The sequence below is a fragment of the Quercus suber genome, unplaced genomic scaffold, assembly GCF_002906115.3.
Source record: "Quercus suber isolate HL8 unplaced genomic scaffold, Cork oak 2.0 scaffold_144, whole genome shotgun sequence".
In the NCBI taxonomy this organism is placed as follows: Eukaryota; Viridiplantae; Streptophyta; class Magnoliopsida; order Fagales; family Fagaceae; genus Quercus; species Quercus suber.
The window spans coordinates 366,773-438,861 of NW_027069605.1; the positions used below are offsets into that span (position 1 = coordinate 366,773).

At 36.5% G+C, this 72,089-nt stretch overlaps 6 protein-coding genes across 7 annotated transcripts in view; 3 read left to right on the top strand and 3 right to left on the bottom strand.

Moving 5' to 3' along the window:
- Positions 1–7,096: 7,096 nt before the first annotated feature.
- On the bottom strand, positions 7,097–9,914 carry LOC112008871 (2-methylene-furan-3-one reductase). Its single transcript, XM_024041232.2, is given in 4 exon segments — positions 7,097–7,594; positions 8,285–8,771; positions 9,400–9,470; positions 9,473–9,914. Coding segments are annotated over 4 exon segments (1,011 nt in total). The 5' UTR covers positions 9,573–9,914; the 3' UTR covers positions 7,097–7,241.
- A 10,048-nt stretch (positions 9,915–19,962) lies between these two features.
- LOC112008890 (uncharacterized) lies at positions 19,963–29,337 on the top strand. Its single transcript, XM_065776883.1, is given in 14 exon segments — positions 19,963–20,043; positions 20,046–20,305; positions 22,158–22,249; positions 22,364–22,383; positions 22,729–22,933; positions 23,034–23,129; positions 23,213–23,328; positions 23,446–23,526; positions 25,195–25,318; positions 25,559–25,608; positions 26,276–26,366; positions 27,703–27,738; positions 27,855–27,952; positions 28,958–29,337. Coding segments are annotated over 14 exon segments (1,467 nt in total). The 3' UTR covers positions 29,075–29,337.
- A 3,683-nt stretch (positions 29,338–33,020) lies between these two features.
- On the top strand, positions 33,021–35,990 carry LOC112008885 (serine/threonine-protein kinase Aurora-3). 2 transcript variants are annotated; one of them, XM_024041248.2, is made up of 6 exons: positions 33,021–33,217; positions 33,335–33,577; positions 33,858–33,953; positions 35,066–35,241; positions 35,342–35,414; positions 35,532–35,990. In XM_024041248.2, the coding sequence occupies exons 1-6, from the start codon at positions 33,104–33,106 to the stop codon at positions 35,631–35,633; spliced, it is 804 nt and encodes a 267-aa protein (XP_023897016.1). In that variant the 5' UTR covers positions 33,021–33,103; the 3' UTR covers positions 35,634–35,990. The 2 variants fall into 2 exon arrangements, with proteins under 2 accessions (XP_023897016.1, XP_023897013.1); XM_024041245.2 differs by having other exon boundaries at positions 33,022–33,217; positions 35,027–35,241.
- A 654-nt stretch (positions 35,991–36,644) lies between these two features.
- On the bottom strand, positions 36,645–38,956 carry LOC112008873 (mitochondrial metalloendopeptidase OMA1). Its single transcript, XM_024041234.2, has 3 exons — positions 38,075–38,956; positions 37,787–37,962; positions 36,645–36,879 (listed from the first exon to the last, which is right to left on the bottom strand). Exons 1-3 carry the CDS (start codon positions 38,954–38,956, stop codon positions 36,645–36,647), a joined length of 1,293 nt encoding a protein of 430 aa, XP_023897002.2.
- Positions 38,957–40,004: 1,048 nt separating this feature from the next.
- Positions 40,005–40,361, top strand: LOC112008874 (uncharacterized). The gene has a single exon (XM_024041235.2). The coding sequence runs from the start codon at positions 40,005–40,007 to the stop codon at positions 40,359–40,361; it is 357 nt and encodes a 118-aa protein (XP_023897003.2).
- Positions 40,362–69,158: 28,797 nt separating this feature from the next.
- Positions 69,159–72,089, bottom strand: part of LOC112008889 (growth-regulating factor 9) — a 4,006-nt gene continuing 1,075 nt past the window's right edge. Inside the window, exons 3-4 of the mRNA XM_024041256.2 lie at positions 70,772–71,437; positions 69,159–70,013 (exon numbers count right to left, since the gene is read on the bottom strand). Coding sequence (XP_023897024.2) covers positions 69,604–70,013; positions 70,772–71,437 — 1,076 coding nt within the window. The 3' untranslated portion in view covers positions 69,159–69,603. The remainder of the gene's footprint in view (positions 70,014–70,771; positions 71,438–72,089) is intronic.

A 72,089-nucleotide genomic window follows, 5' to 3' on the forward strand; every position in this document is an offset into this window, starting at 1 on the left:
CAGAGATTATCGCAATTCATGAAGCAAGCCGTGAATGTATTTGGTTGAGATCGGTAATTCAACATATTCATGAGAACTGTGGATTATTATTAATCATAAAAAGTCCAACGATATTATACAAAGATAATGCCGCTTGTATCACTCAAATTAGAAGAGGATATATCAAGGGTGATAGAAACAAGCATATTGCACCAAATTTCTTTTATACACATAAGCTTCAGAAGAGTGGCGATATTGATGTTAAGCAGATACGTTCATGTGATAATTTGGCCAATATGTTCACTAAGCCATTACTAACTATGAATTTTAAGAAGATGGTGCACAACATTGGTATGCGTCAACTTAAGGATATTCGATATACTCATGAGGGGGAGTAAAGTTTCTAAAGGATGTGTGCTGATTGTACTCTTTTTCCTTCGCTAAGATTTTTTCCCATTGGGTTTTCCTTTACAAGGTTTTAATGAGGCAATCCTAAAGCACTAGAAGATATACAAGAATATTGTACTCTTTTTCCTTTGCCAAAATTTTTATACCATAGGGTCTTTATTTGGCAAGGTTTTAACGAGGCATATTCTTAAAAAGTGGTCATCCAAGGGGGAGTGTTAGAAATAAAGTCTAATTGGAATGTGTAAAGTTTGGGCAATGAAAAGGTTATTTGGGATGTGTAAAGGCTGAAACGTGTAAAGCCTATAGAGGAGATATATGTCCATAATTGTACACATCTAAGAGAGATCAAAAGAATTGTGAATGACCACCTAAAAATAAGAGTTTATCAATATATATTTCTTATTCCTTTTACTTTGTTTTATATACATTTCCATCATTTTACAACATATATAAATAGATTGACTTTACACATTCATCTTGGGCAGTTTTAACTTTATATATAACTTTGCATATATAAATCTATCTACTTTATTTAGATGTTTCTAACTAAGCAATAAAATCAATGAAGAATTTAAAACCAAAAACAATGTCTATACATATCTATCTATACTATTGTAGGGATATTATGCCCGGAAGTTCATTATACGTTTATACATTGGGCCTATGGCCCAAGCCGAGGATAAGGCCTAGTGCAAGGAGAAAGAATCTCCATCATTAGAAATCGTGTTAGCAAATAAAATAGTTAGTTTTGGCCATAAAAACTCAGTGAGACAAGCTGGGGATAAATGCCTCATTGGCCAACTATAGCCGAGGTTAGGATAAATGGCTTACTAAGGCAAGAGAACCTCCCAGGAAGTTCTGTTGGTATGAATAGACATTGTAGAGACATTAGACCGAGAGAAGGCTTTAGATATCTTAGGAAGAAAGCTGTCACCACCGCATTTAATGTTCTGTAGCTACCTTTCTGGCTGCATTAATGTGGAGAAGACCCCTGAACAGTGCAAAGTTGGTTGGCCCAAGGCCTACACGACCAGAGAGGGTGTCTGATGGGACAAGCACTCAAGTGGTAACGCAGGTGATCAATAAGTGTAAGATCAAGATGCTTTAGAAGGAACTATATAAGGAAAAAGGTCCTTCATGGAAAGGGGATCAAAAATCATTAAAAAAAAACACGATAGTATTCAGAAACCAAACTTGTAACCCAATTTGAGAATAATAAACAAGAACAATGCACCTCGAATCTTGCCGAGGACCAATTCTCTTCAAGATAATCACACTTCTTTTCGTTCTCCTATCATTTGAATCTATTCCAATGTTTGTTTGATCAACTATAACCCAGTTTTCCAACCCATTCTCTATAAATTCATTGTTTTGGGCTTTTTGGGCTTAAGTCCTTCCACGTAGCGGGCTACTAGCTCAAATCCGGTCCTCACAACTATTATATAATAATGGAAGCTTTAAAATAAATTTTACAAAGCTCTTTTTGTGCCATGTCATTAGCAACCTTTTTCATTTTTTTATTTTTTTTATTTTTAGTTTTTTACTTTGTTTAACCTTTCATCTTCTTCAACCATTGTCTTCTTCTTAGTTCAAATTTTCATCAATCAAAAGTTTAAATTTCAAGTTTTTGTAGTCTAAAATTATACATAAAAAATAAATTTATGGGTCGAATTATAAATAACATTCTATTGACATGAAAATTAACATGTGTGTTAACGACAACAAGAACATGCAGTCAGTGATTAGATTTTTAAAATATGTAATCATGTTAATTTTTTTTAATGTGAGTTGTAGTCATTATATAACTACAACCAAGTTTTAGCCAAACTTTGTCCAGGAGTAATAAACCATTCTAATATATTTTTATGATTTTTGTACTGTAGTTGAACATTGATGCATTAGAAAAATTGAAATTTCGACAGTCAAGCTTAATGCATTTAGATTCTTCCTTCCTTCCAAGCATTTCACATTTTGGTTACAAATGTTGACCCATCCAAAGCAACATATATTAGCTTCCAAGTTCCAGCTATCTGCTCGCTGCGTGCTTTGACTTTTTTTTTTTTTTATATAGTTTTTATCATAATTTGCAAGGAATTACAAATCAATTACTAGATGTATTCACCGACAATAAGAAAATATTGAAATCTCACATTCTAGCTGCTAATACTCCAGCACGGATTGAAGTCCCTGTAGGACAATTAGTTAATACAGCAGCAAATGAATCAAAGCCACACCTGAAGCATGGAAGACATATTAGTGTTAAAGATAAAATTTTCCAGAAGAGAAAATTACAAGAAAAACAAGTTACAACCTATAAAGAGGTTATACCCAGAAAACAGGTCACAGAAATAATTGATCTATCCAAAACTTATGAAAAAAAATCTCCTAAAAATAAACCTCTTGAAGAGTTATCCCCTAAAGAGGATCAGGTACCTGAAAATAACGAGATCTCGATACATTATGTACATACAGGAGAAATATGGGATAGAAATAAAATTGTTGTCGACAACATATTTTCATATAAATTTGCCCTTGATATTACCAAAAGTAATGATAAAGAATATGAACCACAAACCATTGATGAATGTCAATGTAGAAATGATTGGCCAATGTGGAAAGAGGCGATTCAAGCAGAATTAAATTCACTAAGTAAAGGTGAAGTTTTTGGACCTGTATTCCGAACACCTAAAAGTGTAATGCCTGTTGGATACAAATGGGTATTTGTACGTAAACGAAATGAGAAAAATGAAATTATAAGGTACAAAGCGCCACTTGTAGCACTAGGTTTCTCGCAGAGAGCTGGTATTGATTATGAAGAAACATATGCTCTCGTAATGGACGCAATTTCATTTAGATTTTTGATTAGTTTGGTAGCAAAATAAAATTCGGATATGCAATTAATGGATGTTGTTACAGCATATCTATATGGATCATTAGATAATGATATCTACATGAAAATCCCTGAAGGATATAAAATGCCTAAAAAATATAATCCTACATCCTGAAATATGTATTCTATCAAGCTACAAAGATCCTTATATGGGTTAAAGCAATCCGGATGCATGTGATATAATCGCCTTAGTGAATATCTTTTGAAAAAGGGATTTGAGAATAATCCAATTTGTCCATGTGTTTTTATCAAAAAATCAGAATCCAGATTTGCTATTGTTGCAATATATGTTGACGATTTAAATCTTATAGGGACTCTAGAAGAGTTAACAAAAATAGCAAATTGTTTAAAGAATGAATTTGAGATGAAAGATCTTGGTAAGACAAAATTTTGTCTTGGCCTGCAAATTGAACATCTTCCAAATGGAATTCTTGTTCATCAATCAACTTACACAAAAAAAGTCTTGAACCAATTTTACATAGATAAAACTCATCCTTTGAGCACTCCAATAGTGGGTCTGTCACTTGATGTCAAGAAAGATTCGTTTCGACCACAAGAAGATGATGAAGAAACTCTTGGTCCTGAAGTACCATATCTTAGTGCAATTGGTGCTTTGATGTATCTTGCAAATTACACATGACCTAATATAGCATTTGCAGTTAACTTACTAGCAAGGTATAATTCTGCACCAACTCAAAAACATTGGAATGGAATTAAACATATTTTATGTTATCATCATGGGGCTACTGATTTGAGATTATTTTATCCAAATGGATCAAAAACACAGTTAGTTAAATATGCTGATGCAGGTTATCTTTCTGATCCACACAAAGGCCGATCATAAACAAGATATTTATTTACTTATGGAAATATTGCTATTTCATGGAGATCTATTAAGCAAACAATTTCTGCTACTTCCTTAAATCATGCAGAGATTATCGCAATTCATGAAGCAAGCCGTGAATGTATTTGGTTGAGATCGGTAATTCAACATATTCATGAGAACTGTGGATTATTATTAATCATAAAAAGTCCAACGATATTATACAAAGATAATGCCGCTTGTATCACTCAAATTAGAAGAGGATATATCAAGGGTGATAGAAACAAGCATATTGCACCAAATTTCTTTTATACACATAAGCTTCAGAAGAGTGGCGATATTGATGTTAAGCAGATACGTTCATGTGATAATTTGGCCAATATGTTCACTAAGCCATTACTAACTATGAATTTTAAGAAGATGGTGCACAACATTGGTATGCGTCAACTTAAGGATATTCGATATACTCATGAGGGGGAGTAAAGTTTCTAAAGGATGTGTGCTGATTGTACTCTTTTTCCTTCGCTAAGATTTTTTCACATTGGGTTTTCCTTTACAAGGTTTTAACGAGGCAATCCTAAAGCACTAGAAGATATACAAGAATATTGTACTCTTTTTCCTTTGCCAAAATTTTTATACCATAGGGTCTTTATTTGGCAAGGTTTTAACGAGGCATATTCTTAAAAAGTGGTCATCCAAGGGGGAGTGTTAGAAATAAAGTCTAATTGGAATGTGTAAAGTTTGGGCAATGAAAAGGTTATTTGGGATGTGTAAAGGCTGAAACGTGTAAAGCCTATAGAGGAGATATATGTCCATAATTGTACACATCTAAGAGAGATCAAAAGAATTGTGAATGACCACCTAAAAATAAGAGTTTATCAATATATATTTCTTATTCCTTTTACTTTGTTTTATATACATTTCCATCATTTTACAACATATATAAATCGATTGACTTTACACATTCATCTTGGGCAGTTTTAACTTTATATATAACTTTGCATATATAAATCTATCTACTTTATTTAGATGTTTATAACTAAGCAATAAAATCAATGAAGAATTTAAAACCAAAAACAATGTCTATACATATCTATCTATACTATTGTAGGGATATTATGCCCGGAAGTTCATTATACGTTTATACATTGGGCCTATGGCCCAAGCCGAGGATAAGGCCTAGTGCAAGGAGAAAGAATCTCCATCATTAGAAATCGTGTTAGCAAATAAAATAGTTAGTTTTGGCCATAAAAACTCAGTGAGACAAGCTGGGGATAAATGCCTCATTGGCCAACTATAGCCGAGGTTAGGATAAATGGCTTACTAAGGCAAGAGAACCTCCCAGGAAGTTCTGTTGGTATGAATAGACATTGTAGAGACATTAGACCGAGAGAAGGCTTTAGATATCTTAGGAAGAAAGCTGTCACCACCGCATTTAATGTTCTGTAGCTACCTTTCTGGCTGCATTAATGTGGAGAAGACCCCTGAACAGTGCAAAGTTGGTTGGCCCAAGGCCTACACGACCAGAGAGGGTGTCTGATGGGACAAGCACTCAAGTGGTAACGCAGGTGATCAATAAGTGTAAGATCAAGATGCTTTAGAAGGAACTATATAAGGAAAAAGGTCCTTCATGGAAAGGGGATCAAAAATCATTAAAAAAAAACACGATAGTATTCAGAAACCAAACTTGTAACCCAATTTGAGAATAATAAACAAGAACAATGCACCTCGAATCTTGCCGAGGACCAATTCTCTTCAAGATAATCACACTTCTTTTCGTTCTCCTATCATTTGAATCTATTCCAATGTTTGTTTGATCAACTATAACCCAGTTTTCCAACCCATTCTCTATAAATTCATTGTTTTGGGCTTTTTGGGCTTAAGTCCTTCCACGTAGCGGGCTACTAGCTCAAATCCGGTCCTCACAACTATTATATAATAATGGAAGCTTTAAAATAAATTTTACAAAGCTCTTTTTGTGCCATGTCATTAGCAACCTTTTTCATTTTTTTATTTTTTTTATTTTTAGTTTTTTACTTTGTTTAACCTTTCATCTTCTTCAACCATTGTCTTCTTCTTAGTTCAAATTTTCATCAATCAAAAGTTTAAATTTCAAGTTTTTGTAGTCTAAAATTATACATAAAAAATAAATTTATGGGTCGAATTATAAATAACATTCTATTGACATGAAAATTAACATGTGTGTTAACGACAACAAGAACATGCAGTCAGTGATTAGATTTTTAAAATATGTAATCATGTTAATTTTTTTTAATGTGAGTTGTAGTCATTATATAACTACAACCAAGTTTTAGCCAAACTTTGTCCAGGAGTAATAAACCATTCTAATATATTTTTATGATTTTTGTACTGTAGTTGAACATCGATGCATTAGAAAAATTGAAATTTCGACAGTCAAGCTTAATGCATTTAGATTCTTCCTTCCTTCCAAGCATTTCACATTTTGGTTACAAATGTTGACCCATCCAAAGCAACATATATTAGCTTCCAAGTTCCAGCTATCTGCTCGCTGCGTGCTTTGACTTTTTTTTTTTTATATAGTTTTTATCATAACCGTTTTGTCTCTCTCTCTCTCAACATATTTTTTCAACCAATTTGTCCATTATATCATTTTCAACCGCTAGCAATTGTTTATTGATTATGCTACATATGATCATGACTCATAACCCATAGGATAACTCTTCATTAACAGTTTTTGGCCTCACTCAGCTCACTATATAAAATTGACAAATTCATTCTACATGTTGTCTATTCTAAAATTTTCATGTCCAAGTTGTTCTCTAAAAAATTTTCTGGTATAAAAATTACCTTTGAAACAACACCAAAAGTAACATATATAACAAAACCAGCTTAAAAGTTCTCTCATCTAGACATAGATTTCAACAATATTTGTCAAACATGAAAGGGGGCATAAAATACTGTAGCAGTAGCTCATTACATTTGAGAAGTTCATGACAAAAGATCAGCCAGAGAAGTGAGAAATGTAAGCTTTTTATTTATCTCATCAGAACATCTGAAGTATACTGCAGAGGTAGAATAGTTTTTTTAGAACATGGTATGACATGCTAAACCTGCCCTTGTAAATTCATATATATTACTCGGAACTATCAGGTGCACAACTCAGGAAACATAAATTTTCTTAAGATCCATTTCAGATGTTACATTGTTCTTGCTTTCAGATGGAATAGAGGAGGGAAGATGCTGTGAAGGGAAGGGAGAGATGACAACTTTTCCTCTTGCTCTTCCAGTTTCCAGATACCGAAAAGCTTCAATTACATCGCCAAAATTATAAGGGCCAGTTGGATCAATCACAGCCTTAAGCTTTCCACTCTCCAAATATGGCCTAAGCTTCTCTAAGTTTTCACCAGAAACTGTCAAGCTTGAATAAACAGCTCTTGGATTAGTCGAAGGCCATGTTATGTCAACAATTGGCGCATCATCCTTAGCTACTAAAAAAGAATTCTTGCTGTCACCTGAAAATCAAAATTTTAATGAAAAATGAGGACCAATTGAATAGTGATAATCTAACAGATAAGCATGCTTAATAGGGTAAATCAGATTCTTGGTTCAATCCCAAAATCTAGTAAAAATAACCATGTTACTAACCTTCGTCAAGCTAACAGTGGCATGATGAAACACTTTCCTTACAAAGCCTACCAGATAATAAGGAATACTAAATCTCACTTCAAAGCACTGAATTAAAACTTTGCTTTAGAAGAGAAGTATTAACAGCTACCAATGAGCTTTAAGCTAAATGACACCCCCATGCTCCATAAGGATTGGGGGGTGGTTGGGGAAATCATGGATTCAAATTTCAAGTCGCAGTGATCAATCAAACAAAAAAATACACTGAAATTGAGTACGTGCACTGCAACCAGTTTTTTAATCACAAGGAAGACAGAAAATGTAAAAAAGGATGAGGCTGTCAGCTCTAATTTTCTTATATTGTTTTCTCCAAAAAAGCAAAGCACTTGTAATGGTTTAAAGTAGTAACAGTACAGCAATCATGCTTTCACATATACAGATTATTAGCCTCATAACAAGGGTCAATAAATTTTAAGATCTATTCAACAAATCAAGGTGCTAATATGAAAAGAGAGCTACCATAAAGCACTTCCCTAGGGTGGAAATTCTAAGTAAAATAATTCATGTGAGAAATTTACCAATTGTATCATAGACAAAATCATATTTCTCGTTGATGTCTTCATTTCTAGTCTTTGTGTAGTCTACAACTTTATCAGCACCCAACTTTTTAACAAATTCCACCTTTGGGGTACTAGATGTAGCCACAATATAAGAAGCTCCATACAAGTGCTTGGCTAGTTGAACAACCAAAGTTCCAACACCACCTGCTCCACCTACTACAAAAATCGATTGCCCCTCTTTAAAACCTGCAGTTTTGAAACCTTCTATCGCAGTCTGAACTGCTAAAGGCAAGCTGGCAGCTTCCTCAAATGAAAGCTTTTTTGGTTTTCTTGCAATCAAACTCTCTTCCACAACTATTAACTCTGCCAGAGTTCCAAGCTGCTTTAAATTTTCTTCTGCATTAAAATCTTGGATGTTTCCATAAATCTCATCACCTATATCAAATTTAGTAACACTGCTGCCTTTTTTTAGCACTACACCAGCCATGTCACAGCCAGGGACCACCTGCACGAATACTAAGATAAATGATATATCTTAAGATCTTGCTGGTTCAAATTTAATTACTAACCTGCTAGAGAGTAGGGGCCAGGAGTTATTTTTTTGCATGTTTATATGTTTTTCAGCAGCATTAGTACAAAGATCTTTAAATTTCTCAAAGGTATCAGCATATAATACGTAAAAGATTATTTGCAAGCCACAAATATGCAACAATTTTTCAGCTTAAATTAATAACTTATCCTTATTCAACATGAATTTATTGTCTATTGTTCTTTACCTAGTCTTTCCTGCCTGCTTCAAATTATTTTCACTACCTCACCCCCCCCCCCCAATATTTTTTCTCTGTTAATCTTAAATGACAAAGTTTTTCTTTCACATCCTGTATCTTAAAATAGTAACCAACTCATATTTACAGTAGAGTCCAAAGGAGTCCTATGATATAGCAAGACAATATAAAGCAATTCAAACCAAGAACTTAACAAATCAGAACTGTTGCTTAGAAAAGAAAAGAAAGAAAAAAGCACATTCCCACCCCCACCCCCTACCCCCCCCCCCCCCCCCCTGAGCGCAGTGTGCTGGGTGGCCACTTAGTATAAATTTACTCCTTTTTTTGGCACTTTTGGTTCCTACTCACAGGAAAGTCAGAAGGAGAGATTGGTATCTGCCGCCTCTTGGAATCGATAGGATTCAAAGCAGCAGCTCGAATTGGACAAGTAGTTGGTTATGCAGGGGAGTTGGAATAGGGAAGTCTCCCAGCTTGAGGACTTCCTTGGGACCATTCTCCTCGTAAAGCCAAGCTTTCTGCATATTTCAATACAGATATCTCTTGTCCTCTCCAATTTAGACAGCTAGGAGATACTTTCAATTACTAGATTTAAGGCAGAGCTAAACTGATCAGCTTGAGCCTTATGAGGATAGGGAGAGTAAAATTAAGTTATGGAAGGAAATAACTGAAAATAGTGATTGTACTATCCATGAAAAAGAGATGCTGTGATTAAATGAGTGGATACAAGTGAAGATGATGAAATATCTTATATGCTATATGATTGACGTAGTGATTTTTTCTTCTATAATTGGGTAATGGCTCCAATGATGAGACCAAAAGAAATCTATTGACTGTAATGAATATTAGAGGTACAGATTATGTTGTTCTCGTTTTTGTGTATGAGACGAATGCAAAAAGATTGTGTGGCATGGCGAGCAATGTATTGTGCACATCGATCCAATAGTAGGCATGGGCTCAATTGCTACTTGATAAAAATTGATGTTGATACCTTATCTATCTGAAGTGATTAGGGTTCAAAGCATGTGATAGATAGATAAGATCGTATTAGTTTCACCTTGAAGGATGCTCAATCAAGAAGTGGCCCACAAATTTATTGCTCCAGACTTCAAGTTGTAGGTATCCCGGGATATGGTGAAACCTATCTAATTTTTCAAAGCTATGGCCTTCTCTAATGATGTTCTATTCATTTCACCAAAACAATACTCAAGTTTATACTCCAATCTGAAATAGCACCCCTCCGTATTTCTATTAACTTTTGGCATGCACTTACAGCTTCTTATGTCAACAAAAGAATAGGCAAAACTAGGATCCACCATTTTGGGGTTTCAAAACATTCAATTTATCACATATAATTGCTGAGATAACCTGGCACTCATACCTTAGGTTTACAAACACTGAAATTTTGAGCAATCCCCAGAAAAAAGATAACCTAAAATTAATGGTTCAAACTTGAGATTGGTGGTTTGTGCTATAGAAATTAAGAGAATCATTATTTGGAAATTGACCTCCAATCCGTTCTCTTAGCTACAAAAATCTTCAATAATTAAGGTAGTAATAATAATTGAAGGTTTATATATATACTGGATTGAAGAATATTTGTACAAAGAAGAACTCGCAGCAATAATTATATGATAGAGACAAAATGACTACTAATAATGTTACCAATGTGAAGGTTGTGACCACTTTCTGTATCATCCATTCCAATGAGGGGGATCCAGATATATATTTGTGTCCATATAGTACAAGTCACTGTATCATGATGAACATGAAATCCACATGTATGTAACCGGGCTTCTCTTTTTTTTTTTTTTTTGATGGGAAATACTAAAAACTTTATTAAACCAAAGAAGAAAAGGTTACATCTTGAATCAGAGCTTGATTAAGGAAACACGGCTCCTCCTCTAACCAAACTGAAAAATCATCTATACCAAAGATCCATATAGTACAAGTCACTGTATCATGATGAACATGAAATCCACATGTATGTAAACGGGCTTCTTTTTTTTTTTCTTTTTATGGGAAATACTAAAAACTTTATTAAACCAAAGAAGAAAAGGTTACATCTTGAAGCAGAGCTTGATTAAGGAAACACAGTTCCTCCTCTAACCAAACTGAAAAATCATCTATACCAAAGGCATGTTTAGCTAATAAATGGGCTAGCCTATTGCCTTGCTTATGGATATGTGAAAACACAACCTGTCTAAACTCTTGAGAAACAAACAAAGAGCTAGAAATAATAGCAGCCACAGATGATGGTGGCGGAAAAAGATCCTTCAAAGCATTGATCACCAAAAGGGAGTCACCTTCAAGAATAAACTCTTGTACACTAAGATCTTTAGCAAATTGCAAACCCACCTCCACTGCTTTCGCCTCAATCTCCACTGCTTTTTGGGGGGTTAAAATCTTCTTGCTAAGGGCTCCAATAACATTACCTTCCTCATCCCGAATCAAAGCACCCACACCTGCAGCCCTCTGATCAGCAAAAACAGCCTCATCGATGTTAAGCTTGAACATTCCTCTCGGTGGTGGCTTCCAAACCTTAGGCTGAACGTCCCTTCGCTGCTTCGGCACCGCTATGCATTCCTGGTATTCAGCCAAATATTCCAACACATCAAACCCTATTCTTGTAGCAGATTTCATCACTCCCCCATTCCTTCATCCATTCCTATTCGACCATATAGCCTACGCAACCATAACTACTTTTTCAACCAATGCCGAGTCCCACTCTGCTTCAACCACTCCGAACCATAGCAAATCCATGAACAAAGAGAAATGTATGGATGACTGAATACTGAACAATTTTAAACTATCCCAAACCTCACGTGCTCAGCTACACTCCCAAAACAGATGACAAGAGCTTTCCAAACCCGAATTACACAGCTTACACACTCCATCATTCAATACTTTCCGACACACCAAATTTTCTTTGGTGGGTAGTGTGTCTCGACAAGCTCGCCATGCAAAATGGCATACCTTATAAGAGATGTTAAGCTGCCATAACCCTTTCCAGAAACTCCTCAACCTACTATCATCAAAAGCAACCCCAGCCGAGCCTTCAGAGGTGAGCTCAATAGCCACTCTGTAGGTGCTTCTAACACTGAATTTTCCGTTATTTTTAAGAGCCCAGACCTGCCTGTCCTCGGGAAGTTTTGAACTCAATGCAATACTACATATGTCATCAACTTCATATGGGAGAAAGATGCTCTGAATCAAATCAGTCTTCCATATGCCAAGAGTTGGATCAATAAGCTCACACACCCGAGCCTCCAAAGGAAGACCAACCGGAGGAGATACGATCTTGTATGTTGAGGGGTTAAGGGTCCATTTATCCGTCCAAATCCGGATACTTTGACCATTGCCTACCTGCCATCTCATTCCTTTTTTGACAACGTTCTGTCCCGCCATGATACTTCGCCACGCATACGATAGATTAGCTCCTAAACCAGCTTGTAGAAAGTCACTCCTAAGGAAATACTTCGCCTTAAATACAGGATAGAACAATGAGTCTCCTCCCATTTGTAATCTCCATCTCTACTTAGCTAAGAAGGCAAGATTAAATTGTTTTAGCTGTTTAAACCCCAACCCCCCTTAAGCTTTAGGAGTGCAGAGTTTATCCCAACTAATCCAAGCCATCTTCCTTTCATTTCTTTGTTGCCCCTACCAAAAATTCCTCATAAGACTAGTCATCTCATCACAGAGTTTATCCGGGATCTTGAAATAACTCATGGCATACGTAGGAATTGCACGTGCCACTGCTTTGATCAGAATCTCCTTACCTACTTTTAAGAGTAGTTTTTCCTTCCAATCCACCAACTTCTTTTCCAGCTTTTCTTTAATCCCCTTGAAAGAGTTCTTCCTATTCTTCCCCACGAGAGATGGTAGGCCCAGATAATTTTCATGTTGTTTAATAACTTGTGCCCCAAACATGTTCTTGATTTCTTCCTAAATCTCAATGGCTATATTACTACTGAAATAAAGCGAAGCCTTCACCCGATTTAATTGTTGTCCTGATGCATCTTCATAGACTTTCAAAATTCTCTGAAGGGACTCCCACTCTTCAATAAAAGCTTTGCAAAAAATAAAACTATCATCAGCAAAGAATAGGTGTGAAAGACAAGGACCATTCCTACAAACAAAGATACCTTTCATAGATCCATCATTAACAGCTTTCTTAATTAAAGCAGATAAACCCACCATTCCACTCTATCATAAGCTTTGCTCATGTCTAGCTTCAAAGCCATCTCCCCTTTACTCCCTGATTTCTTTTGATTAATGTGATGCATAGTTTCAAAAGCAACTAAAATGTTATCAGTGATAAGTCTACCATTAACAAAGCACTTTGAGTATCACTGATTATAGCAAGAAGGATTTTCTTTAGTCTATTAACAAGGGTCTTGGCAGCTATTTTATACACCACATTACATAAACTGATCAGTCTAAATTCTATAACTTTCTGTGGTTTATTAATCTTAGGCACTAAGACAATCTGAGTATTATTAAAATGAGGAGGAATAATACCAAGATTAAGAAAATCAAGGACAAATTTGGTGACTACATTACCCACAGTAGGCCAAAAATGCTGGTAGAATAGTGGGGGCATTCCATCAGGTTCAGGTGCCTTGAGAGGATACATTTGCTTCAATGCTTTGTGTACTTCATTCAGTTGGAACTCCTTTATCAGCTGCTCATTCATCTGCTGAGATACTTTTGGTTGGACTGCTTCCAAGAGTTCATTGAAATCTGTGGGGTTTGATGAGGAAAAGAGCTTTGAATAATACTTTACAAACACCCTCTCAATTTCGTCCTCCTCTTCCTACCAAACTTCATCAAAATCAATAATCCCTTCAATCAAGTTTTTCTGAATCCTTGAAGAAGCTTTAGAATGGAAAAAACCTGCGTTTCGATCCCCTTCTTTAAACCAATCAACCCGAGATCTTTGCTTCCACATGGCTGCCTCCTTCTCCAACCAACAATTAAGCTCCACCCTAGTCTCCCTTAAATGTTTAATGACCTTCAAATTAGTTGGTTGAACCTCCAAAAGCTTCTGAAGCCAAGCAATCTATTTTCCCACATGCCTAAACTCAGTCCGGTTCCACTTTTCTATTTTTTTTTTTTTTTTTTTTGCATGAATTCAAGCATGGCAGCAAAGGATGTGAATTGGCTACCACCAAACCTTCATTCCAAGCTTCAGTCACTACTTCTTCACACTTGGATTCTTTCAACCACATAGATTCAAATCTAAAAGATTTTTTAGACTTGCCTCGTTTCTTGGTAACCTTAAGCTGAAGCAACAATGGATTGTGATCTGAAGTTGAAGAAGACTTATGGATCAACTTTGCCGAGGGAAACAAAGAAGCCCAACCCGGACCCACTAAAGCCCTATCCAACCTCTCCCTAATTTGAAACCCATCACTTCTTTGGAAAAGCCAAGTAAATTTTGGCCCAATAAAACCAACCTCCTGCAACCCACAAGAATTTATCACACTATTAAACCTTGCTATCTGTTGCTTAGGTCTAGGAGCACCACCCTCTTTTTCAGAGTCCAACCGAATCTCATTGAAATCACCAATAACCACCCAAGGCAAAGGAGACACAGTAGAGGGAGAATGGAGAAGCTGCCATGACTCCACCTTTCTAGAAGTCTCTAGATTACCATAAAACCCTATCAAACGCCATCTAGCAGAATTGTTACCCTCATCAATAATACTATCAATATGGGACACCGAAAAACCCAATACTTCCACCTTAATCCCAGACTGCCAAAATAAAGCCAACCCCCCACTTGAACCATTACTCAGAACAATATGGCTTTCCTGAAACCCACATCTTCCTCTAACCACCTTCAACCAATCAATATCGGACTTTGTTTCCATTAAGAAAACAAAATTGAGCTTCTCTATCCTAATGACCTTCTGCAAGGTACTAACTGTCTGAGGGTTTCCAAGCCCTCAACAGTTCCAGCTTAATAGACTCATTGGGCTCGACAAGGTTGCTTAGCAACCTCCGCCGCTCCTAAGTGTGTAGCAAAAAGAGAGCCTAAAGCTTTAGCTTCCTCCTCCAATTTCAACTTCTTTTCTTTCCCAATCATCTCATTCTCCACCTTATCCTCCATGACATTTTTCCTTTTAGAACTCACTTCGTTCTCACTCATAATTTGATCCTCATTATCCGCGAGTCTAGTTGTCAGTCTAGTCCAACATCCCTTCCTCACTTCTCTGTTTTAAGCCAAAACATGACCCTCCTTCCCATCATTAACCACTGCCCCTTCACCCTTGTCTTTTGGCTTCTTCAAGCCTTTATTCTTGTTTTTTGTTTCAGACCAGCCTATTTTGAAACCAATGTCTTCCACTCCTGAAACATTGCCACTATAGTCATTCAATCCTTCCTCCACTAAGGCCTATACCGGTGTGTCACATAAGGTTAATTCTTGTTACATACTTGGTACATGTACACACAATGTGTAACTATTACATGGTTAGAGCATCAACATTAGTGGCGCCAAAAATTTAGCAATTTGACACTACAAAAAATTACTTTATCTATCTTACCACCTTATTTTACAAAAGGTCCAACATCAATGGTTTTATTTTAGCATTTAACACAATAAAATAATATAAACAACATAATAAAATAATATATCTACTACAATAAACAATAACTAAACCACCATGCAAATATATATATATATATATATATATATATTTATATGGCTCCACTAATGCAGCCCACTTATGCTATATTTTGATGGTAAATTCAGCATTTTAGCAAAATGCCTCCACTAATACTAATGCTCTTAGCCCTCGTAACTTAAACACCTTGGGAGAAAATTATGCATTGTTCAAAAAACTTAAATTGTTAGGAAAGAGGAGTGAATTGTTTCAACAAAAAGAAAACAAGCATTGATTCTCAAAAAAAGCCTCCATGAACTACACATTTATAGCTATATTTCGGGGTAACGTGCAGAATAACTGTGAGAAAGAGTTGTATATGGTTAGTTAGGCAACGCTTGAAACTATAAGGGAAACTAGACATCTCGAGTTTTAGAAACTCGAGATTCATATTTGAAAATGCCACAAAGATCTCGAGTTTTCGAAACTCGAGTTCCATGCAAAAAAATTTTTAGTTTTCTCGCTCCTATAGTGGCATTTTTAAGTCCTATAGTGGCATTTTTAAGTCCTATAGTGACGTTTTAAAGTCCTATAGCGGCGTTTTCCTGCAAAAAAAAAAAATTGTAAGTCCCATGCTAGGTTCAGGAAGCCCTATAGTGGCATTTTTAAGCTCTATAGTGACATTTTATAGCCCTATAGCGACGTTTTCCTGCAAAATTTTTTCTAAGTGTCATACAGTGAGCCCTATAGCTCTATAGTGACGTTTTTAAGTCCCTATAGCGGCGTTTTTCGGAACTCGAGTCTTTAAAACTTGATTTTTACTTGAATTTTTCCGCCTCGGAGCAATCCGCTTACAAAGCGAGACTTAAAAACTCGAGTTTTATCATGGAACTCGAGTTTTAGACACTCAAGACGCTACTTTTCAACATTGTTTTGAAACGTGACAACTATCTAAATTTTTTTATATTTATTGTTAAATGGAAATAAAATCCACTATATTTCTAAATAGAGTTGTTTACATTCTTATATAATCTGACATCAGCAACATGTTGCAAAAAACTACTCATAAGTCATAACACAGGTCACCAACTTCCCTTTCATCAAGCACATGTTCAAAACAACGTCCCAAATCCTTTTAATAATAAAAATATTAAAAAAAAAAGAAAAAGAAAAAAGAAAAACAACATAGAATGAATAAATGATCCGAAGCATCAACATGCACATCACAACACAACACATCCTCTTTCAAAGCCCAAGTGGCCGTGCCCTACATTTGGTAGTGAACTTGTCGTTGAGATCAACGAACCAGCTTACACATGCATTCTTAATTAGGTACACTTTTTGAGAACCACACCAACTGCTTCCACCGCCTAACCAAAGGCTTCTTGTCATGGATTGTACGCCAACTTCAAGTGTATCTGCCAGTATACTTTTTATTTGCGCAACCACGGTCGCCTTGTTCTCCGCCACTTCTGCCACCGACGACGACTCCATGGCCTTGCCCAAATTTCTGATGGAATTGTATTCTCAACGTCAAAGAAGCTGCTGCAAGTGTTCTCTTTTGCTTTGTTCTTCAGTGGACGGTCGCCGAGTTTAGTTGTGGGTTTGGACTTTGGAATGGTTAAGGAATTAGGTTTTGCTTGTATTTAATTGAAGGTTTTTGCTTTTTCGTGAAGTAAAAGCAATGTATTTTTTTGGGTTTTTTTTTTTTTTTAATAATTGGTATGGTTGATAATTATAAATTATAATAATGAAAAATAAATTTGAATATTAGAAATAGCAGGAGGTGACACAAGTTATTAAATGATGTATTTATATCTTTTTTGAATAAAAAAAATAAAGTCAAAAGGTGTAAAAGACACAACCGCAGTGAATTGATGTGGTGCAAGCCAATAAACTATTAACAAATGTATTTTTTTATTCAAAAAAACAAATGTAATTTTTTTTTAATCGCATTACAAGTTACAAGGACAAAATTGCTAAATACTTTGTTTGGACAAACTAAGTAGCGTTTTATCCTATTTTTTAAACTAATTAGAGAAATGTTCTTCTTTTGAAAATCGATTTTCTAAAAATCGAGTAAGGCCTTATAGCGGCGTTTTAAGGAGCCTATAGTGACGTTTTTAGGACCTATAGTGGCGTTTTGTAACTCGACTTATATGAAATCGAGTTATAAGCAAAAAAAAATTAAAAAAATTGCCTATAACTCGATTTAATGAAGGTCGAGTTACAAAACGTCACTATATGTCCTGAAAATGTCACTATAAGTCCTTAAAAACACCGCTATAGGGCTCCAGATTTTTTTTTTCTTTTATAACTCGATTTTGAAAAAATCGAGTTTCAAAAGATGGACATTTCCTTAATTAGTTTCAAAAATAGAGCAAAATGTTGCTTAATTTGCCCAAACAGGGCATTTAGTAATTTTGTCCCAAGTTACAACTCATAATGGAATATTTATTATTCTTTAATATATCTAAACCTTCAGTCCTCTTTAACAAGATAGAATGTTAGAACCACAACCAATTCCACAATAATCTAATGTGGCTAACTGTGAGTGGTAAAAAAAATAACAATAAATTTATATGAAAATAACAAGCAATCAACATAGTTTGTCACATAAAATAGTTAAGTAATGAGTATAAAACTAGTTGTAGTCCTAATTTATTCGGGAGACTCCAAGCTCGTCCGAGATGAAAACTCTTGTAGCATTGGTTGTCTTGAAAGTAGCGATATGATCAAAGGGATCACGTGTTCCATCATACGAGTCCAGAGAAGGCATTTTAAACTTAGGCGGCAGGGGATGCCCATTGGATGGAAGCAGAAAAAGGGGAGTCTGTTCGGTGGACAAATCCTCTATAGGATTTGCCCTTCTCATGTTCCTTCATCTCATCCATAACTTTTCTCATCTGATCCATTTCTTCTCCAGATGTGGCACCCTTCGCGAAGTGGTGCCTCTTGATTGAATCTCGGGCTCAGGATTTTTCGACTCTGAGACTGTCCCTCAACTTGTCCTTCTCGTCGGTGCCTTTCTATCTCCCTAGTCAATTCTTGGTTTTGGCGGTCAATTCCGCATCTGCGGCCGCCATGGACTGTATGTGTTGGATGGAAGGCGTCTGCGTGGCAGGCGCTGATTGGTGATTTCGCTGGGGATGGCTTGAAGCATCTCTGCTTCCCTGATGGCCTGGGCTTGTAGCCTCGACCTAGTCCGAACCATTCAACCTTTTTTCTCAGAAAGTTCAATTGCAAAACAATTCACTTCCCACAGACGGCGCCAAACTGATAGTGGATAAAATCAGTTTGGTTGAACACTTCGGCTTCGATGGCTACAACGTTTGCAAAGGCCTGAAAAAGAAGAAAGAATCAAAGGAATGACGGGGTGGACCGGTCCAATATCCTCCGATGGTTAAGTTAGTGCCTTCCCTCCTAGAAATCTAACTGTAATGTAGGATCTCAGAATATCGTACCTTTACATAATTCAGACCGGTCCTTATATAGGGTACTTTAGGGCAGTTATTTGGGTTCAATAACTTCCCCAGATTTGTGGAATCCGGATGTAACTTCTTTAACGGTCATAACCGCTGCTAGATTACATACTTGGAGAAATTGACGGGATAAGCACCGGTTGATGAACCATTTCAAAACCTGCTAAGTATCGTGTGGTCGTCCATGTGCAATGCTTATGGACGACCCTTTGTCATGCTGTTATCTGGTCGTCCATGAGACTCATCCGTGGACGACCCTTTTGGCTTGATTACGGGATCTACCCAATTGGTCTACCTCTCAGGGAAGAGAGGTCGGACGAATAGGAGATGGCCTAGTTGTTTGGCAAACTGCATGTCATGGACGACCCAACTGGACGAATAGGAGATGGCTTTTTCACTACCCATCATTACTAACATTTAATATTTCCCGTATGTAGCACGAATTCGATTCCACGAAGAAATATTAAATTTTCATTAATTTATTCTCCAAAAAAAAAAAAAACCCATTTATTTAACTTAATATTCCCATAAGCAGCGCCAAATATATTTACACCTCCAAATTCCACAATCTCGCTTTCGTGATTAATAAAAGTGAAAAAAAAAAAAAAACAGTAATTCAAAATTTGTTGTTGATCTCAAAAATTCGCTTTTTGATTTTTCCAGAGCCAAGCTTGAAGCACTCCGTCGGAAATCATCTCTCGGGAAAAAAAAAATGGTGAGAACCTCTCTCTCTCTCTCTCTCTCTGGCTCGCTTTATCTTTACCTTTGCCTTTTGAATTTTGACTTGATCACATAAATTTCCCCTTTTTTGTGTTTCAGACATGAGCTTCCTGAAGGGACTCATCGACGCTTTTGATTCAATCTTTAGCTCCCCAGCCTACGATTCCAACCCAACCCAAACCCAAACCCTATCCATCCCAATTCTTCTTCTTCTTCTTCTTCTTCTTCTTCTTCTTCTTCTTCATCAACCATGGAAGGCGTGTCGAACGAGCGCGTCGCACACAAGCTCAAGGGTTACCACGACTTGGCAACGGAAGAGATCGCCAAGGCCGTTAGAGCCGAAGAGTGGGGCTTAGTCGACGATGCTATTCTTCACTACAAGAACGCCCAGAGAATACTCCTCGAAGCTAGTTCCACTCCTGCTCCTTCATATATTACCTCAAGGTAATTCTATTCCCCCCCCCCCTTTTATTTTGGGTTTGCATTCTNCCTCACCAAAATCTTTGTCATTTTCCCCCTTAACCAACCACTCTCCCATGCCATTTTCTTCCCACTTTATCTCCCTTATTTTCCATCCCTAATTTTCAACCCAACTAAATGCACTCTTAATGAAACACTTATTCTCAAAAATAAAAATAAAAAGTGAGGATCAATTTTTTTTTTTTTTTAAGAGAGGTAGAGAAACCTTCTCTCTCTCTCTCTCTCTCTCTCTTTAATTAAAAGAAGAGAGGTTGGAAACATGGTTTTATACGTTGTCTAATCGAATGCCAGCATTAGAACAGTGTATTGGGGAAAAAAAGACAGACGTACGGTATCAGTTAAACTAAAATGCTCAAAAACAGAGAAACATTAATAAAAAAATCGCCGTTGCGCGGGATCGAACCCGGGTCACCGCGTGACAGGCCCCCCCCTTTTTTTGGGTTTGCATTCTGTTTGGCTGCTGAGAAAGTTGTACATTGTGTTTTGTTTTTGGCTATATAAACTTTAAGTAATTGGTGTTTTTTGTACTCTCTTTTAACCGTGAATTTGTTCGGCAATTGCTTGAACAGACTGTAGCTTGATGGGAGTTTTCTGAGCTTGGCATTTAGCTCTGGTGTCTAATACTTTAGGAAAAATGATATGGGCATTCATATTTTGTTCTATAAATTTAGTCTAAGATGGCCTCACTTAGCAAACCCGTGTATTTGGTTAATTCTGGTGGCAAACCCATGTATAATGGGGCTAAAATGTAGATTTTAGAAAGGTCTGGGAGATTTTTTTTGCAATAGAAGAATTGAGAGGTTTTCAGGTTAGCAGTCTAATGGTACAAAGAATGGGTTTTATATGCAATGGAGAGATTGGAAAGCATTAAAAACATCCTTTCACATTCGTCGTCAGATTGGAAAGAGATCTTGTGCATCTTTAGGGTTTGTTATAGAAAATCATAGTCGTCTTAAGATCTCTCTGATCTGATTGGTCGAGGAAAATTTAATTAGATGTGAATTTTAAGTGTTTCTATCTGGATTGTGAAACATCTTAGTTTATTTCTTTAATGATCTCTTGATAAAATCGGGTTGCGGCATTTTTTCAGCAATTGGAAAGGGGAGTGGACATTCTCTATGTATCAAAGAGATTTAGGATATTGTTGGGTCTATTTATTAACTCTTTTCTTGCAAGTTGAAATTTACAAATCTTGTTAAAGTTATCTCACATCGAAGGAAGTTCATATCTGAGTGTTAGATAGTACTTCCAATACTAGTGCTCCTTTTCCTTCTATAAATGAAATCTTTTGTATAACTCTTTATCTTGGAACATTTTCTTCTTCTTCTTTTAAAACATTTTTCCTTTCCTTTCTTTTCTTTTGAAAGTGGATTAGGGGCTAGTTTAAATGATTCGGATTTCACATAATTCTATACTACTAGTGCACACATCCATTACCAACTTAGCAATTGATCCTCTATAGTGAAAGTGAAGTGTTAACCAAACAGATTTCATGAATGTACATTTTTTGTAATTACTTAGGTTACCAAAATAAGTAAATTGTTGATATTGAAGTTGTTCCCAATGCTTTACATGACTCTAGTGGAGTTGTAAATATGAATTTTGGATTTAACTCTTCCTTTTTTCTTTGCCTTATTTTCAATTATGTTTACTCTAAAAGGGTAGCTCAGACAATTGGGGGCCACGCCTTATGAAGCCAGTCACTAGTTCGAATCTCTCCCTCCCCTCGGGGTCAAAACTTACTTATTAAATATGTGTGTGTGGGGGGGGTAGTTATTCTTTATTTGTATTATTTAAATAGATGGTTTTGTAACAGTGAACAAGAGAAGGTGAAATCTTATCGTCAAAAAATATCAAAATGGCAGGGTCATGTGTCAGAAAGATTACAAGCTTTAAGTAGGCGTGCAGGTTCGTTTCTCATACTGTTACGACTGATCATGCATTGTTTTTTTAAGTTGATATGGATTTATAGAGAGCTCTTATACTTCTTCCTCTCTCTTTTCTGCCCCCTTCTTGTTTCAGGTGGCACATCGACAAGCAAGGTATTTGTTCTTGTTGAATTATAAAAGTAGATTTTTATTTTAGTTTATATTTTCCACTTGAAGCATGATTATGCTTTTTTTGGTAAGTAGGTGTATTTTTAGTTGAATTTTTTCCACTTAATCCTGTCTTGATTTTATTTAATTGGAAATGTGTTTGGACAATGTTCTTCACCTTTCATTTTTACTATTCTTCAAGTCCTTAATACTTATAAACTAGCCTCGCTGTTTTTTTTGTTTCCTTTTAAAAGAACATCAATGATGATTACACACCCATTTTTCTTTTCTTTTCTTTTTTAAATAAAATAATCTTGATTATGACCTAGATGCTTTTCTTTTTTATTTCAGAGCCCTGCACTGAATCCTAGAAAGGATGTTTTGCAAAAATCTTCCTCTTTTAGTACAAACAGCCCAAGTATGAGGAATCAGACAGATAAAGTTGTAAGCTCTAAACCTACAAAAGACGCTAACTCTGGTTATGAAGACAAATTGGTTGAAATGATAAATACTACAATAGTGGATAGAAGTCCGTCCGTTAAATGGGAAGATGTTGGTATGAAATTATTAGTGCTCTGTTTTTCTCATTTTCTGTTTCCTTCGGTAGTCATGTAGCTCATTAAATAACAAAGTTACTTATTTGAGTTTGTTTGCAGCTGGTCTTGAGAAGGCAAAGCAAGCTTTAATGGAGATGGTAATCTTGCCAACTAAAAGAAGAGACTTATTTACTGGTCTTCGGAGGCCAGCTAGAGGTAATGACACAATTCTTTGGAATACTTTTACATACAGACCAGTGACACTCATTAGTTAATGAGAAAAAATCTGATGTTATTAGGTTTGCTTCTCTTTGGTCCACCCGGTAATGGGAAGACCATGCTTGCCAAAGCAGTCGCTTCAGAGTCAGAGGCAACATTTTTTAATGTCTCTGCATCTTCCTTGACATCAAAATGGGTGTGTCTCTGCCCTTGATTTATTGATTTGTTTTAAAGATCATGATGTCTATGGTTCTTCTTTTAGTTATTGTCCTTATTGGAGAGGGTCTTATAAGTTTTATTTACATTGAAATAGGTGGGGGAGGCTGAAAAGCTTGTACGGGCTCTGTTCATGGTTGCTAAATCCAGACAGCCATCTGTAATTTTCATGGATGAAGTATGCTATCCTTTCTGCAAACTACATTGTGAGGGTCTTAGAGTCCCCATACTTGGTTTTCCTTGAAGTATGCTATTCCTTTATGCTTAAGTAGATTGTGTAGTTCATGAAGGAACATTGAGTACATAAATTTTGCATTGCATTGCTGTTCCTATGGCACTTTTCAGATTCATATTTGTTTGGAACTTGAGCTGGAACTTGATATACCAATCCTAGTTGGCTGAAATTGATTGTATTGGAGAATGAACAATTATTGCTGTGGCTAGGAGTTGAGTTTCATATTGTTATTTAGGAATCTGAATGATAATCTTGTCTTACATGAATATTTGTGAAGGTCGCAAATTCATATTTTACATGTTAGGGCATTCACAATGGGCTCAACGGAGTTCTAGTTAAGTTTTGCTAGAAAAGCCTTTTTCTATTGTAACTACCAACCATTTTGTTACATTCCCCAATGAACTCTCTATTTTATTCTTTATTCCTTTTTTTTTTTAATCTTTTTATACTCCTTCAATGTCAATTTTTTCTTCCCCTCCATCACCACATTTCCTCATTCAACCCACAGAAATGAAAACAACATCACTCCCAACTGTGAATGCACAAAATAGGCACCAACAGATCCACGGCCAAGCTACCGGAACCCTAAACCCAAGCCCATTAATAAACCCATCTGAACTGAGTCCTAACCCAATCAATGAACCCTGCTGCCAGCTCAGATCGGATCATCGATCCCCCAGCCACCACCACAAACTCAAGTGTCAACGTCAAAGCCAATATGTAAGCTGCAAGATCCACCCATGCATTAGTCTGTCTGGATCTAATCAGTTCCATTGGAAGCCATGTTGCTTGCCATTGCCAAACTATGCCACCACAAGGACCATCATGATGTGTGTCAGTACTGTCTCTTGCCATTACTAACATACTGATCTGCCGTCATGAGACCTCCATTGAACCACTGTCTCACTCATTGGGCCAGCATCAAAGAAGAAGAGTGGAGCAAAGAAAAAATCAGTGTATTGTACTGGAAGAAGGAGAGTCTTGGTTGGGAGGGAATAAAAAAGGATGGCAAAGATTTAGCTTTGCTATTGTAAGTCAACAATTATTGAGTTACTGTAGCAAAGCAAAAATCTGTTGAGTCAGTGGCGAGCTCATTGGAGAAAAAAGTGAGTTTTTTTCATCAAAATTTTGAGAATGGGGTTTGTTGAGCTCATTGTGAATGCTCTTAGGGGCCTATGGGTAGCATTGTTCACTTTGCTTCCCTCGTGTTTTTCTTCTTCTTTTTCTCTCCTAAACATACTCTATAGCCATTGTGAAATGACTATGTTAGAAACTTGTCTTTTTTACCTCAACCATCATTTAGATTTTTACCACCACAACCTCCACCACCATCAGTGCTATGTCCACAGTAACCGCCATCTGCACTATTAGTGTTATTCTTCCTTGTAATTGGGATTTTAAGGTTTGTTGTTTGTTGTTGGGTTCCATTACCTAACTTTGCTTTCATCATATAAACTAGTATAATATCTACTATTATTAAGACTTGTTCTTTGGTTTGCTTATGAAAAAGAGAATGGGATGGGGCTTTAATTGGAATTTTTGTTTATTCCAAATTTGTAACATTTGAAATGGTAATTAATTATTTTTTTTTTTTTGTATGATTGTTAACAGATTGATAGTGTCATGTCAACAAGATTGGCTAATGAAAATGATGCGAGTCGAAGGTTAAAGTCAGAGTTTCTTATACAATTTGATGGGGTGGCCTCTAATAGTAATGATGTAATAATTGTCATTGGTGAGCTCTATATTTAATTCAGTTAGGTTTTGTCTTCACCTTTTGGAGTCAGCTACATGCATCTTTCACAGTGGTGTTGTTTTATAGGCCACATATTTTATTCAATAGTATACCATCATGTCCAACATCCATGAACGTTTCTTTTGATGTCCTTGCTGGATTTGATTTCTATTGATGTAATTTGCATATCTAATGCTTCAGTTTCATTTTCTAATTTTCTCTGCTTTCATGCTCATGCAGGTGCTACTAATAAGCCACAAGAACTGGATGATGCAGTTCTTAGGAGATTGGTTAGTATTTGTCATGAATGTGCTGCAACTCAATTGTTTTGGGAACTTAAATTGTGAAATATGAAGTGCTGAGTTTTTTTTACATTCAAGGATAAATATTCATGTATCATTATTAGTTATATTAATTTTGGTTTGTCTAATATCATGTGGTATTTATACATAGAAATTGCATTGCAATTGGATTTAGCCTTCAATTTGATGCAATAAGAGCTTAGTTACTGTAATAGTAGTTTTCAGTCACTTTCTTCATGCTTCGATGTCCTTGTCCTTTTTGGTGGGAGCAAACTTATAAAAGATGCTAAGCCTTCAGGGCCAGAAAGTACAAGGAGTGGCAAAAGGGTGGGGGGGAAGGAACTTATGAATGTTCGTTTAGTTCAACTTGAAGGCAAATGGAGAGCCTTAGCCCTAGTGTCTAGAGAACTCACCTAGGGTAGTGGCTGGAATATACTAATTGCTCACATTTTTTAAATTTCAAAAAGATTCTAATGTGAAGAAAGATATGACACAACAAACAACTAGAGTAGTATATTAAAATATTGTTTAGCTTTTGTTTTCCTTTTTTCCTTATTGAAAGCTTCATATATTGTTTTTTGGCAGATAATCAGAATTTTTTACTCAATTTTATTTTTGGTAATGTGACTCAGTTTAATGTGAAACCCTGAACCAGGTGAAGCGAATATACATACCTTTACCAGATGAAAATGTTAGGAGACTACTTCTTAAGAACAAACTCAAGGGCCAGGCCTTTTCCTTACCCAGTAAGAATATACTGTATTTTATCTTGAAGCTTGTCTTTTTTAAATGAACAATTCATATTTCTTATCAATATCTTTAAAAAGCTGCTTATGGTTGTACTCTTTTTGTTATTACTTTGAGGCAAAATAAAGTGAACTTGTAGAACTTTTTTTTTTTTTTTTTAAATTCAAATCTGTTTGCATTAAACTACTAGAAAGGTTTTTCTTTTTTCTGGGAGTCCCATGGAAGTGTAGAAAGGAATGTTGCCCAAATTGGCTACACCTTTTAGAGTGGCTAGTAATGAATTTTTATGGGAAGTTTTAATAAGTCCCAGAAAAGATGAAACTCTATTGGAACTATTCTCATTTTTAGCGGTTAAATCATCACCCTCTCTAGATCTAGCTTCTATTGTAGATCTGAAAGGTCAGGTGTGATATTAAGCTAGTTTGGTATAATATTTTGAGATACCTAAAGCATCAAAGTTAATTGGGAGGGATAGAAACAGGAATAAGAAAGTTGTAGGGTTTACTCTCTCCACTATTTGTTGAAAGAAGAAGAAGAAACATCCAAAATAATTAGGAATGATTGAAACAAGAATAAGAAAGTTGTAGGTTTCACTCTCACCTTAATATTATCTCTTATGTACTACCATAATTACAAAAAGTACCCTAGATGCATATTGTTTACTGATGATATTGTAGCCAACAACATGGTAAAAATAGTCCTCTATGTTATTGTTCCCCTTTAGTTCACTGTAGAAAACCTCTGTCAGCACAATATGAAGTTAGTATGGTTATGCTTTGGAAAATATGGAGAGTAAATGAATTTGACACCTGGAGATACACACCTGAATCCATGTTCAGGGATAGACCTATATGGTATATGTATGGATGCATGTATTGATTCATCTACTTGTAGCAGGTGTGCTGGGGTACCGGGCACCAATCAATGAAACAAATTGAATATCTTTTTTTTTTGATAAGTAAAACAAATTGAATATCTGGTCCCATCTGTTTGCAAGTCAAAACATACTTGTCAATGTATATTGTTTCTAAGAGGTCCACTTATAATAATTGAATTTAATGCTAGTGTGATTATAAGCAACAGTTGGCCTCCAAAAGACAGTTAGATTGGCCAGTTCTTTGGTTGAAACAAGTTTTTCAACATAGGTAATTAATTAGACTACTGGATGTTTCTGTTACTGAAACATGGTATCTCATTATATAGCACACAAAAGGAAGTGAATTGTGCAAGCATAGCTTGTGTGACCTGTGCAATGTTGTTAGTGTCCCTTTTAACTGCACTGAATTATGAAGAGTATGATTCAGATGATGATTTGCTTCTCATTATTTTTGACAGATGGAGATATAGAGAGACTTGCCAGAGTGACAGAGGGTAACATAATTATGCCACCTAAGAGACTTGTCGCAAAACAAAATCTCAAACAACATTTGAAAAAAAAAATTGTTCTAGTTCAATTGAAATTACAAATTGTTATTCTTGATGGACAGGATATTCTGGAAGTGACCTACAAGCGTTATGCGAAGAGGCTGCAATGATGCCAATCAGAGAGCTAGGTGCTAACATTCTTACTGTCAAAGCAAATCAGGTAATCTAAACTTGTATATGGTTGTAACCCTAACAGTTGGCCTCCAAAAGACAGTTAGATTGGCCAGTTCTTTGGTTGAAACAAGTTTTTCAACATAGGTAATTAATTAGACTACTGGATGTTTCTGTTACTGAAACATGGTATCTCATTATATAGCACACAAAAGGAAGTGAATTGTGCAAGCATAGCTTGTGTGACCTGTGCAATGTTGTTAGTGTCCCTTTTAACTGCACTGAATTATGAAGAGTATGATTCAGATGATGATTTGCTTCTCATTATTTTTGACAGATGGAGATATAGAGAGACTTGCCAGAGTGACAGAGGGTAACATAATTATGCCACCTAAGAGACTTGTCGCAAAACAAAATCTCAAACAACATTTGAAAAAAAAAATTGTTCTAGTTCAATTGAAATTACAAATTGTTATTCTTGATGGACAGGATATTCTGGAAGTGACCTACAAGCGTTATGCGAAGAGGCTGCAATGATGCCAATCAGAGAGCTAGGTGCTAACATTCTTACTGTCAAAGCAAATCAGGTAATCTAAACTTGTATATGGTTGTAACCCTATTTGTGACCTAGTAACTAATTCTTAAATGGTTCTAGAATTCTCCCTCCGTATTGTCTGAAATTGATTTGGTGGTGTAAACAACTTCCTAATATATGCCAAAAATGAGGGTGCAAGCTGGTATGGAACATGCACTGACCCTTTTAATTGTCCAAGCAGTAGCCCTCTTAGTTGTCCAAGCTGTAAAACTAATGTGGAATTTATTTTCCAGCAACCCTCTTTTTATTTTTTATAACAATTGGTGATATTTTGTTTTACATGGTTTAAGCTTATTAGTGGAGTATGTTTATTAAGTTTGCGTAATTGCTATACATCTGAGTAATTGGATGTGGTTTATTTAAACCTTTCACTTTGACTAGTAAATATTAGGTTGTGTTGCTTTTCTTAAGAAATCATGCTATATGTTCTAATCTTAACTGTTTTTCTTTAAAAATCAGGTAAGGCCACTAAGATATGAAGATTTCCATAAGGCAATGACAGTCATCAGACCCAGCTTAAACAAAAGCAAGTGGGAAGAGCTTGAGCAATGGAATGAAGAGTATGGCTCTAACTGAATTTTTTACATGTTACGATTTTAACAATTCAAAGCAAAGCTGTGTTATAGTGATTCAAACCTACCAGTGAGTGGTAAAAAGGAAAAGGCAAATCCTAGTGGTCTACATTGTGTAAATGTCACTCCTCTCAACCTGAATCTTACTATTGTCGAATGACTTGTATTCTTCTGCACAATTACCAAGACTGGTCTTTATATCTCTAGAAAGTTTAATTGTAAAACAATTTGAATGAAGTTTTATATATGGTTTATGAATTATCATCATTTTGTGGTAAATGGAATCATTAACATTATATTACGCATTGTTAACAAGAGGAACCAGATCAGGAATATATAAATGATTAAGAATAATATAAATATTTAATCTATATGTTAAGAATATGATTTTATTGTTGGGAGTAAATTTACAATTTGGATAGCTTACTTTGGGGAAAAAAATCCACAATTTAGAAAGTTGTTGGGATGTTAAATCTAGTAGATAGTTTGAACACACACTGTAAAACTACCCCTTGTTTTTTATAATTAGGTTGAATGCTTGGCTGTTGTCCTGAAAATCATTCCAGTTAGAACTTAGAAGTAACATGCTACTTTCAGTGCAACATCAGGTGAAGACAAGCTATTTTCAACAAATTTGTTAAACATGAAGAGAAGCACACCAAAAAATGTAGTTTTCCAATGTCAAACCAACCTTGAATCTACTTGTTAACGCCTCACCATTAATGGTGGAGCAACACATTTGATTTATCAACTTTCAGATAAGCAGATGATTTTGCATCATAGCAAGTGAAAATTCCTTGATGGTTTTGAAGGAAAAGTTCTTACAATGAAGCAATGAGTAGTATTACACTAACCCTCCATGCTAGTTTCCAGGTTTACTATAAAAATGTGCACAAACCACAAATGACAGACAACGATGATAGTGAAATTCAGTTGAAATGTGTTGGACAGTCCAATTATTAATACCCTAAAAGTTGAATTCAAGTTCCTTGTTAAGTTGTTATACACTTCAGGAGTACCAATGGAGAACAGCGGAACGTTATTGACTTATTTTGCTTCACATACTGTAGTTTACGACTGTCTTAGAAATTGTAAAAACATGGAGACCTCCATCAATCTGAAGAGTGAACATTGTCCTATAAGTTACATTTTTCATATCATCAGTTAGATTAAACCGGAAGAGGCGGAGTAGAGCAATTGAAACTATTTTAATCTGCAGGTAAGCAAAGTCCTTCCCTAGGTAAATTCGAGGGCCCGCCTGCAACCCAAGTATTTATGAGGTAACTAAAAGATGATACAAACGTTTGAATGGTCAGGTTGAAAAATTCCATTGTCGAGCCATCTTTTCTGGTCGAAACTCTTTGGCATATTTTCCCCAAATATAAGGCATCCTGCCCATGGCAAAGCCCATGTAGAATATCACATTTTCACATCCCCTTTTTTCCAGACTATAGCCATCAAGAAGAATGTCGTCCATATCTGCAGACCTCCCATTCTTGAAGTACACCAAAGAGACCACGTTACCATACTATCAAAATTCAAGAGTAATGTTTTCATGAAGCCCACTGTTAAAACTTCATAAAATAATTGTAATTACTAGAAATATAACAAATAGTAGCAAATAGTAAAATTTGTGTCCAAATTAAAAACCGATAAAGTTTCTAGATTAATTCCACAGGAACTGCAGGGTACAGCCTCAAAGTCTGTCAATGCCGCATGCAGATAATGCATTTGATCCAGTATTTCATCAGTTATATTTGCCATGAATTCATCAATGTTAAGCTTCATCATCTTGATTCTTGACACTTGTTACATCTCGCACTTCTTGCTAGGGCCGGCTCAATAGGTGATGCAATTAATGCAATCGCCTAAAGTTCCCAAATAAAAGAAGGTGTAAAAAAAAAAAAAATTATATATATATAATATATTTATCTATATATTATAAAGTTCCCAAATAAAAGAAGGTGTAAAAAAAAAAAAAATTATATATATATAATATATTTATCTATATATTTTAATTTAAAAAAAAAAATTAAGTACTTTTATTGGTCAATAAAATGCATTAAAAAGACCCAATTGTATCCTAAAATGTAGAAGATTAAAAAAGAAAAAAACAAAAATAGTCAAACTTCAGCTAACAAAATTAAATTTAGGCTGAATAGCATGTTTTCTACACAGTTGCATACTACACAGCAGCATGGGTTGCACAGTTATGCACTGCACACTGCACAAGCTGCATAGGCTGCAGAGCACAGTGGCCCACAATCATAGAACAACATTAATAATTTGATATGTATCATATCAACTCATTTGTATTATAGTGACACTAATTTATTGAACCATGTAATAAATTAATTTTTATTTGAAAAAGAAAAGATTAAGTTGATTAGATATATTAAAATTAAAATTAACAAAATCTTATTTAAGGTCTACTATGTCATAAGAAAAATTAAGTAGATTAACTATATTATCAATTGAAAAATAAATGTTAGAGGAACTTAAATACAAAAACTTAATTAGTAATTTTGCATCTCATAAAGCAAGAAAAATAGATTTTAAATAAAAAAATTCAATATATATTATTTGATTAATATTTAAATATAAAAAAGACTCCACTTAAAATTTTCGCTTAAGGCCCCCAAAGTTATTGAGCTGCCCTGCTTCTTGCACGATTTTTACTGCATTAGAGGGTTCTTACAGAGCATATAGAGTAACCATGAGACATTACTTGCACTTGTATCTTTGCCAGCAATCATAAAATTTAAATTTTGTCCCTTAGATATTGATAATTTCATTGTTTTATAATGTATTCATTGATTTTATTTTATTTTTTAAAACTCTTAGACATTAGTGTAAATTAAATTTATCAATTAACATATTCTTTCTAAAAAGCTTTCTCTGCTGTCTCCAGTTGTCCCCCCGTCCACCGCAAATATTCCCTGGCCAAAAATATCAGCCAAAATATACTTATTACACTTGTCTTTCGAATACTTATGGAAATCAATTTTTGCTATATTTAGATGAGTTTTAGAATTATATAATACTAAAAAAAACATGAGCTTATGGTTTGATTGTATATATAACATAACATATAATTGACATTTTTCTCAAAAAAAAAAAAAAAACACATATAATTGACATAGAATTTGGCAAGTATTTTAAAGAGAATATGTACTCCAACTATGGAATTTTAAAATTATCAACCCAATCAAAAGTTTTTGCTATCTACCAAAAAAAAGTTGATAAATCGTGTACTATTAATAAAAATCTACATGTTTCTCCAAAAAAAAAAAAAAAAAGTCCACTATATATAATACCACACCACTACCACACCACAGCCCACAGCAGGAAAAAAAAAAAAAACAAACAAAAAGTGCTGATCGGCGTGGGACGGCGACGGCGTGGGACGGCGACGGCGTGGGACGGCAACGGCGTGGATGGCAACGACGTGGGACGGGATGGCGTGGGCTGGGAGGGCGACGGCGTGAGCTGGGATGGCGTGGGACGGCGTGGGCTGGGACGGCGTGAGACGGCGACGGAGTGGACGGCGACGGCGTGGAGAGATGAGAGCTTGATGAGAGAGATGAGAGCCCTGATGAGAGAGATGAGAGCTTGAAGAGAGATGAGCACGGTAAGATTATTTTAATAGGAGGTTGAATAAAAAAATTAATTTTTTTTTTTAGATGTCTGCTACAGTGCACATCTATTTATAGATGTGCACTGTAGCAAATCAGCAAAAAATTTTAGGTTTGCCTCCACTGCTGCAAGGCTTTTTTGATATATTAGTGGAGCTAAAATAGCATTATAGCTTTTTAACTCCACTGCTGTGGATGCTTATGACGTGTAAATTGTATTTTTGTCTTTTAGGAGGGAAAAAAAATCAAACCAAACCAAACAGTGCCTTGGTTAGTTCTGTTTGCGGTTTTAAACGCGGCGTTTTAACCATAAGAAAATTTAAATTCGCTTCCCTCTCTCTCTCTCCAAGTCTAAACTGGGAATTCTGAATTCTCAAAATCCAAACAAACGAAAAGAAATGAAATCCCAAACCCAATCACCAAAGAAGCAATGGTCCTTGCAAGACTTCGAGATCGGAAAACCCCTCGGAAAAGGGAAATTCGGCCGAGTCTATCTCGCCAGAGAAGCCAAGGTGAACTGAAAAGTACCAATGTTGGTTTTTTTTTTTTTTTCTTTTGATTTCATTTTCTAAAAATAAGCAATCCTCTAAATCAAAGTCTATGACATGTTGGTTTTGGGCTTTTGGCAGAGCAAATACATAGTGGCGTTGAAGGTGATATTCAAAGAGCAAATAGAAAAGTACAAAATTCAGCACCAGCTCAAGAGAGAAATGGAGATTCAATCCACTCTTCGCCACCCAAATATATTGCGACTCTACGGTTGGTTCCACGACTCCGAACGCATTTTCTTGATTCTCGAATACGCTCATGGCGGCGAGCTCTATAGGGAGCTCAGAAAACGCGGATTTCTCTCTGAGAACAAAGCTGCCACTGTATTTCTCTCTCTCCCTTCTCTGTTTGTTTACTGAGAAATTGAGTGTATATGTATATAATTTTGGCATAATGGCTTGAGTGATGGTGGGGGTGGTTGTATATGTTGGGATAATTGCGGTTTGCTTCAACTATATGTGCTATGCTTTTTGTGTTGCGCATGACTGTTAATTATTACTTAATATGTTTAGTTACAACGGGTTTTCTTGTCCTTTCCTCTTATTTAATTCATTGTTTCTTGTCAAATTTAGTATCCTTATGCATATCCCTTGTGAATTATAGTACATTTTGAGCCTCGCGCAAGCGTTGGCGTTTTGTCATGAGAAAGATGTGATTCATAGAGACATCAAGCCCGAAAATCTGTTGCTTGATCATGAGGTATGCTAAAAAATCCTTCATGACATTCTTTTCTTTTTTGTCCTTTTAGTTTTATAAAGGAACCTGTTCTTTTCCTAAGTTTGGATTGATTATGTAAATGTGTATTTTTCAAGTGGATAATATTTTTGGTGTGTTGTAGTTCATTTCAAACATACAGACCATGGCTCTTGATAGTTGACTTTGTGGGGAAATTTTTTTCTGGCATGAATTGCACTATTCTTACATGACAAGTTTAGCCCAAATTCTAAGCACAGTCAATTTCAGATTTTTACCTGCCCAAAAATAAGAATCATCCAAATTTTGGTGATGCTATTTTTCTTTTAATAAGTCGGCCATGAGTATTTTTGTATGAACTTTAATTCTACTTGGGCATATCTATGGTACTAATTTATACAATAACGTAGCTACTAAGGGACCATTTGGATATAGCTTTGTTTTGTACAATGTTAAGGCAGAAATTGTGACAGTTGAGCTTATGAACAGAACAGTGTTTTTAATTCCTCTCAGCCTAAAGCTTCTGTCTATCTACACGATGAGTACACCTACTATAGGCACAAATTGGATGCATTTTCTGCACAATCTATAGCAGAAATTGCAACTGAGGTTGGACACTTGAGCTTATGAATAGGACAATTTTTTGAACTCTCTCTCTCTCTCCCTTTCTTTTCTTTTTCTTGATGGTTTCTTTTTTGTATTTGAATAAAAAGTTTCTGTAGAATTGTCAGGTGCTAGTGCTCAACTTCAAGATGCATTGCTATAGCAAGTTAACCAAATTCCAATAATAATTTATCTTTTAAGAAGCTCCAAACAGAGAGGAATTCCACATGTTCTTCTTATTTGTTCATTTGATACTTTTCTATAATTGGTTGAAAAATTTTGTAATGATTTTTTTCCCAAACCTGGACCAACATTAAATATTATTATTGAGGAAGTGAGAACTAAGTTACAGATTTTCTGTTTAATTTATAGATGCAATAGATTTGAACTTATAGTGCACCTTTTTTTTATGATTGCTCTTTATCATTAAGTCAAGACAATTAATTGTTTGACTTAGTTATTAATTATATCTGTAGGGTCGACTGAAAATTGCCGACTTTGGGTGGTCTGTACAGTCAAGAGCCAAGAGACGCACCATGTGTGGAACTTTGGATTATTTAGCACCAGAAATGGTGGAGAACAAAGCTCATGACTACGCAGTTGACAACTGGACTTTGGGTATCCTTTGCTATGAGTTCCTTTATGGTGTCCCTCCATTTGAGGCTGAGAATCAAACCGACACCTTTAGAAGGTAAGGTAGAGATAATTGTTTTAGTGTGATTACTGTGGAAGAAAAATGTACCATAAATTGTGTTATTTTTAGTTTGTTAACTTGTATTTGGCTGTACCAGGATAATGAATGTTGACCTGAGCTTTCCTTCCACCCCTTGTGTTTCTACAGAAGCCAAGGATCTCATTCTTCGAGTATGTTAGTCCGTGTCTATTGACTCTATTTTCATGTTGATATCTGGGTGTACAGGATATGCTGTATTGAATATATTTAGTTGTGTTCCTGAATATGTGATCTGAAAATATATGCAGCTTCTGGTGAAGAACTCCTCAAAAAGGCTGTCTCTTCAGAAGATCATGGAGCATCCTTGGATAGTCAAGAATGCAGATCCTACAAGTATCTGCAATAAGTAGGATTTAAACCTTCAAAGCTGATTCTGCCATGGCTTGGAGGAATCAACATGATTGAATTCTGCATCTATTGGTGTTTCTTTTTTTCCCTCTCCACTCATGAAGCAGCTTCCAAAGCTCTTCATATAACCTTCAATATTTCTTCTTATCTTAGGCTGCTTCTTGACTGAGAAACATTGACTTGCAAACCGAAGCTTTGAACTTCATGCATTATACGTTTTGTATATGATAATTCAATGTGCGTTCTTTCTCTTGCCATGGATAGGTTTGCTACTATGGATTTATATATAGAAATTAGATTACAGGTTCTAATTAATCTATTATTCCAAACGGTAATGACAAATTGTCCATGCCAGTCTATTTTGATATTTGTAATTGTTTAGTTTTTTGAATGGCTTTTATTGGTTTACAATATAGTTGCAAGGTGGATTACCGCAACCATTTTTGTTTATCATCTACAGTAACACCTATTTAGCATATTATTCTGGAAGCCAATCGTTAGCATGATAATAGTTGGCCTATTGATATGATTGTGGGCAAGACCCAGTGCAACTTCACCTAACAAGAGTTTATCAAAAATAAAAACAAAAACAAAAACAAAAAATATATATAACCTTTACCTAACAAGAAAAAAATTGTTCAAGTTTTAGTTCTGAGTTTGTCAAAAAAAATCTTAAAATTTACGTATTTGTTTAGAGTTCTTTGAGGATTCCCCAAAATGTTTATAGAGAATCTCCAGGCAACCTAGAGACAGGTTCTATTATTCGAGAATAAGAACAAAATGACCTTCACTGTTATGATCTATTTTTCTGACTAAGCAAAAATAGTATCAGCTAGCTTGTAATGGCTTAAATCAAAAGAATTCAATAAAATGAAAGACTAATGAATTCATTCATACAAGTATGGTTGGTGGTTTATACTTTTGATTGAAGAATGAATGATAATATGTATAATGCATTTCCAATTCATTTTCTTAAGCAAGCACAGCATTATGATTTCCATTGCAAAAGCATTCTAAACAAAGCTTCTCACCCCCTCACCACCTTTCACTTCCTCGTACACAGCCAACGCATTGTTCATTACTTTGGGTTTCTGTAGCAGTTTAGCCCTCTTTATTCCAGATGGGTGAGTCGATTGGATACCACCCTCTCCACCAAGCTTCCTCTCATATACTATGGGTGCCACTTGAGGGTTATACCCAGCAGATGCCGTTAACATTAGCCCAATGTAATCTGCTTCCGCTTCTCTCCTGTTAAGGAAATAAATGTAACATTGTTATGATTTGACATCACAAATAATTTTCCCATATTTTAACAACAAATTAGTGTTAAGAAAAAATCAAGATAACAAACTTTAGAATTTCACAACAATATCAATTATAGACACTGGGAATGAAATTTAAAGCACATGCATATAAGTTTTATTTGATCAATAATAAGAAAGAAAAACAAAAAAGGAATTCCATATAATAATTATCACAAGTCCCAGCATAAGAAGCTTCCAATTCATCTGCAAATGCAATTATATATCTTTACAAAAATAAAAATAAATAATAAATAAAAAGCAATATCTTAGCTTTCAAAGCTCATCCAAGTAAATAGAAATCATTCCTTTGGATTCACTAATCTATATGCAATCTCAGGAAACTAACGCCTAAGGAAGCAGGCCTCTTAACCTGTAGATAACAATTGAGTTTGGAGATACGAGTATTACAAAACAGCGTCTGTTAGTGATACTAGCGTAGCATCGTCTTTACCTATCAAATATATATATATATAGCATCCTCCTATCCTCCAAATCTGCTTAGGTAATTCTCATCAACACAATGAGGAAAGCCCTGGCTCTTATTAATTGTGGAAAGATGTTTGAGAAACTTTCTCAGTACGAGGTCATTAATTAGCAGCGTTTTTTCGAAGAACTAATTGACTATCTATGACAAAAATAAAATGTCCAGAGACTCCAGACAAACATGCAAAAGCCTAGTGTAAACTTTAATTCCTAATTTCAAATATAAAATGCAGCTTCTATCTTATTCTTTAAACCAGTTACATAGTACATACACACCATGAATTCAAAGGGAGAAAAACAAAATGCATTCAAAATGAATAGAGAATGACTTGAACTGTTAAACATGAGGATCAAGGAGAAGAAAATACCTCCTGCTCATAAAATTGGTAAACATATCTTGAAGTCTAGCAAGACCATCCACATTTCTTTTTGAAGTCGAATCACCATGAGTAGTAAGAGCATAAATAAGAGCAATCAGTGCGGAAAGCATCAAGAAAAGCCTCACAATACCTTCTGCTATATGCCTAGCCACAGCATGCCCAACCTAACCAAAAAAAGGGGGTTAATTTAAAACCAAAATGCACTATATAGTTCTCATATAGTTAAATCCAATAAAATTATGAATACTGTAATTCTAAAGAATGACCAAAACAGACCTCATGCCCAATAATAGTTGCTAACTCTGCATCATTGTCTACAACATCAAGCAACCCATTGCAAACAACAATCCTTCCACCAAGGTGACAGGAAGCATTAACTTCCGGAGTATTAAGCACATACACTTCCCAATTTCTTTGGTTCAAATGTTTAGTAGCAGGTTTCCATATAAAGTTTCGATCCCGCTTTTGGCTATGCTTAAACCCTGCTTCAGTAAGAGCATCTTTAAAACCAAAATATTGTGCCCCTCTATCTCCAAAATCTCTACTTGCACCTAAATGGCCATTGATCTTGAATTCATTTCCAAGCCTTAACCCACTGTTCATTGCAGCAATGATCTTTCTTGCTACGGATTGTACCCGAATAGTTCTAGGGTCAGACAGAGGGAGTAATTTTCCTTTGTTTTCCTTCTCAAACTCCTGCCACTGATACTCTCCTAACTTATCCTCAATGTTTTCAGTGAGAGCAAGATGAAACCTTCCTGTGTATGGGACTCTTTGTATTCTTGTACAACAAATAGTAGTACAAACCACAGAACCACCAAACAACAAAGCAACCCAAGTTCTTCTACAAAATCTCATCAATCTTTGTACGTGCATTGACCAATTCAGTGAATTCGACACTGTTCTTGCTTGGTAAAATCTCCTTGTGACGTGAAGAAAACGACATGTTTGATGAATATTACGTTGCACTCCTTCAACTCCAAGCAAACCCACAGCAGGAACCACACTAAACCTTGAAAAGTTTGAATCCAAGATTGTAGAACTATTTGGCACGAACCGGCTGTTATTAGCTGCACCAAAAGCTACATTTTTCTTTGGAAAGAAAGATGAGAGCGCGTTGAATGTGTTTAACTTGGCTTTTGCGTAAGAAAACCCCATGAATAATTACTCAAACCCTAGTGAATTGAGCAATATAATGGTGATGATACTAGTACAGCAGTACTAGTGTACTACTACTATATATACTATCTGTGAAGGAAAGATGTTACCCTGGAGATTCTTGTTGAAAAACTTGGACATCCAGCTCTAAAATTGGTTTCTTTAATGGTTGAATAAACTTAAAGACTCTGATTTTGAAGTCCAGTAGATATGAAGAAGATTAGGCTAGAAGGTATACTTGTGGAACAAGCAACATTCTGAATTGGGCCAAACGAATTCAGGCCCAATTTTATAAGAATAAGCCCGTATCAAAATTGAAATTAATGGTTGGATTTTTATTCCAATCATTTACCTTAATGAGCTGTTATTTTGTACTATTTAAAAAGGGAAAAAAGTAATAAAGCCTTATAGGTGTAATCAGAGTCCACTTCTTTCTTTTTTTTCCCCCTAGGCCACACTACTTGAACAATTGCAGATATGGTGGAGGATAATCTTCTTTTGCCTAAAACTTCATTTTTATGTCTATGGACTATGGTCTATGGGTGTATGGCCTGTGTGTTACAACTTAAAAAAGCTCCTTAACTTTTTCTATAAAAAAAAATAAAAAAAATAAAAAAAAAAAAAAAACCTCCTTAAAGGACTTTAAGAACTTTTTACTAAAAGTTGTCACCCGTTTCATAATTTTATTAAGATTGCCTTTGTTTTGACACAAAACGTTTTCTGAAAAAAAATATATATATATATATATATATATTTCAGGAAAATAACTTGTTTTCTGGTGTTTGGTTTGTGTTGGATTATTTTTATAAAATATTATAATTATTTTAATATTGATTAAATGCTCAATTAAGTGAATTGATGAAATCAATTTTTATCTGTTAATGGCTATATCGCTTTCTTTGCTAAATTTTTTTTTTTGGTTGAGAATACTAAGTATTTAAAATACACACACACGGGAAGAAAAGAGAAGGTCTTAAAGAAACTGCCAGCAATATATATCCAAAAAAGCCTAACTTTCTTTGCAAAATAGAGACCTCATTCGGATGTGATGTACAAAACAAACTATGATGGGGTTGTGTTCAGTGAATCGGGAGAAGTAGGTATCGGGGTCGTAGTTCAGGATGCTAAAGGTGAGGTAATTGTGGCATTAGCTGAAAAAATCACTTACCCGGGTTCAGTGGAGATGTTGGAAGCCTTAGCTGTAAGAAGGGCTGCAAAATTTATTGTTGAATTGGGTATCTCTTTTTCTGAATTTGAAGGAGACTTAGAGGTGGTGTGCAGTGCGTTGAGGATAACAAATTGGGGTCACCCGTCCATTGGTCATATTGTCAAAGACACTTTGTCTATTGTTGGTTCGCTTAGAACTTTTTCTTTCTCTCATACTAAGCGCAGGGTAATTGTGTAGCTTATACTTTGGCTAAGAGAGCAATAGTTTCATTTCCTTTACTAGTGTGGATGGAGCATGTTCCATCTGACATACATTAACTTGTTATTTTAGATTCTTCAACTACTTAATAAAAGTTTTTGGTGTTGATTCTCCAAAAAAAAAAAAAAGTTGAAATTCAATTGTGCTAACATAGGAGACATCTCTATTTTCCCCCGGAGGAATCCTTAGAATTACTATCTCTTAGCTTTCAATTTGCCTCTGACCATCAAATGAAATGTAAATAACCTATCCTCCTCTCTTTGAAACAAGTGGTGCTTCTAGTTTTGTCAGTGCTTGAAACAATTTTGTCTTCTCCATATTACTATGTCTCTAGAGTCAATAATTTTATATTAGGAAGTACTAATCTCAATCACTTGCTGCCATTACTCTTCAGTTTTCTGTTGAGTCTATCCTATAGGGGTACTCAAATTGGATCGGTGATCAATTTCTAGGTTTCGTTGTAAACCTAATTGTTTTCTTCCAATTACGTAAATCAATAGTTCTAAAATAAATTTATTGACTAAATGAACGTTTTTAGTGGCTTAATAATGTATAATAGCAATATTCCCTTGTCAAATATCTTTCCTTAGAAAATGTTTCCTTTCAAATGTTCTGACCTTTTAATTTATGAGAAATTCAACAACGTTCAAATATCCTTAAATATACTTTCTCAAAATGTGTAAATATATTTATATCCTTAAATACAGTTTCATTTTGGTACGAATTCTTTGGGCTATAAACAGATTTCATGTCTTGCCAATAAAAGTAAGAAAAGATAGAAAGAAAGAGAGTGCATTTCTTCTATTTCAAATACTTCCTAAGTTTATTGTTAGTTCTCTTCTGAACTTTTCCTTCTTTCAAGGGCAATTCAGTTGCTCATGCTTTAGTTAGGTAAGTTAGGCTTTCTTTTCCTTTGTTAGTTTGGATGGAGTATATTCTTATAGCCATTTTAACTTTCTTATAATCTCTTTTTTTTAATAAACGCATCTCTGTATTGAGTATCAAAAAAAAAAAAAACTTATTTGTCTATTTCTTCTTACTTGAAAATAAAAATAAAATATTTTCTTCTTAACTCTATATTTTGGTAAAAGAAAGTATTAGTGAGACATTCAAATCCTAAATATTGTGTAGGCTTGTAAGCACTGGCGAAGCCAAGGGGGCCATGGCCCCCTTGAGTTTTTAATTTTCTATTAGTACTTCTCTAAAATATTAACCATATCTTCTCTAATATATATATATATATATATATATTAACCATATCTTCTAATGAAAAAAAAAAATCATTACCAATATATGGCCCACTCCTCCGACTGAGGCCCTTCTGGAGTTCAAATACAAAACCCCTCTCTCCTTAAACAAAATCCCTAAATTGCAAATAAATAAACCCAAATCTGTCTTTTTCAACCAATTCCTAATCACCAATTACAAAGAAAATAATCCCAAATTTGTCTTACGGTTTCCCATTGTGCCACCATCTCCTTGTTGCCTCCTTTACTTGAGGAGCCGCTTGCAAGGCATCTCGCCAAATAGTCCACACTCACCAGCAGCTCACCACTAGTACTTCTCCCTCTCTCTCTAATCACTACAATAATGTTGATTGTATTTGTGTAGCTTTTATAGGCCAAAATTGGGAATTGATCCTTATTTGCCAAACAATATATTAGTAGGCACTGTTTTGAAAGTATATGTCATACTAACATCTTGAGTCTAAAAGACTCGATTTAGGGCCTATAAATCGAGTCTCAAAGACTTAGTTTTAGTGTTCTGATCACGTTTGATTTGGCATTTTTTCCACGTGGCGCCTAGAAATTGAGTCTCTAAGACTCGATTTATAAGCTGACCCTTTACAAATCAAGTAAAATGTTTTAAACCTACATCTCTCCTCTCTCACCGCTCTCTCTTTTCTTTCCTCTTCACCATTCTACCTCCATCTTGCCTCTTTTACCTTTCAACCTCCATCAAATTAGGCTACGGGTAAGATCAGGCCCTCTCTCACTACTCTCTCTTTTCTTTCCTTTTCACCATTCTCCCCCTCTCTCCTCTCTCACCTAATCTGCAATCCTTTTTTTTTTTTTAAATCTGGGTTTGCGGATCTAGGCGATGGGAGTGGTTGCTGATCGGTGGTTGTGGTGATGGATCCAGGCAGTAGTGGTTGCTGAGTGATGGTTTTGACGCTTGTTCTTCTTTAGGGTTGCTATTTTTTTCTTTTTCTTTTTTGGTTAGTGGTTGCTGGGGTGTATGTGGTGGTGGGGTGATGGGTCAGTTTTGATTTTGGGTAGGTGGGTTAGGAGTGGTGGCTGGCTAGGCTTGGATGAAATGATTGGATGAAATTGGTGGCTCGGTTGGGAGTGGTAGACGAAGTGGTGGCCAGATCATTTTTGGGTTTGCCACTGTGGGCCTACGTTTTGCTCACCGTAGATTTGCCGCTGTGGATCTGGTCTTGCTCACCTTTGGGTGTTTTTTTCTTTTCTTTTTTGTGGTGGTTTTTGCTCAGTCATGATCTTCTACAAACCCCATGGTGGTGAGTGGATTTGATGTGGGATAGGCAAAATGTGGATTTTGGTGGTTGTTGATGTTTGTGGTGAATGGTGATGGTGAGTCATTTTTTGTGGGGTGGGGTGGGGGGAATGGTTTGTACATGAGAGAGCTAAACATGTGTGTAAGGAGGTTGAAGTTGCAAGCTTAAAACATTTTACTTGATTGGCTTATAAATCGAGTCTCAGAGACTCAATTTCCAGATGGACGCCACATGGAAAAAAGGCCAAATCAGACGTGATCAAAACACTGAAACCGAGTCTTTGAGACTCGATTTAGCTTTTAGACTCCAGATGTTAGTAAAAAATATAGTTTTGTAATAATGCCTACTAATTATATTGTTTGGCAAACAGGGTTAATTCCTAATTTTGGCCAACTTTTATATAATATATAATGTACGGCTGTCATGAATGAATGAGTGAGTGACTTTTACTTTCTATTTACCATTGAATGAGTGGCCTATATTCGAATAGTCACTGTTGATATGATATTTTGATTATAAAATATAAAAGTGTTGATTGTTGAAATATAACTTATATTTTATAGTAATACTTTTTCTTTTTTTTTATATATGGAGTTATTATTTGCTTAATAGTTGAAGGTACTAAGATAAAGTTTTCTCTTAATAAACCTAGTTTATATTTTGCTGATCACAAATTGTAAGTAACTCATTTATAATTGATGCAAAGTAGGAAAAATGTTCAATATTTAGAAACTAGTGTTCAATCCTTTGTCTCAATTGTTAAATCTTTAGATATTTGAACTCTCTAGAAGGGCTTAAATGTTTATTATTACTCTTGTAGTTGCAACCATTTCTACCGAATGTGTATTTTCAACCATGAAACTTGTCAAATTGAAATTTTGTAACAAGAGAGATATGAGTTTTTTTTAGTGATTGTTTAAATGTGTACATAAAAAAGTGTTTTTTTAGAAAATTTAGTACCGTGAAGGAACTAATGACACAAATTTAATCTGTTAAAGTTAACTTATAAATCAAGTATATTTTTTCTTTTTACATAAGGTTTTTGTTATAGTCATCTTGGTCCCCCCGGAAAGATTTTCAGGCTCCACCACTGCTTGTAAGGATAATCAGCAATGTAGCTAGACTATTGTATTCTAAGGACAACGTGCAGAAATTATTTTGTCTACTACATCAGATAAATCCGTAGATGGCACGTATTGTGTGACTTAGTCTGCTCCTCAACTCTGCCACCTCTATTAGTATTTTCATTTTGAACAAATTTCATGTAAAAATTAGGTAATATCTCTCCTTTATTTCCAAATATATAAAATAAATAATTAGATGATAAAAGTTAAAAAACTAAATTCACAAGATACATAACTAAAATCAATATAATCAATGTCGGGGACGTTTTGCGACAAGGGCCAAAAATGCGAGAACGGCCCAAATCTCTCATTGGGTTCTTTAGAGGTGTTTATTGTGGAGAATCAAGCCCAAAATTCCAAATGTATAATGAACAAAAGGCTAATGGTGCTTTGACAAGAGAGAATCAAAATGCTAATAACAAAAGTGTAGAAAAAGCATAAAAATATAACAGGCCTAAAACTTCGACCCACAGTCACCAAGAAAAGGAATTGAGAGAGGTTGTGAGGACCCCTATACCCATATTTCCACCCCTAAGATCCAGAATTGTGAGAATGTTTCCTGGCTCAGTGGGTTTTTGCTCTTAAGTTTCAGCTCTATGGGGAAAACGTGGTTCAACAGGTCTGAAACTTCGACCCACAATCACCGAGAAGAGAAAATTGAGAGAGGTTGTGAGGAAGAGAGGGAAGGTTCCCCTGTACCCATATTTCCACCCCCAAGGTTCGAAATTGTAAGATTGTTAACTAGCTGAATGGGCTTTTGCTTTGAAATTTCTGGTCTCTAGGTAGAACGTGGTTGGTCCGATTTTGAATCTGATTAGGGCCTTTTGTATTGAACTTGGGGTGCTCTAAGTGACTAGTTTTTGGTCAATAGAAGAGGCTTTGAACCCCAAGGTCTCAATCAAAGAGGTTATGGTCAGATTTGCTTTAATTGGGTAAGAGAGTTGGCTTGCTTTTTACATAATTTTGGAAATAAAGTGGCTGGCTCCATTCTCTATTCTTTCCTTGTCATTGTAGGCTTTTGACAGCTACATTTGGCTACAATAGGCTAGCTAATTAGTTTAAGGTCAACTGTGTTTTTTTGGGTGAAAAAGAAAATATTGTAGCAAAATTAGGTTAGGGCAAAAACTTTGGGCCACAGTCACCCAGGGCATAAAAGCTTTTTTGAAGTGAAAATTTTGGATACAAGACCTTCTCCATAAGCCTGAGGTACTACCAGCGTCCCTTGCCCACTTGATAGCACACATGGGCTGGGTTCATGCAAAAGGTTCGAAAGGAACCAACCCATATCCTCCAAACCACACTTTCTCAATTTCTCCATAAGTTGCATGGGCTTGGGCCATGCTTAAAATAATAAAATACAATATAATACATGAATTGAGCCTACAAGAAAGTCGAGCTTGTTTGAATCGGGCTTGTACAAAATGTGTCGCGAAAATGGGTATCAACAATCAACATAAAAATATGTTTTTATTTTCAGTAAGACATACCCGGTACATCCATAATTACATCATAAGCTAGGGAAGTTCATGTTCAAATACACCACTTAAACCTAGTTAAACATAAGCAAAATACACAAATTATCACAATACTATACATAACCATAAACCATGATATTACCATCCAAGTTCTAATACATAACCATTCCAAATGTGTGTTTGGATAGCAAGATTTGAGTCTATGAATTTAGATTTGAGTAATTAAAACTCAAAAATACCTTGTTTGGAGTTTTAAAAGATCAAGGATTTGAATTTGACCAAATCCACCAACCTTTAAAATCCTTAGATTTTAAATGATATCTAAATTTAATGAATCTAATTTATCTTATAAAAAAAAAAAAAAAAACTATTGATTTAAAATCCTTCCAAACTCAACCTCAAAATTGTTCCATATCATGATACTGCCATCCAAGTAAATATATAACCATTCCAAAGCAAAAATTGTTCCATAACCATGATACTACCATTAAAAGTCTAATACACCATTCCAAAACAAGAATATTGTTATATATCCAAAACACTACATATCATGGGTTTCACTAATCACTACCCTTGCTGAAGAAATTATCCAAGCAAAGCTTTCGAAACTTAGCATTCTTAACCAAAAATGCCCTTTTCATTACCAGCCTATTGGTGTTAAAGGAACTTGCAAACATAGTTTCATCAATCCCCTCCATGAACAATAATATGAATAGTGCATCTCCTGTTCGTTTTCTTAAGCAAGCAAAGCATTATGATTTCTATTACAAAAGCATCCTAGACAAAGCTTCTCACCCCCTCACCAGCTTTCACTTCCTTGTACACAGCCAACGCTTTGTTCATTACTTCTGCTTTATTTAGCAGTTCAGCCCTCTTAATACAAGATGGGTGAGTTGAATTGATACCGCCTTCACCACCAAGATTCCTCAGGTTTCTATTATATATTCTGGGTGCCACTTTAGGGTTATATCCAGCAGATGCCATTAACATTAATCCAATATAATCTGCTTCCTCTTCCCTCCTGTGAAGGAAATCAAATGTAACATTATTACAATTTGACATGACAAATAATTATCCCAACTTTTAACTACAAATTACTGTGAAGAAAATTCAAGTTAACAGAATTTAGAATTTCACAACAATATCAATTATGGACACCAAGAAAGAAACTTCAAGCACATGCATTTAGGTTTTGTTTGAACAATAATAAAGAAAAAGAAATAAGAATTCCATATAATAATTATGACAAGTCCACAGCATAAGAAGGTTCCAAATCATTTGAAAATCCAAATAGATCTTTTTTAAAATAAAAATGAAAAAGAAAGAAATATCTTAGCTTTTAACGCTCATTCAAGTGAATTGAAATCCTTTCTTTGGATTCACAAATCCATATGCAATCTCAAGTAATTAACGCCTAAGGAAGCAGCCCCTTTCAACTTGTAGATAACAATTGGGATTGGAATCTTTGGATATGAATATACCAAACAGTGTCTGCTAGTGACACTAATATAGCATTCTCCTGTCCTCCCAATCTGCTTTGTTAATACCCATCAACACAATGAGGAAAGCCCTGGCCATTATTGACCAAGGGCCCCTTCAGTAATAATAATGGAAAGATCATAGGAGTATTTGAGAAACTTTCTCAATACAAGGTCGTTAATTAGCAGCGTTATTTGAAGAACTAATTGATGATCTATGATGAAGAAAAAAAAAAAGACCAAACAAACATGCAAAAGCCTTGTGTAAACTTTAATTCCTACTTTCAAATATGAAATGCAGCTTATGAAAAAGCACAAGGATCTTGAGGAAGAAATAGAGTGCTAGAGAGAGAATTGAAGTTGAAGAAAATATTGATTTCAACTGAATAATGAATCTATACCAACTCTGTGCCTAAATACCAAAACAGAGGAAAGAAAAATATCCCAAAATACACGGGAGACAGTTATGGCACGTGTGTCAGTTAGTTACATCACGTGTGAACATTTGCTACTTAAATATACTGTAAACTACATGTAGCTTTAGACACTAAAAACACAAAACTACATCAATAAGACTACACTGGTGTCGTTTAGTCTAAAACATTATTTCTTCGTTCCTTTCTTCTTTTGCTTTATCTCTTTTCTTTCTTTCTGATGTGAGTTACAATCTTGATACTCCCCCTCAAGATGAGAACCTGGATTGTGAATATTCACAATACTCATCTTGGTAAGTAGTGCTTTCAATTGTTGACCACTAAGAGCCTTTATGAGAAGATCAGCTAGCTGTGAATGAGTAGGAGTAAAGAACAATCGGATCACCTTATCTTGAACCTTATCTCTGACCAAGTGACAATCAATTTCTATATGCTTGGTTCGTTCATGAAACACAGGGTTCTCACCAATATATACGGCTGCTTGATTATCACAGAAAAGCATAGCAAGTCTTGAATGAAATGCTTCTAAATCCTTTAACAAAGCTAGAATCCAAGTTATTTCAAATGTAGTCACTGTCATGGCTCTATATTCTGCCCCAGCAGAGGATCTAGAGACTATAGATTGCTTCTTGGTCTTCCATGAAATTAAGGAATCTCCTAAGAAACTGCAAAATCCAGTGGTGGATCTTCTGGTGTCAATACAAGATGCCCAATCTACATCTGTGTATGCCTTTAAATGCAAGTCTGACTTGGATGACAAAAGAATACCTTGACTAGGACTTCCTTTAAGATATTGCAACACTTTGTAAGCTACATCCAAATGAGGTTTTCGGGGTTTGGACATAAATTGACTCAATTTTTGTACTGAGTAACTAATGTCTACTCTGGTTATGGTGAGATACAACAATCTCCCTACTAATCTCCTGTAAACACTAGGGTCAGGTAGCAACTCCCCACAAAACTTGCTTAACTTCAAATTTTGTTCTATAGGAACCTTGCTAGGTTTGCAACCTGTCATCCCAGCATCTTTAAGTATTTCCAAGGCATATTTCCTTTGGCACAAAGAAATGCCTTGTTCTGATCTGGCCACTTCAAGACCAAGGAAAAATTTCAGGTTTCCAAGATCTTTCAGCTTGAATTCTTGATCCAAGAACACCTTTAGTTCTTCAATAGCATGAAGATCATTGCTGGCAATAAGGATGTCATCAACATACACCAATAGAGCTATAAAAGACTGATTAAACTTCTTTGTAAACAATGAGTAATCTGACTTGGACTGTTTGAAACCACACTTCAAAATGGTAGATGAAATCTTGGAGTACCATTGTCTTAAGGCCTGCTTAAGTCCATACAATGACTTATTAAGCTTGCATACCAAATGCTCCCCCTTCCTGTGAAAACCCTGAGGTAGGTGCATGTAAACTTCCTCATGGAGATTACCATGGAGGAAAGCATTGTTTACATCAAGTCGAAGAAGGTGCCAACCCCTTACAGCAGCAATGGCAAGCAAAGTCTTAACTGAAGTCATCTTTGCCATAGGAAAGAAAGTGTCTGTGAAGTCCAAACCCTCTTGTTGGGTGAATCCTTTGGCCACAAGTCTTGCTTTGTACCTCTCCACTGTCCCATCAGCCTTATACTTGATTTTATAAACCCATTTACACCCAATTGCCTTTTTGTAAGGAGGTAAAGAAGTGAGGGTCCATGTCTGATTTGATTCCAATGCTGTAATCTCATCAGCCATAGCATTCTGCCACTTAGGATCTTTGACAACCTCAGAATAAGATTTTGGCTCAGAAATGGCAGTGATTAGAGAACAAAAATGGGCATAAGAGGGTGACAAACCAAAAGAAGTAAGATAATCTAATAAAGGATATATAGTACCTGACAAGGAGGAGGTGGAACCAGACTTGATGGCTGGACTAGAATGGTCAAACTAACCATGAAAAACATTACTGCATTTATAATCTTGCAAATAAGCAGGGGCTTTACTGATTCTAGTAGATTTCCTTAAGGATGGAATGGACGTAGGAATAGAAATAGGAATAGAATCAGGAATGGAAACAGGTATAGATGAAATAGCAGTGGAATCAGGAGTGGAATCAGGTATGAGGTTTGCAGAATTAGTAGGAGTAGGAGAAGGAGTAGATGCAGATGTATAACTAGATAAATCTGAAGTAATGGGAGGGAAATGTAAGTCAGAAGTAGACTGAGCAAGTGAAGAATGAGGAGTATTGACAGGAGTAATAGGGTGTGAAACAGAAGGTAAATGATCAGTATAAAGATCTAGGGAAGGAAAAATATGAGGCAAAGTAATGGTAGAATGAGGTGAAGAAGAATATGTGGAAAATATAAAAAGAAAAACAATTTCATGGAAAAGAACATCCCTAGAAACAAAAATCTTCTTGGTTGCTAAGTCAAGCACCTTAAAACCTTTAACTCCATAAGGATAACCCAGAAAAACACAAGGTAAAGATCTAGGATGAAACTTAGATCTATTGTGGGACAAGGTAGAAGCAAAACAAAGGCAGTCAAACACTTTTAGATGATCATAGGAAGGAGTTTTGTTGTAAAGCTTCTCAAAAGGTGTTTTGTTGCCTAGAATAGAAGAAGGTAATCTATTTATAATATACACAGCAGTTAAAACACACTCCCCCCAAAAGGTAAGAGGCATATTGGACTGAAATTTTAAAGCTATTGCAATGCTCAATATGTGTTGGTGTTTCCTCTCCACAACTGAATTCTATTGTGGAGTGGCTACACATGAATGCTGATGTAGAATACCATAATGAGCATAAAATTCTGTTAGAGTAAACTCTTGAGCATTATCAGTCATAATAGCCTTGATTTTAGTGTTAAACTGTGTGGATATCATTTTGAAAAAGGAAATCAACAAGGGTCCGGTTTCTGATTTAGTTTTCATAAGGTACACCCATGTGGATCTAGTGGCATCATCAACAATGGAAAGAAAATATCGAAAGCCATCATGAGTGGACTTAGCAAAATGGCCCCATACATCACAATGAATAAGATCAAATGCAGATTCAGATATAGGATTAAAGAAAGGAAAGGGAAAACGTTTTTGTTTTGCAATGGGGCAAAGAGTACAAGTTTTATTGCTATGAACACTGCTTACGTCAGGAATACAGCCATATAAAACCTGAAGTTTGGCATCTGAAGCATGTCCTAGTCTAAGATGCCAAAGAAATGGCTTGGTTATGACAGGAACTTTAGAAACATTATTGACAAAAGTACTAAAGACAGAATCCAAAATGGAAGATGCTGCAGAATCTGTTTTGCAAGGAGTTGTAGATAGCAAGTAGAGGTTGTTATGTAGTTTACCCACTCCAATCGTTTTCCAACAAGAAAGGTCCTGTATAAAACACAAATTGGACAAGAAAACAAAGCAACAGGACAAGCTTTTTGTCAATTGACTCACTGAGATCAAATTGAAAGTGAAAGTAGGAACACATAACACATTTTCAAGAACAAGACTAGCTGTAACTTGAATGGTGTCAATGTGTGTGACAACAACTCTTTCACCATTAGGTAATTGAAAAAAGGATGAAATGCAACTTACGATTTTAGAGAAAAGTTTAACAGAATGAACAATGTGATCTATTGCCCTAGTGTCAAGAACCCAAGTTTGCTTACCAAAAATTGTTTTATTGGCTGGATTTGTGGCAAAAATGGAGTGTTGCATATTCAAGCAAACAGAATCTTGTAAAGAGGCACAAAGATTACCTGAAATAGCAGAATTGGCTGTAGCAACAGCATCATTAGAAGCACCAGAAGTGGATGCATGAGTGCTTAGTAGGGAAAGCAACTATTGATACTGCTCTGAAGTAAAAGGAAAGGCATTACTCTGATGCACGAACTCAAAATGACCTTGATCATCATCAACCATAACCTGATTAGCCTTGGCAATCCTTTCTTTTTGCTTGTAACCAGGAGGAAATCCAACAAGCTTGTAACATTTTTCCATGATGTGACCAAGCTTTCCACAATAGCTGCACATAGGTCTTCCTTTGCCAACATTCCCTTTGAAATTCCTGTCATTACTGTTGTTTGAAGAAGAACCTTGATTGAAAACTTGGTTCTTAACAGCAAGTACAGCCGATTCAACAGAAGGAGCACCATTAAAGGTTGAAAACCTTTGCCTTTCTTCCTAGATTACCAACGAGAAAGCCTTATCTATTGATGGAACAGGCTCCATCAGAATGATTTGATTCTTGACTTGTGAATAGCAATCATTCAATCCGTTGAGAAACTGCATGATTGAATCTTGATGATAAAGATGTGCAATCTTATCATTTACTCCACAAGTGCATTTGCCACATGAACAACTTGGTAAAGGCCTGAGATTCAACAATTGATCCCAAGTAGCTTGAAGATCAGTGAAAAAGATTGTCACTGTGGAATCTCCTTGCATTATAGTGGAGATTTGCTTCTAGAGTTGAGAAATTCTAGGTCCATTGGCTTGTAGGAAGCGAATCTTGAGTGCATTCCACACTGCAAAAGCTGTGTCTCTATAAATGACACTAGCTTTGATGTGAGGTGAAACAAAATTCAAGATCCAAGATGAGATCATTGAATTGCATTTTGACTAGGCTTGCTTCTCGAACGGTGTGACTGCCATTGAAGCAGTGATGAAGCCATCAACAAAACCAAGTTCACTCTTAGCATCCAAAGCCATTATCATCGCTCTAGACCAAGTTGGATAGTTATCCTCAGTCAAGTGTTGAGCAACGAGGATCACACCAGGAGATTCACCATGATGCATGAAGAATGGATTGCGAGGATCTTCCATTGGAGAGAGCTCGCGATGTGAAGAGTTAGATGAGGTAGTTTCAGTGTTTGACGCCATTGATAAAGGCTCAAGCTCTGATACGATATGAAAAAGCACAAGGATCTTGAGGAAGAAACAGAGTGCTAAAGAGAGAATTGAAGTTGAAGAAAATATTGATTTCAACTGAATAATGAATATGTACCAACTCTGTGCCTAAATACCAAAACAGAGGAAAGAAAAATATCCCAAAATACACGGAGACAGTTATGGCACGTGTGTCAATTAGTTACCTCACGTGTAAATATTTGCTACTTAAATATATTGTAAACTACATGTAGTTTTAGACACTAAAAACACAAAACTACATCAATAAGACTACATTGGTGTCGTTTAGTCTAAAACATTATTTCTTCATTCCTTTCTTCTTTTGCTTTATCTCTTTTCTTTCTTTCTGATGTGAGTTACAATCTTGATATAGCTTCTATCTATCTTATTCTTTAAAACGTTGCATACAGACCACAAATTCAAAGGGGGAGGGAAAAAAAAAAGAATTCATTCAAAATTGTCAGAGAATGATTTAAACATGAGGATTTTGATCAGAAGAAAATACCTCTTGCTTATAAAATTCTTAAACATTCCCCAAAGTTTTGCAGGACCATCCGGATATCTTCTTGAAGTTGAATTGCCAACATTAAGAATAGCAAAAATAACAAGAATTAGAGCAATGAGAACCCAGACAAAATCCATCATAAAACGTTCTGAGCTATGCCTAGCCACAACATGCCCAATCTATCCACACAAAAAGGGGTAAATTAATTTAAAACCAAAATGCACTAAATAGTTCTCAAATAGTAAAATCCAATAGAGGAATGAATACTGTATTTCTAAAGAAAATGACCAAATTATACCTCATGCGCAATAATAATTGCCAACTCTGCATCATGGCATAGAATCTCAAGCAACCCCTTGTGAACAACAATCCCTCGACCAAAGAAGCATACGGCATTAATTTCCAAAGTATCCATCACATAGACTTCCCAATCTCTTTGGTTCAAAAATTTAGTAGTAGGTTTCATATATAAGTTCTGTTTGAATACAACTTATTTTGCTGAAAATTGAAAATCGAAAACTAAAAACACAATAGCAAAATAATTTTTATATGGGTGAATAATATCGTATATAAAGTAGTTGTAGGTCCCGTGAACCGTGCATAAATAGTACAGTGTAAACAGTGATGAACAGTTTCAATCTCGCTTTTGTCCCTGCATAAACCCTTGTTCAGCCTTATCCCCTTCAGATTTTGGTGCCAACAACGACCCTTTATCTCCAAAATCTCTACTAGCATATAAATGGCCATTGATCGTGAACTCATCTCCAGCCCTTAACCCGCTATTCATTGCTATAATGATCTTTGTAGCTATAGATTGTACCCGAATAGTCCGAGGGTCTGATAGAGGGAGTAATTTCCCTTTGTGTTCCTCCTCAAACTTCTGCCACCCAATATCTCCTAAGGCCTAACAGATCATCCAACATTTCAACGAGAGAAAGATGGAACCTTCCTGAGTATAGGACTCTTTGTATTCTTGCACCACAAATAGCAATAACAAACATAGCACCAAACACCAAACTAAAGCTACATATTCTCCCACAAAATCCCATCAATCTTTGTAAGCGCATTGACCAATTTAGTGACTTTGGCTCTGTTTTTGCATGGCAAAATCTCTTTGTGGTGTGAAGAAAACAATGTGTATGATTAATATTATGCTGCAACCTTCCAACTCCAACCAAACCCACAACAGGAACCACACTATACCTAGTAAACTTTGAACTCAAAATTGTAGAACAATGTGGCATGAACAAGCTGTTTTTAGTTGCCCCAACAGCTACAATTTTTTTTTTTTTTGGAACATAAAGATGAGAACGTGTTGGTTGTGATCAATTTGGATTTTATGTAAGAAAAAGCCATAAGAATAATTACTTGAACTCTAGCAAATTAAGCAATTTGTTATGGTGATACTTGTAACTTGCTAGTAACTACTACTATACAATTTATCTGTGAAGGAAAGATCAAAGATGGTACCTAAATTCTTTGAGAGTTCCTGCTTGCTTGTTGACTAAAAATGGTTTCTTTACTTGCATCGTATACGAGAACAATCTGATATTCTACCCTATGTTTCAGGGTTTTCAGGTGTCTAAGAGTGAAATGGTTTAGTTATTAGACACCATTTCATTTTATATATATGAAAAAAATATATGACCACATCTTTTGTGCTACAATTTTACTATAATTCTTGTATATGCTATATTTTAGCATCAAAGTACAACAATAGCCCATTACCCAGTCTTGCAATTGGAAAAAGATTTGCAATTGTGTTATAATACCATCCTAAATTTATGATGGTACTAATACTATAGCTCACTTGCAAAATTAAAATAATGTTTTTTATTCATTCACCTGAAAAGCATCTTCCTCTTTCTCTTTCTCCCTGACTCGCCACAAAATTAAAATACTATTTTATATTGTTTTGGGTTATATATTTTATTGTATAGATGTATTATTTTAATGTGTTGTATAGAAATATAGAAGTTGAGATGTTGAGTTTGTTGTAAAATTGTATAGTATAATAGATAAAGTAGCTTTTGAGATGGTAAAATGGGATATTTTGTAGAAACCGGATGCTAATGCTCATATGGCAAGCTATGAGCAATGAAAATAAATAATGAGTGCATGTAAAAGTTACAGTGCAAGACAGCGGCAAAGCAGGACGAGCCAAGGCGCCAGGGAATCTACTCCTTCTGCTCAGGCTGGACAAGGGCAACCTCTGGGTCCTCTGAGCCCTGGCCTAAGGGGACACCCTGCGAGGGCATGGTGAGAACGGCTGCCTCTTCGGTGGTGGGAATCTGAGCATTGGAAGGGACCTTCTCTATCTCTTGGGGCACTTCCTTGCTCGGATGCTCCTTTAGCTCAGCAGCCCCCACCTCCTCAACAATCTCTTGGGGCACCTCCTCATGGATAGCAGGGGTGTAATACACGCTCTCCGCTTCCACAGGCCGGACGTGGCCTCCACCTCAGCTTGTTTGAGGGCCTCAACCCAGACCTGGGAGCAGTATCGCCTGCATACCACCGGAACTTAAGCTTTATAGAGGGCCTCTACCACAGCCACCCCATCAGCGTAGGCTGCGGTCTTAGCCTCCTCCTTGGCAGTCAGGGCTATTTCCTTGCCATAATCTGCCTCGTCCTTAGCCCGCCGAGCCTGGTCTCTGGCCCATTTTGCTTCCCTCTGGGCCCCCTCGGCCGTTGTCACCTTAGCCCGCAGATCTGCGATCAAATCCCTCGCGATCTGCAGTTGCTTCTCCGCCTCGCCAGGCGCTTTGTCTACTCCTTGGCCTGGTTTTGGCACCTGCAAGACCAGACTCTGCACTGTCCCAAGCCCTGGTCATCGCCTTCAAGTCCTCTCGGGCCTTGGCGAGGTCGGCCTCAGAGTTCTTCGGAGCCCGGGTAGCCTGAAAACGCCGATCACGCTCTTGGTTGAGGGCCTTCCTCTGGTCGTTCGTCGCCCCTCCAACCTATAGATGGCCTGGACAGCCTGCCAAAATAACCAATGCTCTATCAGCCCAACAAAAGAAAAGAATGGGAGGAGAGTCGAAATTATAGCACTTACCATCCCTATATATCGCTTAAGGCTGAGGAAGACCTGCTCGCTCGTCAAAGAGTTAAGCTCGGCCATGTCCGCCGGGTGCAGCAGGCTCCTCTCCAGCGCATCGGCCACGCGCGCTCTTTCGCCCTCATTGAAGTCCCTGAGGGAGGCGTTATCCCTCAAGGGCTCCCCATGGAGCATCGGAGCTGGGAGCCAGGCCTGAGCCTCGGACGGGTGGTGTCGACGACCTGCCTGCCCTGACTCTTGTCGCCTATTTTGAGCTGCTTAGACGGTCGCAGAGTATCGTCCTCTTCCTGCGAGGACACCGTCTTTTCTCCACAGGCCTTTTGCCCTTATCCTTCTTCTTCTTGTGGCCAGCAGGCGCAGACCCAGAGGGCGGGCTCGTCTGGGAAGGAGGTGGGGGGAGCTTCTACTGAGCGGAAGTCGACCTAGTCTTCGGAGGAGGAGGGGAAGCTTCTGTTGAGACTTCCCTGGCTGGCCCTCAATCAGGTCCAACAAGTTGGTGGTGGGTTTCCTCTTGTAACCCATTGTTGGCGGAGGAGGGGCTTCTGAAGCAAGGAGGTCTGCTTCAGTCAGATTAGGATCGCCCAAGTCCCGGGAGGGTCCTTGGACTGATCAAGCTGGGCAAAAAAGTCGACCTAGTCTTCGGAAGAGGAGGGGGAAGCTTCTGTTGAGACTTCCCTGGCTGGCCCTCAATCAGGTCCAACAAGTTGGTGGTGGGTTTCCTTTTGTAACCCATTGTTGGCGGAGGAGGGGCTTCTGAAGCAAAGAGGTCTGCTTCAGTCAGATTAGGATCACCCAAGTCCCCGGAGGGTCCTCGGACTGATCAAGCTGGGCAAAAATGTCGAACACATCCTCCTCCCGCTCTATGTCCTCCTCGGCAGCCTCGGCGAATGCTTGGGAAGTAGAAGGGACGGCTACAGCGACAACTTCTGGTTCGGAGGGCCCCTCAGGGAACTGAAATCCGTCCTCGGTCACAGTAATCCTCTGAAGCCGAGGATCGTTGGCTAGGATGACGTGCTTTGGAACCAGGAATGATTTTTGGGTAGGTTTATACCCAAGATTATGTGGGCGGCCCTAACTTGATTGTCGTCCTCGTTTATATAAACTGACGCCCTCAGCACCTTCTACAAATCTTCCCGATTGACCAAATGAAAGTGACGCTCAAAAGCATGCGGGTCTGCAAACGGAAAGCACCACCGCGTTAGTAAAAAAAAAAAGGGAAGAAAAAAGACGAGAACTTGAAACCCCTCCTATTTCCCACTGCCCCACCTGGTATTCCCTCTGTTGTTGGGCAGTGAAAACCATCGTGCCACTTCCCTGACACGATGAGGAAATCGTCGTTGAGCCCCTTGCTGGACTCAGGGAGGCACTAAATGAGCCGCACCCTGTCGTCCCTCGTCTTCAGGTAATAAGACTTACCCTTAAGGAGCTGAAGGTTGTAGCACCAGTTCACGTCATGGTAGGTCAACCTTAGCCCCATCTTCTCATTTAGGGCGTCCACATAGCCCAGAATCCTAAAGACGTTTATCCTACACTGGGTAGGGGCCAACCGGAAGTGCGTGAGGTAGTCCCTCATCACCGGCCCCATGGGGATCGTCATCCCCCCTTCAAGGAAGGCGACAATAGGAATTACCACCTCGCCCTCCTGTCTGTGTAGGCGCCAACCCCCGTCCTCAGAATATCTCAGACCTACATTGCCGGGAATTCTGTAGTCGGCGATGAATTTCTCCATNTGTGTATGCCTTTAAATGCAAGTCTAACTTGGATGACAAAAGAATACCTTGACTAGGACTTCCTTTAAGATATTGCAACACTTTGTAAGCTACATCCAAATGAGGTTTTCGGGGTTTGGACATAAATTGACTCAATTTTTGTACTAAGTAACTAATGTCTACTCTGGTTATGGTGAGATACAACAATCTCCCTACTAATCTCCTGTAAACACTAGGGTCAGGTAGCAACTCCCCACAAAACTTGCTTAACTTCAAATTTTGTTCTATAGGAACCTTGCTAGGTTTGCAACCTGTCATCCCAGCATCTTTAAGTATTTCCAAGGCATATTTCCTTTGGCACAAAGAAATGCCTTGTTCTGATCTGGCCACTTCAAGACCAAGGAAAAATTTCAGGTTTCCAAGATCTTTCAGCTTGAATTCTTGATCCAAGAACACCTTTAGTTCTTCAATAGCATGAAGATCATTGCTGGCAATAAGGATGTCATCAACATACACCAATAGAGCTATAAAAGACTGATTAAACTTCTTTGTAAACAATGAGTAATCTGACTTGGACTGTTTGAAACCACACTTCAAAATGGTAGATGAAATCTTGGAGTACCATTGTCTTAAGGCCTGCTTAAGTCCATACAATGACTTATTAAGCTTGCATACCAAATGCTCCCCCTTCCTGTGAAAACCCTGAGGTAGGTGCATCTAACTTCCTCATGGAGATTACCATGGAGGAAAGCATTGTTTACATCAAGTCGAAGAAGGTGCCAACCCCTTACAGCAGCAATGGCAAGCAAAGTCTTAACTGAAGTCATCTTTGCCATAGGAAAGAAAGTGTCTGTGAAGTCCAAACCCTCTTGTTGGGTGAATCCTTTGGCCACAAGTCTTGCTTTGTACCTCTCCACTGTCCCATCAGCCTTATACTTGATTTTATAAACCCATTTACACCCAATTGCCTTTTTGTAAGGAGGTAAAGAAGTGAGGGTCCATGTCTGATTTGATTCCAATGCTGTAATCTCATCAGCCATAGCATTCTGCCACTTAGGATCTTTGACAACCTCAGAATAAGATTTTGGCTCAGAAATGGCAGTGATTAGAGAACAAAAATGGGCATAAGAGGGTGACAAACCAAAAGAAGTAAGATAATCTAATAAAGGATATATAGTACCTGACAAGGAGGAGGTGGAACCAGACTTGATGGCTGGACTGGAATGGTCAAACTAACCATGAAAAACATTACTGCATTTATAATCTTGCAAATAAGCAGGGGCTTTACTGATTCTAGTAGATTTCCTTAAGGATGGAATGGACGTAGGAATAGAAATAGGAATAGAATCAGGAATGGAAACAGGTATAGATGAAATAGCAGTGGAATCAGGAGTGGAATCAGGTATGAGGTTTGCAGAATTAGTAGGAGTAGGAGAAGGAGTAGATGCAGATGTATAACTAGATAAATCTGAAGTAATGGGAGGGAAATGTAAGTCAGAAGTAGACTGAGCAAGTGAAGAATGAGGAGTATTGACAGGAGTAATAGGGTGTGAAACAGAAGGTAAATGATCAGTATAAAGATCTAGGGAAGGAAAAATATGAGGCAAAGTAATGGTAGAATGAGGTGAAGAAGAATATGTGGAAAATATAAAAAGAAAAACAATTTCATGGAAAAGAACATCCCTAGAAACAAAAATCTTCTTGGTTGCTAAGTCAAGCACCTTAAAACCTTTAACTCCATAAGGATAACCCAGAAAAACACAAGGTAGAGATCTAGGATGAAACTTAGATCTATTGTGGGACAAGGTAGAAGCAAAACAAAGGCAGTCAAACACTTTTAGATGATCATAGGAAGGAGTTTTGTTGTAAAGCTTCTCAAAAGGTGTTTTGTTGCCTAGAATAGAAGAAGGTAATCTATTTATAATATACACAGCAGTTAAAACACACTCCCCCCAAAAGGTAAGAGGCATATTGGACTGAAATTTTAAAGCTATTGCAATGCTCAATATGTGTTGGTGTTTCCTCTCCACAACTGAATTCTATTGTGGAGTGGCTACACATGAATGCTGATGTAGAATACCATAATGAGCATAAAATTCTGTTAGAGTAAACTCTTGAGCATTATCAGTCATAATAGCCTTGATTTTAGTGTTAAACTGTGTGGATATCATTTTGAAAAAGGAAATCAACAAGGGTCCGGTTTCTGATTTAGTTTTCATAAGGTACACCCATGTGGATCTAGTGGCATCATCAACAATGGAAAGAAAATATCGAAAGCCATCATGAGTGGACTTAGCAAAATGGCCCCATATATCACAATGAATAAGATCAAATGCAGATTCAGATATAGGATTAAAGAAAGGAAAGGGAAAACGTTTTTGTTTTGCAATGGGGCAAAGAGTACAAGTTTTATTGCTATGAACACTGCTTACGTCAGGAATACAACCATATAAAACCTGAAGTTTGGCATCTGAAGCATGTCCTAGTCTAAGATGCCAAAGAAATGGCTTGGTTATGACAGGAACTTTAGAAACATTATTGACAAAAGTACTAAAGACAGAATCCAAAATGGAAGATGCTGCAGAATCTGTTTTGCAAGGAGTTGTAGATAGCAAGTAGAGGTTGTTATGTAGTTTACCCACTCCAATCGTTTTCCAACAAGAAAGGTCCTGTATAAAACACAAATTGGACAAGAAAACAAAGCAACAGGACAAGCTTTTTGTCAATTGACTCACTGAGATCAAATTGAAAGTGAAAGTAGGAACACATAACACATTTTCAAGAACAAGACTAGCTGTAACTTGAATGGTGTCAATGTGTGTGACAACAACTCTTTCACCATTAGGTAATTGAAAAAAGGATGAAATGCAACTTGCGATTTTAGAGAAAAGTTTAACAGAATGAACAATGTGATCTATTGCCCTAGTGTCAAGAACCCAAGTTTGCTTACCAAAAATTGTTTTATTGGCTGGATTTGTGGCAAAAATGGAGTGTTGCATATTCAAGCAAACAGAATCTTGTAAAGAGGCACAAAGATTACCTGAAATAGCAGAATTGGCTGTAGCAACAGCATCATTAGAAGCACCAGAAGTGGATGCATGAGTGCTTAGTAGGGAAAGCAACTATTGATACTGCTCTGAAGTAAAAGGAAAGGCATTACTCTGATGCACGAACTCAAAATGACCTTGATCATCATCAACCATAACCTGATTAGCCTTGGCAATCCTTTCTTTTTGCTTGTAACCAGGAGGAAATCCAACAAGCTTGTAACATTTTTCCATGATGTGACCAAGCTTTCCACAATAGCTGCACATAGGTCTTCCTTTGCCAACATTCCCTTTGAAATTCCTGTCATTACTGTTGTTTGAAGAAGAACCTTGATTGAAAACTTGGTTCTTAACAGCAAGTACAGCCGATTCAACAGAAGGAGCACCATTAAAGGTTGAAAACCTTTGCCTTTCTTCCTAGATTACCAACGAGAAAGCCTTATCTATTGATGGAACAGGCTCCATCAGAATGATTTGATTCTTGACTTGTGAATAGCAATCATTCAATCCGTTGAGAAACTGCATGATTGAATCTTGATGATAAAGATGTGCAATCTTATCATTTACTCCACAAGTGCATTTGCCACATGAACAACTTGGTAAAGGCCTGAGATTCAACAATTGATCCCAAGTAGCTTGAAGATCAGTGAAAAAGATTGTCACTGTGGAATCTCCTTGCATTATAGTGGAGATTTGCTTCTAGAGTTGAGAAATTCTAGGTCCATTGGCTTGTAGGAAGCGAATCTTGAGTGCATTCCACACTGCAAAAGCTGTGTCTCTATAAATGACACTAGCTTTGATGTGAGGTGAAACAAAATTCAAGATCCAAGATGAGATCATTGAATTGCATTTTGACTAGGCTTGCTTCTCGAACGGTGTGACTGCCATTGAAGCAGTGATGAAGCCATCAACAAAACCAAGTTCACTCTTAGCATCCAAAGCCATTATCATCGCTCTAGACCAAGTTGGATAGTTATCCTCAGTCAAGTGTTGAGCAACGAGGATCACACCAGGAGATTCACCATGATGCATGAAGAATGGATTGCGAGGATCTTCCATTGGAGAGAGCTCGCGATGTGAAGAGTTAGATGAGGTAGTTTCAGTGTTTGACGCCATTGATAAAGGCTCAAGCTCTGATACGATATGAAAAAGCACAAGGATCTTGAGGAAGAAACAGAGTGCTAAAGAGAGAATTGAAGTTGAAGAAAATATTGATTTCAACTGAATAATGAATATGTACCAACTCTGTGCCTAAATACCAAAACAGAGGAAAGAAAAATATCCCAAAATACACGGAGACAGTTATGGCACGTGTGTCAATTAGTTACCTCACGTGTAAATATTTGCTACTTAAATATATTGTAAACTACATGTAGTTTTAGACACTAAAAACACAAAACTACATCAATAAGACTACATTGGTGTCGTTTAGTCTAAAACATTATTTCTTCATTCCTTTCTTCTTTTGCTTTATCTCTTTTCTTTCTTTCTGATGTGAGTTACAATCTTGATATAGCTTCTATCTATCTTATTCTTTAAAACGTTGCATACAGACCACAAATTCAAAGGGGGAGGAAAAAAAAAAAGAATTCATTCAAAATTGTCAGAGAATGATTTAAACATGAGGATTTTGATCAGAAGAAAATACCTCCTGCTTATAAAATTCTTAAACATTCCCCAAAGTTTTGCAGGACCATCCAGATATCTTCTTGAAGTTGAATTGCCAACATTAAGAATAGCAAAAATAACAAGAATTAGAGCAATGAGAACCCAGACAAAATCCATCATAAAACGTTCTGAGCTATGCCTAGCCACAACATGCCCAATCTATCCACACAAAAAGGGGTAAATTAATTTAAAACCAAAATGCACTAAATAGTTCTCAAATAGTAAAATCCAATAGAGGAATGAATACTGTATTTCTAAAGAAAATGACCAAATTATACCTCATGCGCAATAATAATTGCCAACTCTGCATCATGGCATAGAATCTCAAGCAACCCCTTGTGAACAACAATCCCTCGACCAAAGAAGCATACGGCATTAATTTCCAAAGTATCCATCACATAGACTTCCCAATCTCTTTGGTTCAAAAATTTAGTAGTAGGTTTCATATATAAGTTCTGTTTGAATACAACTTATTTTGCTGAAAATTGAAAATCGAAAACTAAAAACACAGTAGCAAAATAATTTTTATATGGGTGAATAATATCGTATATAAAGTAGTTGTAGGTCCCATGAACCGTGCATAAATAGTATAGCGTAAACAGTGATGAACAGTTTCAATCTCGCTTTTGTCCCTGCATAAACCCTTGTTCAGCCTTATCCCCTTCAAATTTTGGTGCCAACAACGACCCTTTATCTCCAAAATCTCTACTAGCATATAAATGGCCATTGATCGTGAACTCATCTCCAGCCCTTAACCCGCTATTCATTGCTATAATGATCTTTGTAGCTATAGATTGTACCCGAATAGTTCGAGGGTCTGATAGAGGGAGTAATTTCCCTTTGTGTTCCTCCTCAAACTTCTGCCACCCAATATCTCCTAAGGCCTAACAGATCATCCAACATTTCAACGAGAGAAAGATGGAACCTTCCTGAGTATAGGACTCTTTGTATTCTTGCACCACAAATAGCAATAACAAACATAGCACCAAACACCAAACTAAAGCTACATATTCTCCCACAAAATCCCATCAATCTTTGTAAGCGCATTGACCAATTTAGTGACTTTGGCTCTGTTTTTGCATGGCAAAATCTCTTTGTGGTGTGAAGAAAACAATGTGTATGATTAATATTATGCTGCAACCTTCCAACTCCAACCAAACCCACAACAGGAACCACACTATACCTAGTAAACTTTGAACTCAAAATTGTAGAACAATGTGGCATGAACAAGCTGTTTTTAGTTGCCCCAACAGCTACAATTTTTTTTTTTTTTGGAACATAAAGATGAGAACGTGTTGGTTGTGATCAATTTGGATTTTATGTAAGAAAAAGCCATAAGAATAATTACTTGAACTCTAGCAAATTAAGCAATTTGTTATGGTGATACTTGTAACTTGCTAGTAACTACTACTATACAATTTATCTGTGAAGGAAAGATCAAAGATGGTACCTAAATTCTTTGAGAGTTCCTGCTTGCTTGTTGACTAAAAATGGTTTCTTTACTTGCATCGTATACGAGAACAATCTGATATTCTACCCTATGTTTCAGGGTTTTCAGGTGTCTAAGAGTGAAATGGTTTAGTTATTAGACACCATTTCATTTTATATATATGAAAAAAATATATGACCACATCTTTTGTGCTACAATTTTACTATAATTCTTGTATATGCTATATTTTAGCATCAAAGTACAACAATAGCCCATTACCCAGTCTTGCAATTGGAAAAAGATTTGCAATTGTGTTATAATACCATCCTAAATTTATGATGGTACTAATACTATAGCTCACTTGCAAAATTAAAATAATGTTTTTTATTCATTCACCTGAAAAGCATCTTCCTCTTTCTCTTTCTCCCTGACTCGCCACAAAATTAAAATACTATTTTATATTGTTTTGGGTTATATATTTTATTGTATAGATGTATTATTTTAATGTGTTGTATAGAAATATAGAAGTTGAGATGTTGAGTTTGTTGTAAAATTGTATAGTATAATAGATAAAGTAGCTTTTGAGATGGTAAAATGGGATATTTTGTAGAAACCGGATGCTAATGCTCATATGGCAAGCTATGAGCAATGAAAATAAATAATGAGTGCATGTAAAAGTTACAGATAGCTAATCTCAATTTACTACATCGATTAGTCGTAGAATAAATTTGTAGTTCTAAAACTACTTTTTATATATATACTCCTTATTATTATTTATTAAAAAAAAAAGAACCAAAAAAAAAATGAAAGAGATATATTTGATATTCCAACTATTTCCAAGTGTTCTTTTTTTTTTTTTAAGGAAATATTGCAATTTTATTCCAAGCAACCGTATAATAACAGATTAACAGTATTAGTTTTCACTTCAATGACTAATTAATGGGTTAATGGTCATTCTGTGTGATTCTTGACTTTCAATTTTATATATTATTAAGAATTTAAGAGAAGTATACATAATAGTATAATACATAGTTGCGGGACGACAAAGAAAAAAATATTAATTGGGCTAAATGAATAAAATAATGAATAAGATGCCAATAAATCAAATTAGGTTTTGGATTTTTGTTCTGCTAGACGAATTTGGAGCCAGTTTAGAATTCGCTTATTTTGTTGAAATTAAATTCTTTTTGCTAAAAGTACTATAAATAAAGTTAAAATTAATTGAAATAGTATAGTGAGCCATGAATAGTAGAAAAAATAAGTTGAATAGGTTTTACCAAACACATACTTGGTATGGTGCTTTTTCTTTTTTTTTCTTTTGGTATGTTGCATTAAATTTGATGGTTTAGTGATGTGGAAATTTGACTACTAGTTATTATTAAGTTTGAATGATTTTGTTATTTTAAGAATTAGTTTTGATAAATTTTTAAAAAATTTTATACAATTTAAGTATATAATATTAATTGTAATAATTTATTGAAAAAAAATTTAAACAATTGATAAAAACCCAAATTTTGACAAGTCATAAAACATGTATGTGCAACCTACCAACTCATTGGTTTTTATTCATGTGATGAGTTGGGTTGGGAATTTCTCAATCTAACAAGGTCGGGTTAGGTTAAAAAAACCATATAAGTATCTAAGACAATCCATGCACACCCCAATGTTAACAGTTTGACATCTCCTGGTGTTTCTAAAATAGACTTTTTTTTTTTTATATCAATTTGGATCATTTCAATCCATTTGGCCCACTTTGGATTAATTGACCCCTAAATTGGTTCTTTTTGTAGTTTGTCTTTTCAGTTTTGGGTTCAAATTTTCTTTTTCTTTTTCTTTTTTTTCTTAATTTTTGGGTTGAAAAGTAGGAAATTTTATTCTATTTGAGCCAAACTTTTTAATTTTTGACTAAACAATACAAACAAAATAGGCATTAGAATATGGGCCTAAAAAACAATTAATAGCATAAATATTCAAAGATTTTCTTAAAAATTCAGCTTTCAATAATATAGGTATTATACATATATTTGAAAAAAAAAAAAAGGGTTAGAATTCTAAACTTATATAGTAATTTAAACTTAATATAACATGTTACATGCGTTCCATGAAATGAAGGTGTATAAATATATATATATATATATATTTTTTTTTTTTTAATATTCTTCATATGTTCAAATTAATCAACTGGTTGTGGTATTTTTTATTAAAAAAAATCCTTTTAATAACATCTTCTTCATTATATTAAACATATTATAATTATGCAATTTAAATATTTTTATTAAATTAAGTTTATATATATATATATCTCACTACGTATTTCTATTGAATGCAAAATACATTATATGTTCTGTGGGGCCAGAAAATCGGGTAGCCTTGGCCACTCCAAACTAGGCTCAAATGGCCCACGCCGAGGATGCTAGATGGGTCCAAGGATGAAAGCGCGAAGACCAACCTCCGATGAGTGTATCCGAGGATGATCCTGTCCTCGGGCGTCCGAGACCTCGGAAAAACGCGAGGACCACCCCACCAAAGGAATCCTTAATATCCGAGGAGGAGAGAACCCAATGCCGCCGTCGGCGACAGGAGCCGGCGAAGGAGCAAGCCTTAGGTGAGCAGTCACCTCCGCATTGAATGCGCTCACCTAACCCCCTGGCCGCATTAATGGGGATGTAACCCCTTGGCAGGGCAACATCGATCATGGTGAGCCACTTGAGTACATAAGACCTCTGATGGGACAGAGGGTCAGAGCGAAGGCCAATGGATGATCAACAGAAGGAAGGAGAAGATAATAGAAAGAAGCAGGATATAAGAAGAGGAAAAAAATTTCATCACCGGCCCCATGGGGATCGTCATCCCCCCTTCAAGGAAGGCGACAATAGGAATTACCACCTCGCCCTCCTGTCTGTGTAGGCGCCAACCCCCGTCCTCAGAATATCTCAGACCTACATTGCCGGGAATTCTGTAGTCGGCGATGAATTTCTCCATCGCTTCCTCAATATCGACGTATTTCTTAAACCTACCCATCCCAGTTGACACCTAAAGGAAATAAGAAAGAACAGGTGAAGGAAAGGAAAGGGTAAAGAGAAAGAGAGCTCAGAGAGGGATAGAGCGACTTACTGGAAAGAGGAGGAGCCCCTCGGACAGGCTTTTTGTGCTAGAGATGTAAGTGAGAGTACGGCTGAACTCAGGAAGGACGCACGAGAATTCTTGATTACGAATGAGGAACAGGGAGAAGCGGTTCGTATGGATATTTGTACTCCAAATCGAAGAGCCATGCGGGTTTTCCCGCCCATAAATGCGAGACAAACCTCCACCGTTTGATTGGTAACGCCCCATTAGACGTGGGGAGCACAAAGCCGCCTGAATTTGATGACGGGCACGTTACGCGCTTCGAAATGCCAGCGACGTGCCTTAGGCAGATGAATGGACCCCAGTGCTGACGGGAGGCAAGGCCGAGGATGTCAAAATCCTTCTCCCCGCCCGAGGATGCGTGCAGCAAGATTTTGAAGGGCTATTGTGGGGCCAGAAAATCTGGTAGCCTTGGCCCACTCCAAACTAGGCCCAAATGGCCCACGCCGAAGATGCTAGATGGGTCCAAGGATGAAAGCGCGAAGACCAACCTCCGATGAGTGTATCCGAGGATGATCCTGTCCTCGGGCGTCCGAGACCTCGGAAAAATGCGAGGACCACCCCACCAAAGGAATCCTTAATATCCGAGGAGGAGAGAACCCAATGCCGCGCGTCGGCAACAGGAGCACGGCGAAGGAGCAAGCCTTAGGTGAGCAGTCACCTCCGCATTGAATGCGCTCACCTAACCCCCTGGCCCAATTAATGGGGATGTAACCCCTTGGCAGGGCAACATCGATCATGGTGAGCCACTTGAGTACGGATAAGACCTCTGATGGGACAGAGGGTCAGAGCGAAGGCCAATGGATGATCAACAGAAGGAAGGAGAAGATAATAGAAAGAAGCAGGATATAAGAAGAGGAAAAAAAGGAATTATGAGGGGGCCTTTTTGGGGGATGGAAGGGAGTGATAGAGAGGAACTTAGAGGTAGTGTGAGTTTCAGGGAGAGGGGCCTCCTCGGACGGGTGCCGAGGAGCCACCCTCAGCTATAAACTAGGCTCACTCCCCTTCAATGAAAAAGGAGTGATTTGTATTCCGTTACTAGTCTGTTAGGGCCTAAACTTTCGGTCCACTCTCTAAAAATGTATTGTTGGGGGAACTTTTCTGAATCTGAGTCCCTACATGTTCCATTACATAAAACTTATAGTAAATATAAAATACTTTTAAATAACACATGCACTATTTAATCTAAAAAAAAAAAATTATTATAATCTTATAAAATAATTATATTACATTTTTCTAAGCACCTCGTGAGTAATAAGATGGGAACAAAAGTCATGGTCAATTGATAAAACAAGGAAGAATATGAGTTACCATTTGTGCTTCTAATGGTTGTTCATTTCTCTTGAATTTTTGAATCAGTGGCTGGTACCCATTGGAAAGCTCAGATGCAATGGAACCTTCCAATAGTGAGATGGTAAGGAAACATGATTTTGTGAAATAAAATTTTGAGATTATAAAGGCTGTTAGGGAATGATTACTTTAAGAATTAGGGAAGTACTGCCTTGTTGAGTTTTGGGTACTCTCTTCCTTATTTTAATTTTATATTGTAGGGGAATTGAACCCGCTGGAAGGGGATTTTATCATTTACTAGGGTAGATGGATAGAGATAGAGGACAACACACATTTCTGCGCCTAGGCTAATCTTAGTTTTAGGCTTTCTTTTAGCCCATTGTGAGATGAGATCCTTGGTTACTATTGGTTACTATTGTTTAAGGGCAAAAATGAAAAGTACCACTATTTGACAAAATATGAATGGATCTACTATTATTTGTAAAATAATTAAGGATTTATCACATTTTTAAAACTCGAGCTTGTGAAACTCAAATTTGCCGTGTAACTCGAGTTCCATGGAAAATTGATGTAGCTCAAGTTTCAAGAATTTGAGTTCTATAAAAAATAACATAATAACATCACAAACTTGAAGGCTATTTTTTTAAAGAACTCAAGTTTCAAAAATGTAATAAATTATCAAATATTTTTAAATAGTGGTATATTATGTCCCTTTTGACCCCTGTTTATGTTGGATTTGTCCTAGTGGATAAGGGTTTCTTGCTAGATAGTGGACGCTACTGACAGTTTCTGTACAATGTGCCACAATCAGTATCAATGGCTCTCTTATTATTGATTCCATCACCACGGACTCACTTTCCTCTCCAATTACAATAGGTAAATAGCTGCAGCCCAAGCCATTGATCAAAATGACATCCTAACTTTTTCTATATACTGCTTGCCACAATTTCTTTGTAAAAGAGCAATCAGAAGACTAATGCTTTCTATATTTAATCATGCTTCTCCAATAAAAAACACATAAGAAATCTCCTGTGCAACCCCATTAAGCTAATCTATTACTTGTCAACAGCTTGCTTTTAATAGCCAATAGAACATAAAAGCATGCTTTGAGACAGCTTTAGGAAACCAAACAATATTCTACCAATGAACATCAGGTAGTTTTGCCAAATGGATGGGTTTCTGCAGTTGTATATTTTCCCATCTTAGATGGCAGCAAACGAAACATAATCTTCGTAAGAAAAGAAGGCTTTGTATAGTTACAAACAAGGCTTCCATTTTAACAAAATAGGCCTCTCGATAGCTACAAGATACAGAACAAGAAGCTCATCGGTTATATATCTCCTTCTTACACAACACAAATAAAATCACCGTTACCTCTGCATGGAACAATGCCTCAAAACTGGTTTCTCAACCAATTGAGATTGTATGAAAGCACTTAAAAGATTAAAAGGATAGTCTTGTAGACAGCATCTTTACGAAGAAACAGAACCATATTCATTGGCAGCGATGCTGGTGTCCGTAATTGTGGTGTCACTGCTACTGCTGGTACTCTTTTCATCATTGTGTATTAATTGAGGACTTGCTCGGATTGAAATGGAGAGATTTGTGTTTGGGATTGCACAAGCTGCTTTGTTGGGTATATTTGTCGAACAATAAGGTGGAGCTCTATGACTTGCAGCAGTGGAAACAGGGGGAACAGATATTGTTTGGGAGGCTGCCACACGCTTTTTGGCACCTCTGTGCATGTGCTGCTCACAATACTTCTGATCAGGAACCACATCCCTGCTGCACCGCCACTTCTTTCCATCTGTTCTTCTACACCTCCCTGGTTCAAGGTCATTTCCATTTTGGTCTCCAAAGCATGCACCACTGCAACCTTGAACTGAAAAAAGTAGATGAAAAGAAGGTAAATCTCATTTCACAATTCCGAAAGAAAGCAATGTACTAAAATATGATCACTCAAAATTTTAAACAAGGCACAATGAGATTAAACATACACCCACTTAAAGCAGTAAATTATGCAGTAAATTATATAACATTTTTCTATGACAAAGCATCAGCATCTCAGTCCTATTCTAACTTTGGTATCACACAATATTTATCAAAATCAAGTGACCAAGTTCCAACAAAATCAGACACATAAACCTTACTTATAAACCATTTCATCAAAATTGATTTGATCTTAACTTACAACTCAAATTGCTAATAGCAGTAGATGAAAGAAATTTTCAGAAATAAATGCATCAAAGTTTTATTACCAATGAATCAAAAGAAAGAGGATTTCTATAAGAGTGTGCCAACAGCATAAACATATCAACCATATCAAGACTAAATCCTAGTTTACCTAACAATCTTTATGAGAAAGCATTAGTATAAAGAAATGGAATAAATACATATATATATATATCCTGAAGAACAAACAAAAGAGACACATACTGAAAAGATGAAACAATCTACATAAGAAAATCAATAGCCCTCAAAGGATTAAGGGGGCCAATGGAGAAGTCCATCTATTTATACCAGCAAACAATAACAAGAAAGCAGTCTCTTTGTGAGGGAAAAGAAAAGGAGAAATCCCTGTTACAAAAATGTCATCATTTATAACAGTTTTCAGATGACTTTCAATATTACTAATATTACCTTGAAGAACACTCTTCGGTGAGAAGTCCAATCCCATTGACATGCCAATATTTATGTTGTTAAACCTTTTTCTGCTGCTTTTCATGGTGGCATTGTAACAGGCATAGTTGCCACTCATATCTTTCCTGTCAGTATTGTGGTCAATTTTGTTGTTGGACTTAGCAGTGAGAGTGGGTGCAGTAGCAGGGGTAGTTGTGATGCTTGCAGTAACAGTGGCAGGTACGGTAGTTGCAGAGATCGGGGTTCTGGTGGTGGTAACAGCATCACAAATTTCATTTTTCTTGCTTCCAATATTGCTACTGGGGGTGTTGGTGTTAGTGGTGGTGGAGGTGGAGGTACTATGGCTGTTGGCACTGTTAGTACAAGATGGGGTCATGAGTTGAAGGCCTACAGCAGGCGAATTAGCATGCTTGGTTTTCAACTCTGCTAATTTGTCAGTTAACTTGTTGGATGGTGTTGACTCTGAAGGAGAGGCAATTTTAAAAGCTTCCACAGGCTTTCTTGAACGCTGACGGCCTCTGTGCATGTGCCGCTCACAGTATTTCTGGTCTGGAACCACATTCTTACCACACCTCCATTTCTTCCCATCAGTTCTTCGACACCTTCCTGGTTCAGGATCCATCATGGTCCTATAATCAAATCCCTTGGGGCTGAAATAACCTATAACTGAACGGGATCAACAAAAAGAAACAAAACCCAGATCACAACCTTCAACTGAAATTTTTAAAGGTAATTGCAATATTTGATTAATGAAAACCAATTCCAAAATTCATGTCTCATAAACATAAACCAATTTCAACTGACTAAACATGACTCCATTTCAAAAATCAATATGTCTCAGCAAAGTTCTCAGAAAACAAAAGGCAATCATTTGATTTGACATTAGCCTAATCCCAAATTCCAAATTTAGCCATGATGACCAACACTATTTCAGATAAACAAAACCAATACAAAATTTTAAAAAACATATTTCCTAAACCAAGAGAAAATTAATTTGATTAGGCTGATCCAATCTCAAATTTCAAGCCTAATAAACACATACCATCTTATAAAACAAATGTAAGATCAAAATTCTATGAAAAATCCATAAAAACAAAATAGCTGATCTATCTGATTAACATAATCCTATATCAAGTCTTGCAAGCTTGAACCCACCACAAACACACGCACACCACACATATACGCATATATAATCAATAATCCCAATAAAGTTTCACTTACAAATCTACTGGAACAAAAAAAAGGTAACCAATTAAGAAACCCATCAAATTTCTAATCAAATAAAGTCAAGATCACCTCATAATTGAAAACCCACCTC

Bases quoted from the DNA above. Each gene is read 5' to 3' on its own strand.
- LOC112008885 (XM_024041245.2), top strand. From the start codon at position 33,104: ATGAAATCCCAAACCCAATCACCAAAGAAGCAATGGTCCTTGCAAGAC. The intron at 33,218-33,334 runs GTGAACTGAAAA...GGCTTTTGGCAG, and splicing joins ATCTCGCCAGAGAAGCCAAG to AGCAAATACATAGTGGCGTT. The intron at 35,415-35,531 runs GTATGTTAGTCC...AAATATATGCAG, and splicing joins CCAAGGATCTCATTCTTCGA to CTTCTGGTGAAGAACTCCTC.
- LOC112008873 (XM_024041234.2), bottom strand. From the start codon at position 38,956: ATGGGGTTTTCTTACGCAAAAGCCAAGTTAAACACATTCAACGCGCTC. The intron at 37,963-38,074 runs GTCTGTTTTGGT...TTTTTTGGTTAG, and splicing joins CAACTATTATTGGGCATGAG to GTTGGGCATGCTGTGGCTAG. The intron at 36,880-37,786 runs GTATTTTCTTCT...TTTCCTTAACAG, and splicing joins ACCAATTTTATGAGCAGGAG to GAGAGAAGCGGAAGCAGATT.
- LOC112008874 (XM_024041235.2), top strand. From the start codon at position 40,005: ATGTACAAAACAAACTATGATGGGGTTGTGTTCAGTGAATCGGGAGAA.